We start from the raw sequence: 60,948 nt of genomic DNA on the forward strand, positions 1-60,948 counted from the left end.
CCAGCGGATGACGGGCAATCTTGGGCTCAGTTGATTCCTCGAATTCTGACTCGTTTCCAAGAGTTTGTGAAGAGGTGCGCTCAACTGTGTACCAAGAATGTTCTGGCCCAAGTCCGGGTTCTTGCTCCAGTGGCTCCTTTGTCCAAGATAGCAGAGGAAGCTGATAGTCAAGAATACATCGATGTTGTTGAGAGGATGGAGCCTGAAGTTGAAGACTTGGCTAGTAGGATAGTAGATAATCTTAATATCGTTCTCCCTTCTCCTGATGATGAGGCTTGATGTATTCGACTTTTATGCCCGTGCCTTGTAATATGACATTATACTTCTTTTTTGAATGAAGATCTTTTTTGTTGATGTCTTCTTTGCCTAAATGCCCTGCCTATTCCTCGGATGATTTGTCGAGTACTTTTCTGTTTAAGTAAACAACTCGTTATATATAGATCTTTGTGTTGACGACCTTTCTTGATCTGTCGAGTGCTTGTCTGGCCTTCTCTTGTGCCCTGTAAACAACTCGTTATATGTAGATCTTTGTGTTGACGACCTTTCTTGATCTGTCGAGTTGTAAACAACTCGTCATATGTAGATCTTTGCGTTCTTGGGTATCTCCAGTGTAGCCCCCGAGCCTCTTGCTATTTGGTGCAAGTAGCTGGAGGGTCTTGCTTTTGATATTGCTCTGGTCTATGCCCAGGCTTAGTTTCAGTTGTTTTGATTTTATTTCGAGTTCTAGCTTGTTAGCTACCCTCATCAGCGGGCTCAAGCGTCTTTTCAGCTATTTTGCTCTCGGCTGGGATGCTCAGACGTATTTTTAGCCATTTTGCAATTTATTTCGGGTGTTAGCTTGTTAACTACCCTCATCGGCGGGCTCAAGTGTCTTTTCAACTATTTTGCTCTCGGCAGGGATGCTCAGGCGTCTTTTTAGCCATTTTGCATTTTATTTCAGGTGTTAGCTTGTTAGCTACCCTCATCGGTGGGCTCAAGTGTCTTTTCAACTATTTTGCTCTTGGTCGGGATGCTCAGGCGTCTTTTCAGCCATTTAGCATTTTATTTCGGATGTTAGCTTGTTAGCTACCCTCATCGGCGGGCTCAAGTGTCTTTCCAACTATTTTGCTCTCGGCCGGGATGCTCAGGCGTCTTTTCAGCCATTTTGCATTTTATTTCGGGTGTTAGCTTGTTAGCTACCCTCATCGGCGGGCTTAAGTGTCTTTTCAACTATTTTGCTCTCGGCCGGGATGCCCAGACGTATTTTCAGCCATTTTGCATTTAGGAAACAACTCGGATAGAGCCATGAGACATATGTTTGTCGAGAGATAATCATCTTTATTGATCATCAGTATTGATGTGTTACAATGATACATTGCGGTATCTTGTTGATCATGAACGTTGACCTCTTGTGTCTTGTATACATATTCTCCCTTGTGTTGTTTTTATGCGTAGAATCTTCGTAGCTGACTGATGTGCCATGTATTGTTGACTTCTTTTCCATCTTCAGTTATGAGCTTGTATGTGCCTGGTCCGATGACTTTTGCGATGATAAAAGGATCTTCCCATGGACTGAGTAGTTTGTGTTGTCCGTCGGTTTTTTGTATTCTTCTTAGTGCTAGGTCTCCGACTTGTAATGATCGAGACTATGTATTCTTGTTGTAGTGACGCCTTAGTCCTTGGAGGTATTTCGCTGATTGCAGGGTAGCGTTTATTCTGACTTCTTCTGTGCTGTCGAGTTCTAATCTTCGGGTGTGTTCTGCTTCTCCTTCGTCGTATTGTTCTATCCTTGGTGACGTCTAGATCAGGTCTGCAGGTAGTACGGCTTCTGATCCGTACACTAGGAAGAAGGGTGAGTATCCAGTGGCTCTGCTTATTTGAGTCCGTAGCCCCCATACAACTTTGGGTAATTATTCGATCCATTTTGACCAATAGTCTACTAGTTCTTCATACAATCTTGGTTTTAATCCGGCTAGTATGAGTCCATTAACCATTTCTACCTGTCCGTTGGCTTCTGGATGTGCGACTGATGCGTAATCTATACTGAAGCCACAATCCTATGCCCAACTTTTGAATTCTATAGCTGTGAAGGGAGAACCCAAATCTGTGATGATTCGATTGGGCATGCCAAAACGGTGCATAATATCTTGGATGAACTCGACCGCTTTGGCTGCGCTGTATTTTGCGAGTGGTTTGTATTCGATCCACTTGGTGAACTTGTCGATTGCTATAAAGATGTACTCAAAACCGCCCTTTGCTTTTTTGAGAGGTCCCACTTGATCCAGCCCCCAGCAGGAGAAAGGCCAAGCGGGTGGAATGCAGATGAGGTTGTGGGCTAGCACATGAGCTTGTCTTGCGAACATCTAACAACTTTTACATCTTCTGATGAGTTCTTCTGCGTCTTTCAAAGTGGTTGGCCAGTAGAAACCAGTGCGGAATGCTTTGCCAACTAGTATTCTTGAAGCGGCATGATTTCCACAGCAGCCTGAGTGTATTTCGTCTAGGATTTGTTTGCCTTCTTCAAATGAGATGCATTTTAGGAGTACTCCTGATGATGCGGCTCTTCTGTATAGCTTGTCTCTCACTAGGACGTAATTCTTGCTTCTACGGACGACTTGTGTGGCTTGCTATTTTTCCACCGGCAACTTATTCTCTTTGATGTAATCAATAAAAACCTATGTCCATGAAGTGTTGATCACCAGAATCTGGTTGCCTTTGGCTATGAGTTCTGTGGTTGTCTCACCGGGTTGTTTGATAGAAGGAGCTGATAACTCCTCTATGAATACGCCGGGTGGGACCTTTGCCCTATCGGATCCAAGCTTGGCAAGAACATCTGCTGCAATGTTGGAATCCCGCAGGACATGTAGAATTTCTAGTCATTGGAAGTGTTTTTTGAGTTTTTAGATTTCAGCACAGTAAGCACCCATGTTTTCTTTGGTGCAATCCTAATCTTTGTTGACTTGGTTGATGACTACTGCTGAATCGCCATATACGAGTAGTCGCTTGATTCTGAGGGTAATAGCCACTCTTAGCCTATGTATGAGAGCTTTATATTCTGCTTCATTGTTGGTGGCTTGCCATAATATCTGGAGGACATACTTTTGTTGTCTTCCATCTGGAGAAATTAGGAGGATGCCTGCCCCAGCTCCGCCTAGCTTAAGTGATCCATCAAAGTACATCTTCCAATGATCAAGGATGGCGCTTGATACGGGTTGTTGAATTTCTGTCCATTCGGCTATAAAATCAGCAAGGGCTTGAGATTTAATTGCTTTTCGCAGGGTGAAATCGATGTTGAGAGCACCGAGTTCAACTGCCCACTTGGATATGCGTCCTGTTGCGTCTTTGTTGTGTAAGATGTCTCCTAGCGGGAAATCTGTTACCATGGTAATCTTATGGCTTTCAAAATAGTGACGAAGCTTGCATGAAGTGATCAGTAGGGCGTAGAGTAGTTTTTGCACATGCGGATACCGGATTTTTGATTCTGATAGAACTTTGTTGATGTAGTATACTAGGTATTGTACTTTATACACGCGCCCTTCTTCTTCCCTTTCCACTACTATTGTCGTGCTGACTATAGTAGTAGTTGCTGCAATGTATATCATCATGTCTTCGTCTTTCTTTGGAGGTGTGAGGACTGGTGAGGAGGTGAGGTATGCTTTAAGTCTCTTGAAAGCTTCATTGGCTTCTTCCGTCCACTCGAACTTGTCTATCTTCTTTAGTAGTTTAAAGAAAGGCAACACTTTTTCGCCGAGTCTTGATATGAAACGGTTGAGTGCCACCATGCAGCCTGTTAGTTTTTGTACGTCTTTGATGCTTCAAGGAGGGCCCATATCTGTTATTGCTCGAATTTGCTTGGTGCTTGCTTCGATTCCACGATGACTAACCAAGAATCTGAGTAGTTGTCCTGAGGGAACTCCGAATACACACTTGTTTGGGTTCAATTTCCACCTCCACCTCTTCAGGTTCTCAAAAATTCGTTTTAAGTCTTCAATCAGTGTATCTGGGTTCTTTATTTTTACAACCACGTCATCCACGTATGCTTTTACGTTTTCGCCGATCTGATCACTGAGGCATGTTTGGATGGCTCTTTGGTAAGTGGCTCCCGCATTCTTAAGTCCAAACGACATGGTCCTGTAGCAGTAGGCGCCAAACGGAGTGATGAAAGATATCTTGCTTTGGTCCTGTTCTTTTAATGCGATCTGGTGATGCCCAGAATAGCAATCAAGAAAAGATAATAGGGCAGATCTTGCAGTTGAATCAACTATCTGATCAATGCGTGGTAGCCCAAACGGATCTTTTGGGTAGTGTTTGTTGAGATCTGTGTAGTCAACACACATGCGCCACTGGTCTGTGTTCTTTTTCTGTACCAGAACTGGATTTGCTAGCCAATCCAGATGTGGAATTTCCCTGATGAATCTAGCTGTCATTAGTTTTGTAATTTCCTTTTTAATCGCTGCCTTCTTGTCGGCAGAGAATCGTCGTAGTCGTTGCTTCACAGGCTTGGAGCCTTCATTGATATCAATTACGTGCTCAGCCAACTCTCTTGGGACCCCTAGCATGTCGGCCGGCTTCCAAGCGAAGATATCCTTGTTGTCCCGAAGAAAGTTAGTGAGCGCGAGTTCCTATTTTGCCGATAGGTGGGCACTGATGGTTGCTGTTTTTGTGGGATCTCCGGTGCCTAGGTCGATTTGCTTCACGTTGGCTTCTTTTGGTGGTGCTAGGATGCTTGGTCTCTTAGCCGGTATCTCTAGTTCTTCTTGGCTTGTTTCTGCGGCGATAGTGGCTATTTCTTTTCTTCCATCATTTGCCTGTGCCTTTGCTGCAATTTGGATCGCCTGTACGTCATAGTCAAATGCGCGCTTTAAATCGCTCCAAAGAGAAAGAACTCCGTTAGGCCCTGGCATCTTAAGCAATAGGTACGGATAATGCGGTATTGCCATGAATTTTGCTAGTGCTGGGCGCCCAAGATTTGCATGATATGAGGAATCGAAATCTGCGACTTCGAATTTGATGAACTCTGTGCGGTAGTTCGAGGGAGTCCCAAAGGTAACTGGTAGAGTGATTTGTCCAAGTGACATTGCTGCCTTGCCAGGTACTATGCCATAAAAAGGTGTGCTTGTCGGTGTGATCATCCCGGCGAGTTGTAGTCCCATCTTCCTTAAAGTTTCTAAAAAGATGATGTTGAGTCCTGCTCCTCCGTCAATTAGTACTTTTGTGACAGTCATGCCGGCAATGGTTAGATCTAGAACCAATGGGTAATGGCCCACGTTTCCTATGCTGGTCCACTGGTCTTCTCTTGAGAATTGGATTGGGTACTCTGACCAGTTGAGATATCTTGGTGTAGCGGGTTCTGTGGCCATAATTGTTCGTAGCGCTAGCTTTTCTTGATGTTTGCTTCTGGAGTCTGGAAACCCGACAAAGATTACTGCTACTGTCCCTCTGGATTTTTGGAATCCCTTGTCATCATTGTTGTCTCCTTCTTTTTTCTGATTGTCTTCTTTATTGTTTCCCTTGCTATCTTTTCTAGTGTACCTTTCGTTGAAGGTGTAGCAATTTCCGATGGTGTGCCTCCCGTTGGGGTGCAAAGGGCAACGCATGTTCTCAATGTTGTCATATCTTCTGGGCTTGGTAAATTTCTTTGATTTGTCAGCCATTGCTACTGTGTTGTCTGGTCCTCGCTTTCTCTCCTGATGTCTGTTGTTTCGATGGTTTTGCCTGTTCGGGTTGTCTCTATTGTTCCTTTCCGGGAATCTTTCTTTTGTTTTTTCTTCTGCAGTAATTATCTTTTCTACTATTCTTCTGAATTCTTCGTTATTTCTTGGGTTTTCTTTGCAGAAGTCTTGGAATTGCCACCTAGCCACGATTCTGTGAGAGAAAGCTTCGATTACTTCTCGTTGTGTGATGTCATGTACTTGAGCTCGTAGTTCACCAAATCATCGATAGTAATTTCTGAGACTTTCACCTCCTTTCTGCTTGAGTCCTTTTAATTCTGCGTGGGTGATTGGATGCATAATAATTCCCGCAAAATTTTCACAGAAAGCTCTTTGTAAGTCTTCCCAATTTTTGATTGATCCGGGATTTAATTTGTCAAACCATTGAAGCGGCATGGTTTCTAGGGCCATGGGGAAGAACAAAGTTTTGATGTCATCGTCTCCTCTGGCTAATTTAATCAATTGTGAGTAAATCCTGAGCCATTGCTTCGGTTCGGTCTTGCCGTTGTATTTGGAGTGGTTGGACAGTTTGAACTTGTGAGGTAGTCGAATCGAAGAGAGTCTGTTTGCAAAACAGGGAAATCTATCGTGTGTTCTGGCTTCTGTATATTCTGATTTTGCGCTCCCTTCTTGCCAACTGTCGTCTTGGTAAGAGTAGTTTTGTGTGGCTGTCTGAGTATGTGCTCTGCTTCTGTCCTTTCTTGGTTGCTCGACTCGGTTATTTTGACTGTGATTTCTTTGGCTTCCTCCGTTGACTTCCACTTGGTCCTAGTCTTTCAAAAGCAGACTTCCTTTGATTTTGATCTTCCCGTTCATGAGATGTTGCCTTTCCGTCGTTCATTTTAAAGATTGTTGATCGAAGGAAATCTCAAAGCTGTTCTTGCTTCTCATTGGGATGTGAGGTCGCCCTGAGTTCTTCTAGTGCTTCCTAGATCTTATCGTAGGGAGTACTCGTTGCTCATCCTTCTTCGATTTCTCGTTCTGATTTTCTTCTATTGTACTCGGCCAGGTCTGATTCATATTCGATCCAAGTGTCTTTCCGCTATTTCGCACGGCGTTGTCGTCCTTGTTTCAATTTGTTCTTTCTTTCTCTTGCTTGCCTCTGGCTCTCAGTCTCGCCATCGTATCCCTAGATAAATGGTGATATATTGGACTCGGATTTATTAGAAGACCTTACATCAGGTGCTTCTAGGGGGATCAATGGTGATCGAGGACGGCGAATCATGAGTACTTCTCTAGAGTGAGTTATTCTATCATCGTCGTTGATTTTCGTACTAGCAGAGCTGTTGATGACTTCAGTAGAGGTCTCAAAGTCATAGATGGAATCTCCTTCTTGGTAGGGTAGAATTGTTGTTGTCATGTCATCGACTAGTTGGGCGTCGTCATCCTCAGGAACGGTATCTGGCCAGTGAATGATGCAATCTTGAGATGTTATGGTTAAAACGAGACCTTCCTAGGCTCCCTTCAGTGGCATTCTAAGCATGGGATAAGTGGATCCTTCGTGCCATGTCTGATAGGATGTTGCCATGTTGTGAAGTCCGAACAGAAAAAGACCCGACTTCTTTGAAGTATTCTGGGTATACTCCGAGTAGTATTCTTGACAGGTTGATGTCATGTCCCGGAGCTTTGTCAGAAAAGAACTCAGTTTTCCGAAAGAACTCAGATAAGACTTCGTTTCGGAAGCGGAACTTGAGTTTGAATCGGACACGTGAATTTGCGAGAACTGAGTCAGATTGAGCTGTGCGAATCTTTCGGCAAGCTGATCTGTCATTATCGTCGAAATAGGATGGTCCTGATGATGATCTGAATCTTCAAGGAGATGGCCTTGGAGCTTGCCATCGTCGCCTGCCTTGCAAATCCATGAACCGAAGATGAAGGTCGATCCCTTCGAGAAGATCATGTTGTCGAGGTCCATCAAGCTCTTCGGATGCAAAGTCGCTGAATTCCCCTACCTGGCGCGCCAGCTGTCGATGTTTGACCACCGATAGCCTGCCACGGGGGTACCCGGGGCAGTATGTTCAGGTTTTAGCGTATGCAGAACTCGATGGTTAACACAAGAGTCAGTCGATTTATCCTGGTTCAGGCCCTCGATCACAGATTGAGTAATAGCCCTACATCCATTCGGTGTTTGCCTTTACGTTGGATTGATTATGAAGCGTTGTATCATACAATTGTTCTATTGAACTCCCCAATCTAAGGAGCCCTACCCTCCTTTATATAGTCAGGAGGCCAGAGTCCTAGTCGGTTTACAATGAGAGTTCCTAGTAGGATTACAGAGTAATACTGCTACTAAGATTACAGGGGAAGAATCCTAATTAGACTAGGTATTCTCCCTTCCTTGCAGGGTATCCCGTGGATCCCGTACTGACAGTACCAAAGATGAGGAGCTAATAACCATCAACATTGATTCATCCGAGCAGTCAAGAGCACGACTATAGCTCCAATCGACCCCCAGGTGCGCAAGCTCCGTCTCACCCGACACTAAGGCTATGGGCTCCGCCTCGCCTGACCTTTGAGGGCGGGCTCCGCCTCACCCAACACCGAGGATGTGGGCTCCGTCTCGCCTGACCTCTAAGGGTGGGCTCTGCCTCACCCGTGTAAGGTCGAGATGGCGACTAGAAGGGTGTGAATAGTCATTTCTAAATTTAATCGCGTTGGCTAACCAAAACAAGTATGGAATTAAAACTATTGGTCTAGCCAAGACTATATCCCTCTATCTATGTTCTCTAGCACCTTGCAAAGATCCTAATTAAGCAATAATGGTGCCAGGCTAGCTAGAGCTTACCTAACCAATTCTAGAAGCAAGGTCACACAAACCTATGCCACTAGTATTTCAAGCAACGAGGAAGCTCCTACACATGCTAGTAAGCAAAAGCACAAATCCAACTAAGCTCACTAGCAATGCTCAATAATAAGGCAACCAATGCTAAATTAGAGAGCGCAAATACTTAGCTACACAAACTAAGCAATATGACTAACAAGTTTACACAAACCAAGTTAGCCATGCAAGGGAGCTACTTCTTATGCTACACAAGCAAGAAGGTAACTAGTGAGCTACACAAGCAAACTAATTACAAGAGCAACTACACAAGCACAATGTATATGAAAGTAACTACAAGCTTATGTAACGAGGATGCAAACCAACGGGAAGAACAAAGTTGACACGGTGATTTTTCTTTCGAGGTTCACGTGCTTGCCAACACGCTAGTCCCCGTTGTGTCGATCGCTCACTTGGTGGTTCGGCGGCTAATTGGCATCACCCGCCAAGCTCGCACGTCGGACACTACAAGAACCTACCCCGAGAGTGAGGGTAGCTCAATAACACGCTCAACTAGAGTTCCTCTTCGCGGCTCCCACGGGGCAAGCACAATGCCCCTCACAAAGCTCTTTTCTAGAGCACCGCACAAGCTTCTTGCGGGCTTCGACGGAGACCACTACCAAGCCATCTAGGAGGTGGCAACCTCTAAGAGTAACAAGCACCACCGGCTTGCAAGACGATCACCTAGTGCCACTCGATGCAATCACACTAGAATCGCTCACTCACACAATCGGATGAACACTATCAAGCATATGTGAGATGAGGGCTCCTAAGCACTTTCAAGCATGGACACAAAGTCCCCTAAGGTGCTCAACCCAAGCCATGGCTGAGACCCCCTTCTATTTATAGCCCCACAGGCTAAAATAGCCGTTACCCCTTTACTGGACATTTTCAGGTTGACCGAACGCGCCGGTCATATCGACCGGACGCAGGACCTCAGCGTCCGGTCAAGGATGCTCGCCACGTGTCACCTCCATTCAACCTCAATCGCTTGATCTCAACGGTCAAGTGATGACCGGACGTAGCTACTCAAAGTGACCGGAGTATGACCCCAGTGTTCGGTCACTTCCAATAAGCTTCCAGAGGTGAAAATTCATGACCAGACGCGTCCGGTCGGTCATGATCGGACGCAGTATCAGTGTCCGGTCATTTCTCCTCTTCTTTGTGCTGTCACATCAGCAGGACCAGACGTAGCCACCTAGTGTCCGGACACGAAGTGACCCTGCATCCGATCAAATACCGACGCTTGCGCCTTTACTACTGCCACTGACCGGACACAGGACCCTAGCGTCCGGTGCATACTATGAAACCCTGTCTTTTCTATACAGGGCACCGGTAGCACCGTTGGACTATCCGCACTCTATGGGCAAACACTCCGCCGGTGGAGTTTCGAACCTTTCTCGCCTTCGTTCAATCGTCGAGTTGATCCACATCAACTCTAACTTCATCTCCTTTGTAAATGTGCCAACACCACCAAGTGTATACCACCATGTGTATGTGTGTTAGCATTTTCACAATCATTTTCTAAAGGATTAGACACTCAACTTGCCACGACACTCAATCCTTGTGACGATGCAAAGTTAGATCACTCGAGCGACACTAGATGACCGATACGCAAACAAGTTTGCCCCTCTTGATAGTATGGCCATCTATCCTAAACCCGGTCATCAACTTCTCTACACACCTATGACCGATGAAATAAAATATCCTAGGTTATACCTTTGTCTTGTGCATTCCATTCCATCTCCTCCAATGTCGATGCAACACATGCACCAACATGATCAACAATGATATGATCCACTTCATATCATCACGTGATCATATTGGTTCATTGATCTTGACTTCACTTGCTTTTCATCGTTGCCTTCGTCCATCGGCGCCATGTCTTTCTTAAGCTTCACCGCCACACGGTCCATCGCTCCAAAGCTTCCAACTTGCCCTTCACGCTTGCAACCGGTCTATCAAGCCAAGTCATGTCTTGATCTTCTCCACCTTGATCACATCACTCAATGTCATGCCTCATTTGCAATGAGCTCCTTCATCATCACATGTGTGAGCCTTGCAACATCTCCAAGCCATTTTCACCTTCATGGCATATGTTGCTCACACACATGTACCTGTGGACTAATCACCTGCGTATCTCACATAAACACAATTAGTCCACCTAGGTTGTCACTCAATTACCAAAACCACACAAGGACCTTTTAGCTTGGCCTCCACCTTGCCCGACATCGAGGCCACAGGCTCCGCCTTGCCCGACCTCTGAGGGTGGGCTCCGCCTCACCGGTCCTCTAGGGGCGGGCTCTGCCTCACCCGACACCGAGGTCACGGGCTCCGCCTGTAGGGTCGAGATGGCAGACTAGAGGGGGGGTGAATAGTCCTTTCTAAAATTAATCGCGTCGGCTAACTGAAACAAGTGCGGAATTAAAACTATCGGTCTAGCCAAGACTACACCTCTTTATTTATGTTCTCTAGCATCTTCCAAAGATACTAATTAAGCAACAAAGGTGTCGGGCTAGCTAGAACTCACCTAACCAATTCTAGAAGCAATGTCACACAAACCTATGCCACTAGTACTTCAAGCAACAAGGGAGCTCCTACACAAGCTAGTAAGCAAAAGCACAAAGCCACCTAAGCTCACTAGCAATGCTCAATAACAAGACAACCAATGCCAAATTAGAGAGCGCAATTACTTAGCTACGCAAACTAAGTAATGTGACTAACAAGGTTACACAAACCAAATTAGCCACGCAAGGGAGCTACTTCTATGCTACACAAGCAAGAAGGTAACTAGTAAGCTACACAAGCTAACTAATTACAAGAGCAACTACACAAGTACAATGTATATGAAATATAAATACAAGCTTGTGAAAGGGGATTACAAACCAACAGGAAGAACAAGGTTGACACGGTGATTTTTCTCCTAAGGTTCACATGTTTGCCAACACGCTAGTCCCCATTGTGTCGACCGTTCACTTGGTGATTCAGTGGCTAATTGGCATCACTCGCTAAGCCCACACGTCGGGCACCACAAGAACCTACCCCGAAAGTGAGGGTAGCTCAATGACACGCTCAACTAGAGTTGCTCTTCGCGGCTCCAGCGGGGCGAGCACAATGCCCCTCACAAAAGCTCTTCTCCAGAGCACCGCACAAGCTTCTTGCGGGCTTCAACAGAGACCACCACCAAGCCATCTAGGAGGTGGCAACCTCCAAGAGTAACAAGCACCACCGGCTTGTAACTCAATCACCTAGTGTCATTCGATGCAACCTCACGATGCAATCGCACTAGAATCACTCTCTCATACAATCGGATGATCACTATCAAGCATATGTGAGATGGAGGGCTCCCAAGCACTCACAAGCATGGACACAAAGTCATTACCCCTTCACTGGGCATTTTTTGGGTTAACCGGACGCGCCGGTCAGATCGATCGGACGCTGGACCTCAGCGTCCGGTCAATGGATGCTCGCCATGTGTCGCCTTTGTTAAACCTCAGTCACTTGATCTCAATGGTTAAGTGATGTCTAGATGCAGCTGCTCAAACTGATCGAACGCAGCAACCCCAGCGTCCGGTCATTTCCAGGAAGGTACCAGTCGCGACCGGACGTGTTCGGTCGGTCATGATCGGACACAGCATCAGCGTCCAGTCCTTCTCCAACTTTTCTATGTCTCCTATGTCACTATATGTCAGCCTGACCAGACACACCCTGCCAGCATCCGGTCACTTCCAGCGCCAGCGTCCGGTCGAAGACCGACACCTTCACACTCACTGCTGCCACTAACCAGACGCAGGACCCTAGCGTCTAGTCACCACATGACTAGCGTCCAATCCACTCTATGAGACCCTATATTTTCTGTATAGGGCACCGGTGGCACCATCGAACTGTTCGCACTCTATGGGCGGACACTCCACCGGTGGAGTTCAAACCCTTCTCACCTCCGTTCCATCGCCGAGTTGATCCACATCAACTCTAACTTCATCTCCTTTATAAATGTGCCAACACCACCAAGTGTACACCACCATGTGTATGTGTGTTAGCTTTTCACAAGCATTTTCCAAAGGATTAGTTACTCAACTTGCCACGCCACTCGATCCTAGCGATGATGCAAAGTTAGATCACTCGAGTGGCACTAGATGACCGATATGCAAACAAGTTTGCCCCTCTTGATAGTACGACCATCTATCCTAAACCTGGTCATCAACTTCTCTACACACCTATGACTGGTGAAATGAAATACCCTAGGTTATACCTTTGTCTTGCACATTCCATTCCATCTCCCTCATTGTTGATGCAACACATGCACCAACATGATCAATAATGATATGATCCACTTCATATCATCACGTGATCACATTGGTTCATCGATCTTGACTCCACTTGCTTTTCACTGTTGTCTTCATCCATCGGCGCCAAGTCTTGCTTAAGCTTTACCGCCACACGGTCTATCGCTTCAAAGCCTCCAACTTGCCCTTCACGCTTGCAACCGGTCCATCAAGCCAAGTCATGTCTTGATCTTCTCCACCTTGATCACATGACTCAATGTCATGTCCCATTTGCAATGAGCTCCTTCATCATCACATGTGTGAGCTTTGCAACATCTTCAAGCTATTTTTACCTTCATGGCATATGTTGCTCACACACATGTTCCTGTGGACTAATCACCTGTGTATCTCACATAAACACAATTAGTCCATCTAGGTTGTCACTCAATTATCAAAACCACACAAGGACCTTTCACTACCTCACTCGACCTCGGAGGGCTGGCTTCGCCTCGCCTAGCCTCTAGGGGCTGGCTCCGCCTTGCCCGATCCTTGGGTTTGTGCTCTGCCTCGCTTGACCTTTGAGGGCGGGCTTTGCCTCGACCAACACTGAGGCTACGGGCTTCGCCTCGCCCAACCTCTAAGGGCTGGCTCTGCTTTGCTCGGCCTCTGAAGGTGGGCTCCGCCTCGCTCGACACCAAGGCCGTGACGGGCCATACCTAGGGATTCACATCAGGAATAGCGTCGGGCATACCGATGCTGTTCTGCCTAACTCTCGAACGAGCACAGACAGGCACATCAGTTCACCATGACACCCACCAAGATGGAGTGAAGTGCCATGACTGGGAGAGGATGCCTGCGCATGGCACCAATGACGGATAGGGCCATGATGTGGAGCTATCCCTATTAACGTTTATAGGGTCGGCGGGACCCATGTGAAGGAAAAGAAGGACCCAGAGATCCTGGAGGACTTCTTCTCCTTCTTACCCTCCTCTTTTTCCTCCACTGTAACCCGTGCTTTTCCCTTAGACTATAAAAGGGAAAACAGGGCATCCCATAAGGGGCATTGCAACACATTACATCAATTGGGACTCGAATCCATCGAACCCCGAACCGACCAGAACACACAAGCACATAGCTGAGAAGCAACCAAGCTCTCAGCACCCGTTCGCTACTCTCACCAGAGACTTGGGACATATCCCTCTCTCGATCATTTGTAACCCCTACTATGGACTTTTAGTGCTAGTAACATGAGCAGCAACAACGAACTAGATGTAAGGACATTCTACCCGAACCAGTATAAACCTCATGTCCTCTTAGCACACCATCTGAGCCAGACACGCAATATTATAAATTTACTAGTTGGTGCCAATTCAAAACACCGACACCCACTGCTTCGCCTGCCTAAAAGCTCTAGTTTGGTTTTGGTGAATTGATGAAACCCTAAGTGCTAACCTAGTTAATCAAGTGATCATGAGATAGGTAGCACATTCTAAGTAATGAAGCAAATGAAGATCATGACATGATGATGGCGATGCCAGGGTGATGATCAAGCGCTTGGACTTGAAAAGAAGAAAGAGAAAAACAAAAGGCTCGAGGCAAAGGTATAAATGGTAGGGGCTATTTTGTTTTGGTGATCAAGACACTTAGAGAGTGTGATCACATTCAGGTTGGATAGACGTACTATTAAGAGGGGTGAAACTCGTATCAAAATGCGGTTATCAAAGTGCCACTAGATGCTCTAACTCATTGCATATGCATTTATGATCTAGTGGAGTGCTAACACCCTTGAAAACATTTGTGAAAATATGCTAACGCATGTGCATAAGGTGATATACTTGGTGGTTGGCACATTTAAGAAAGGGTTAGGAACTCCACCGGTGGAGTGTCCGATGGTGCCACCAGCGCCCTATATAGAAAAGACGGAGGTCACTATGAGTGACCGGACGCTAGTCTCGGAAGGACCGGCGTGTCCGGTCAGAAGAAGCAGCGAAGACGCTGGCGTCAGTCTTTGATCGGATGCTGGGTCACTTAGTGACCAGACGCTGGAGGGCTGTGTCTGGTCCTGCTGATGTGGCAGTGCACAGAGGAGACGTCGAGTGACCGGACGCTGGGAGAGTCTGGTCGAGCATGACCGGACGCGTCCGGTCGTGAAAAATCATTTTTGGATGCTTACTGGAAATGACCGGATGTTGAGGTCCAGAGTCTGGTCACATTACAGCAGTGCGTCCGGTCATCACTTGACCATTGGGATCGGGCACTTAGTATTTAAAGAGAGGGGACACGTGGCGTGCATTGCACGACCGGACGCTGGGGTCCTACGTTCGGTCGATATGACCGGAGCGTCCGGTCACCCCGTGTTGTGCCCAGTGAAGAGGTACAACGGCTCTATTCGTGGGGGCTCTCTATTTAAGCCCTATGGCCGGCTCAAGCTCACTCTCTTGGCCATTTGCATTGACATAGGAACCTTGTGAGCTTAGCCAAAGCTCTCCCACTCATCTCCATCATTGATTCATCATCTTTGTGAGAATGGGAGTGAATCCAAGTGCATTGCTTGAGTGTTTGCATCTAGAGACACTTGGTGCTCGTGTTTCACTTCGGGATTCACTTGTTACTCTTGGTGATTGCCGCCACCTAGATAGCTTGGAGCAGCAAGGATCGTCGAGCAGAGGTTGGTGATTATCTTCGGCTCTAATCGTGGTGATTGTGAGGGGTTATTGACATTTCCCCGGCGGAGAGCCAAAAGGTACTCTAGTGGATTGCTCATGGCTTGTGTGATCCTCATCTTGTGTTGGTTGTGTGGCACCCTATTAAGGGTTTGGCGTGTGAAGCCAATTAGCGCGTGAACCTCCAAGTGAGTGAATCGCCACAACGAGGAGTAGCTTGCCGGCAAGCAAGTGAACATCGGTAAAAATCATTGTGTTCATCATTTGATTCTGAGGTGATTAGTCTTCATTTATATTGATTCTTATGATTGACTGGTTCACTCCTCGACACGGTGGTATAACTATCTTGCTCTCTCTCTTTACATTACCGTAAACTAGTTATCAAGCTCTTTAGTGTACCTACTTGTGAGAGTTTGTTAGTTTGGTTAGTGTGGCTCTTTAGTTAGTCTTTGAGAGAACACAAACTTAGTATAGTGCCATAGCGATTGTGTGGTTAGAGACAATAGAAACTAAAATTATGGAAGGTGGCTTGAATTTTTAGTAGGCTAGCGCAACACTTGCTTCGCCTCATAATTGTCTAACCGGTTTGTTAAGTGTTGTTGTAGAAATTTTTATTGGGCTATTCACCCCCTCTAGCCGTTAGGACCTTTCACTGTCGCCTCACCTTCTTGTCATCCTTATCCTTCTTCCTCCGCTCATCCACGGCGCGGTTCGCTGCCTTCACGGCCGCGTGCTCTGGCGGCGGCACGATGGAGTCCCGAAAGCCCAACCTCGCTGATAGCTCGATGAAGCCCATGTCCGGCAGCATCGTTGGATGTCCTAGGATCGATAACATAGCATCAGACTCCTCTGTCGCCGCCTTGAAGCGCTGCATGACCTCGCTGTCACGAGCGACCCTTGGGCGAGCACCGTCCCATTGAGCTACGCGTCGGGCGTCATCCCGTATAGCAGGAGGGCGCACGCCATTAGCGGTGCCACCCTCCTCATGTGATATGCCCTAATGACACCAGCCCCGCGGAGGCCGTGGTTCTTTAGGAACACGACAGCCTCGAGGAGGTCACGCATCCTCTTCTTTTCCTTGACAGGTGGCCCCCATGGCCATGTCAGTGGCGCCTCTTTGATCAGGCGCCCGGTGAAGACCGACAAGGGGGCAGCGGGGTCGTTCTTCAAGTAGAATCGCTGCGCGTGCCACCCCTTGTTGGATCTGGACAGCTGGCAGGGCATGTACTTAGTCGCCTACTGCCCTCGGAGGTGGATGCCCACGCATCCCATCGGCACCGGGATCTCCCTGCCTCTGTCCTTCTTCTTAAGTAGGGAGACAGAAGAAGTACCACTACAGTTCAAAGTGGGGTTCGATCCCCAGGTATCCCTCACACAGCGTGATGAAGGACGCGATGTGCTGGATCCCATTGGGGTTTTGATGCTACAGCTCAATCTAGTAGTGGTGCAACAGTGGAAGGGCGTGAAGGACAAGACATAGAAATCGCGCGCCGCCGGCGCATCCTTGTGACCGGGCATGAGCCACTCCATAGCGCCGGTCCTCCCATGGAGAAGACCGTGCTTGACAAGGCCCTCCATGCATGCGTGGGTGATGTCGGAGTGGTACCACGACTCCATGGAAAGCGAAGATAGAGGAGCAAGTACTTTTTGGTAGCGGTAGAGAACCAAAGGCTACTGATCTAGGGCATTGACGGCGAATTAACAAGGGCAGCAAATCCAAACAACAGTGGCGGAAAGGCGGAGAAGGCAAGGTTGCGGTTTAGTGTGACGAAACGTGAAGGGGGAGGCCGTTATTTATAAGGCTGAGTGAAGTGAGAGGTCAACCGTTTGCCTAGATCTACGCGCCCACCGTGCCACATCACATCGCCTCTCTGAGAAACGTGCGCATGCCACCTCTGGCCGCATCCTCAAAGGACGCACCGGATGATGGTTTGCCCCATTCGATGGGTCAAGAACCGCCACAGGTAAGGAGGGATACAGAGCTGAAAACGCTCCCATGGCCCATTTAGGCCCAGGAGTTCGTAGGTTGGCCCACCGATGGGTTCACAACCGCTCTAGGGCACCTTTAGAGTGAGGGGTGGAAAGGGATGGGCCCGTTAGCGGCCAGCACCTGGGCGCACAAGCGCCATATGCATCCTGGCCCACGTTCGAGTCTTGGTCGGATCACAGTCCATGGTTTTTCCTCAAAGAAATGCAGCGAGCCCTTAGGACCGGTCGAACGAACACAAGAACTATATGGACTGGCCACCAAGAATCTAGAGTCGGTCACCAGTTGACCCATGTCAGACCCTCATGAATGGGAAGCCAGGGTCCCACTCGGACTATCCTGTTAACAGCTCATCAAGCACCATGATTCGTCCATCGAGGAAAACATGGCACGGCTCAGCCCCTCTGTTTTATCAGAAAAAACACTTGGGGGAGGACGATCATAAGACGAGCTAACCCCTCGACCGCCCCCCTACTATACGTGGGGGCTCAAGGAAAGTTGGACTCGCAAGGAGACCGAATACGTGGTCGCATGACGATGGCGGATCGATCGGGTCCAAAGGAGGGATCAGAATCAAGAGAAATCTTTTTCGACCCCCAAATCCCGCAGCTACATGTTCCCAAGGAGTCCGATCATGACAGAAGAGAATTGCAACCCACCAAGGCATCCCATGGGCAGCAGAAGATCAAAGCCCTCGAAGTTCCTCCATCCGAAAAATCCTATGAAGGAGTATCCTACTCATCCGCAGGCTCGGGGGCTACTGTCGGGTATCAGTATTAGTGATACCCGAAGAAGGGATCTGAGGACCGCGGACGACGACTCGCCTAGATAATCAAGGACGTATTTCAGTCTCGATCGACCCTGAAGGGTCGATCTCCGTCTCGCCCAACCCCTCGGGCACGGGCCCTGTGTCGCCCGACCCTTAGGGAGCTGACCGTCGGTTCGCCACGTCGTCCGCAGGGACAGGATGGGACGCCATTACCAGTTGATGATGTCGAGGCATGGCACCAGTGGTGAACAAGAGCCTGACATAGAGCCATCCCCATCACCATCTACAGTGTCGACGGGACCCGCGTAAAGGAAAAGAAAGACCCGGCGACCCTGGAGGCCTTCTTCTCCCTCACTTTTCTCATTCTTTCTCTCTGTAACCTGCGCCTTCCCCTTCACCTATAAAAGGGGAAGCAGGACGCCCAAAGAGGGGGGATGACGAACAAACATAGAGCTGAACGAGCTCAGCATGACTCGACTCCATTCGATCTTTTCACCAGAGACTTGGGAACTTCTCCCTCTCTCGCCCATTTGTAACCCCTACTACAAACTAGTGTCGGTAACACGAGCAGCAGCAGACTAGACGTAGGGACATTCCGCCCGAACCAGTATAAATCCTTGTGTCCTCCGAGCACACTATCCGAGCCAGACGCACAGATACAAATTTACTAGCCGGTGATCCGAAACACCGACACCTGTCTTCTTCTCCCTCTGGGCGCCCCTCCTCCTCCGCCCCCTCCCCCACCCTCCACCTAAAGCGGCCAGCGGTTCCCGCTGCTTCACTGTGCCGCCCTCCTCTCCCCTCACCCCTCGACCCCATCCACCCGTAATCACAGGGAGGTGCGCTGGCGGCGTCTTCCTCGTCCTCACCCCCACCTCCGTCCCTCAACCACGCCCTCCCCTAATCCCAGACGGTGATGAAACTCCAACGCGACACACTTGCCGCCAGCCCCACCCAACCGTCGTCTCTTGCCGCCCCGGCGCCCCCCTCTCTCGTCTCGCCTACCGTGTCACGACCGCCGCCCTCAAAACTCTCACGCCAGGAGCTCCACGTCATAACCCTAGCCGCCACCATGTGTGGGCCGGCCCGTGTCGCACGGTCGTCCACAGGCACGACCGGTCGGCGTTCAGAGAGTGGCCGAGTGATGCAAATGCTATTTCAGATCTGCCGAGTGCCGACCATTGGCAAGCGCCAGGTGGTCAGCAGTCGCGGGCACTTTTCCTAGAGTCTTTTACTTGTATGCCATTAAAAAAGATGGTCTAATCGTCTATGTCCCTAAAAAGTTCGATCTATCGTCAGTGTCCAAGCTCGAAAAACTTTTCTCTCTCACGCCATTCTGTCACTAACGGTGTGAAATATGGGTGGCAAAGGACTTGAATGCCCCTAGAACTTTTGTTTCTCATGTGCCACTGCCTGCCGCCTGTTCGATAGAATGTCTCCTTGGAGAAGAGGGAAAAGGGGCAGGAAAGCGCCAATTGAGAGCAGTGACAACAGCACAGAGTCCTTGCCAGACGGTGTCCTTCAACACATCCTCGGTTTCCTTCCCACGCGAGACGCCGTGCGGTCGTGCGTGCTCGCCCGGCGCTGGCTGGAGCTCTGGATGTTCACGACGGGCCTGCGCATCACTAGCAATGGATACGAGGACGACATGGAGAAGCTCCAGGAGTTCGTGTGAACCTCTGGTTTCGGCATGCTGTACGGTGCCAGGCTCGAGTCCTCCGGTTGGTAATGCCATCTGGAAATTGGTTTGATCTAAATTACATGCATCTCGTCTCCAGGCACTTAATGTAGCTAGAGCTTTCTGGTGTAGCATTTGAGGAAAATTTCCTTATCTTATCTGACTGTCCAGCACTGGAACAACTAGAGATTGAGAACTGTGATTTGACTGTTGTCAACAAGATCTCATCTGAATCCCTCAAATGCCTAAGTCTCACTAATTGTGCATTCAGCGGAAGCTTCCGCACACGTATTCATGCTCCCTCTCTGGTTTCGCTGCTGCTAGATGACAATTGGTCTAAGACTCCAGTGCTTGAGAGCATGCCATCATTAGTGGATGCATCTATCAGAATTGGCGAGAACAATGTAGACAGCTGTGATAATTGTGACTCAGGGGATTGTAGTAGCTGTCATGGTATCCGATCCGTGCTACAAAACCCCATTCCAGTTCCAGGAACGGAAAACGGGCAGAGGTCAGATCGTGCGTCTGAAAATGGCGACGGCTTGCTCGCACCGCACGCACTCGCTCCTCCCGACCTCCCGTCAAAGCCACGACAAAAGTAAAAGGCGCGAAAACATCACCATCCCAGTTGCCCGAACAAGGCTAGGGCCCGAGCCGTGAGCAGTGCCTTTGCCACACCCATTTCGAGCTCCCATCATTTCGCGCGTCGCGGTCGCGTAGGCCGGGCCTCATCGTGTCTGGGTCTCTGGGCTAGGCCAGGTGCAAGACGAGGCGAAGCCGACATGTCCGCGTACGTGCTCTGCCCGATCGTCTTGCTAGAGCTCTCCCATTTCCCCCTCCCTCCCACGCCAGCTCGAAAAACCCCAAAGCCACCGACCACCGTCACCGGGCGGCGCAAAAGGGTCAGCTCGCCTCGCGCCCAGGCACCCAGCCATGGCGCTCCCCGCGGCAACGGTACCATTCGTCATGCTCCTCCTCCTCCTCCTCGTCCTGACGGGCTGCTCCGGTACCGGCGGCTTCGACCAGGGAGGAGGAGGCGGCTGCTTTGCTCCGCTGATCGGCTGCGCCCCGCCGGCGTCCGCCACGGCAACGCCACCGCGTTCCGCGCCAGCCTCGCCCCGCTGCTCACCGTGCTCCCCTCCGCCGCGCTGCGCTCCCAGTCGGACCCCGGGCGCGACCGCGCTCACGCCCTCGGCCTCTGCTTCGGGTTCGGCTTCGGCGGCGTCGCCGACGCGTCGGACTGCCACGCGTGCCTCCGGGCCACCGTCGCGGCAGCCAGCGAGGGCTGCGCCAACGACACCCGCCGCGCGGGCGTATGGAGCCATGGCTGCCTCCTGGCGTACTACGCCGGCGACGTCGCTTCCTCGTACACCGACGGCTTGGAGCAGACGCTCGCCGACCTGACCATGGCCCTTGCTCAGCCCAAGGGGCCATCGCTCTGTGAGTCATCTCTACTACTACCTCGTTCGGTACATAATGTCACGAGCGTACTGCGATTTAGACACTAGAACTCCTGCTCTGATTGATTTTATAAGGTAGCTGACATCTTCAACTGAAAACTGAAATGCCCGCACCGCAGGGAGGAAGGCACAATCCATCATGTCGTTCGTTCTGGCAGCCATTGGAGCGGTCACAGTCGTGGTCCTCGCGTGCTTTCTCGTGGGCTGCTACCTGCTGGCAGGGACCCTCTTCGGGAACATGGTGGAAGCAGGTACCTCCTCCGTCTCTGCGTAATTTCTTTCTTGCACGCGGTGATCGGAAGCAGCAAACGTTGCCGCCCAGCAGGCAGTGGCACATGAGAAACAAAAAGTTCCAGGGCATTCAAGTCCTTTGCCACCCACATTTCACGTCGTTAGTGACAGAATGACGTGAGAGAGAAAAGTTTTTCGAGCTTGACACTGACGATAGATCGAATATTTTAAGGACATAGACAATTAGACCATCTTTTTTAATAGCATACGAGTAAAAGACTCCTTTTCCTACCAGACGCAGAGGCAGAGCATCCTGATCCAGTTTCCGAGTCCCGAACCAACCCATGTCCACCGCCGCCGCCGCCGTCGCCGTCGCGACTGCTGCCAGCGACTGGACCATAGTCCGCCGCCGCGGCCGCCTCCGCGGCGACGACCCACGCCCCGCCTCCCAGCCCGACGACCCGACGCCGCTCCCCGTGATCCCAATCCCCTGGTCCCCCTACGATTCCTCCCTCGACCCCGCCCGCGTCTCCCGCCTCGTGGCGCGCGCCCACGCCGCCATCTCCCGCGTCGCCGCCTCCCGCCTCTACCGCAGCCTCCTTCTCCAGGCCTCGTCGCTCCGCCGCCGCCTCGGCCTCCTCGCCCCCTCCCGCCTCTCCCTCCTCGGCGTCGGCAGCTTCGAGTCCTCCCCCGCCGCGCGCCTCCAGCTCGCGCTCGCCGCCCTCCTCCGCCGCGACCTCCTCCCGGAGGCCGCCTCCGCGGACCTCTTCGACCCCGTCCTCTCCGCCGTCGAGTGCGCGGCCGCCGCGGCGCTCGGCTTCTCCGTCCCGAGCCTCGACGACGGGTGCCGCCGCCGCGCGGAGGAGCCCACGCTCTTCTACATGCCCCACTGCGAGGCGTCTCTCTACGACGCGCTCCTCGCCGCCAACTGGGATTCCCCCGCGCAGCTGCGCCGCGTCTGCGTGCTCGGCAACAGCTTCCGGCGGTACGCGCTCCAGGCCGAGGAGAACCGCTCGGGCCCCGCCGCCAAGGCCCCGCATGTCCTCGCGGCAGAGCGGTTCGCGCGCGAGGAGCGGATCGGCGACACGGGTGATCTGAATGACGACGATTGGTTCGCCCACGCGTTCAACGAGACGAGCTGGCATTTCTTCGAGCTGCACGACGACGTCGACTTGGCCGCCACCATTGCTGTCGGAAGGAGATAAGTTCATTGAGCAGATGTGATCCTGTAGTTGGATATATTCGTGCGTTGCTTGATTGAATGCAATGTTGATCAAGATTCTAAATTTATCCTCTTTAGGGGGCTCTTGGTGGGTTGCAACCGTAGCCTATCCCAACTTGCTTGGGACTGAAAGGCTACATTGTTGTTGCACTGTGTAGATTGCAAGTTGTCAACTAGGTACCTGGCTGTTGCTCTGATAAAATAATTTGCTGAAGAGCTTGAAATGTGTTGATGTTATATTATTCCCACTAGAGATTGAGTTGGATTATAGTGAACTAAAGGTACCATACAAGTTCAACAAATTGTAGATCAAAAAAAAAGTACATATTAACAGTACCCACTTCTTGATTGGTAGATGCTAAGTGTTCGTTCTGCTCAAGTGCTCAAGGAACACATGATTATCGCTAACTACACACTGTGATGTGAGTGTAGTACAAAAATAAAAATGAAAGAGTCCTATGCAATAGATCATTTTATTTTGTAAACCTTTAGTTTTTTGCACTTGTACAAGTCCAGCGGACCACCAACAAGAATGTCTATATTTGATATAAGGTCATAAGACGTCCGCATCGTTAGAATCTCAAATGAAATCCCTACCACTCTGGGTCTCATCACTTGATATCAAGATTTCTTATTTGTCAGCATCCAAACCATTACAAACTGCTGGCAGTTAGTGTCTTGATCTTCTAATGTTTGAGTTTATCCTCCAAGGAAATGAAAAATTAGTATGAACGTATATGTAACTTGAAAAATCACTATGAATGGATATGTAAGTCAATTCAGAAACATATTATCTTTTTTTTAAAGGAATAAACATATTATCTTGGCTGGCCTGGCAGAGCCTGAGCAGTGTTATCCATCTGAGAACTGGCCAAGGCAAAAAGGTTACAGTCGGTAGATGAAGCTACTGGATAGCAGTTCTAAAGGATGAGTGCTGACTGAGTACCCAGCTCGCCTTGGGAAACAGTGGCGCCGCCGGCGTCCAGACGGACCCAGCACACGGCCTAGTCGCCTTTGAAACCATGACACTAGCTTCTAAGAGTGGAAATCCCCTCTCTAATGACTGATGAGGACACCATGTTCTCTCTGCGCGGTCTCATCCCATCACCATGCCACTGCCATTTCCATGAGGTGAGGAAGGGGATTGAGATTTGTACCATCATAGCTGGTGCTCAGGTTTCAGGCCATATCCAGATGGAACAGGCCATGACCTGCAGATGAATGGGTGTCGGAGCCACCAAGCAAGCATCAACAACTCGGAACCACTAAGCAAACACTCCCAAATGTGAATCATCCAAGAAAGTTCAATCATGGGACTGTATCAAGGTAAGCACATCCCCCATATGTTCATGCACCGATGCACGCAACCTGTTCGAGTGTTCGATTGAATTGTTTAGAGGCTTAACTTTCCCTTATGCATAAAACAAATATGTGAAAAAAAACATCTTGATTACTGATTAGGTTCCAATGTTGAAAGTTACATAAATTCATTACTTTTATTAGTGTGTTTTTTTTCCAGAAATGACCATAGTTCTTGCTATGAATTAGCATGACAGAAAATTGCCCCTGAAGGCCTACCCCAACTTGTTTGGGACTTAAAGGCTTTGTTGTTGTTGTTGTTGTAAGTACATAGGTCACCGTTCAATGCATTTTTGGACCTAATGAGATGGCTTTGTGCAAAAACTTTGTTGCTGAAACAAGATAATTAGAAATAAGCCAGAGTTTGTCCGTATAAAAGGCCATTTCATTTTAGATACTACAAAGTCCCTGTACACAGTAGGTCTGCTCAACAACAGAGGTAAAAAAGAGGGAGTAGCATTTTAAAAAGTAGAACCAGGCGAATTTAGCTTATTTACTGGGGTCAGCTGACCTGATGAAAACTGCAATTCCTTTAATAAAAACACTATTCAGATTGAAGAAATTTTCGTTCATGTAATAAAGTTGACCTTGATGGGGTTCTTGATTGGATTTGCCTCAGTATAACCCATGTCCATGTTATGTGGCCCCTCCAAGTCACATTGCACTTTCAATAAGGAAAATCATGTTCAGTGTGGGCGAGCAAGGCGAAGTATCTGGTGATGAAGATGGAGTTCTTCTATGACTTGGACACACTGCAACTGTTCCCGGAGGTTGATTTGGTTTGCTTCTTGGACAAACACCCCAAGATCTGCAAACTTGAGATCCATGGTGCCATGTTCCCTGCCCTGTGCCAGAAAAATAGCCTGAATATTGTGAGTGGGAGGTCGTTCCTATTACTGCATTGAAATTGGTTTCTAATTTGATTGGTATGCTAGACAGTGTGCTATATAGCTAATTTGCTTGAATTGTGCATACAGTTGAATTCAAGGTTCCTCATCTGAAACTATAAGCCTATGTGCTTCTATCTCCAATTGTTTTTAGTTTGTTAGACCTGATCTCAGCTTCTTATCTTCTAAGCACTTTAGTTGTTGAATTTGCACTCTACTTGTTATGCTTTTCTGTAACCAAGTGCTGCTCTTCTATATATGGAACAACAAGCAGCTGTCTAAGTGCTGCCATCTGAAACCTACTCTCCAATTCTCCAAATTGTGGTGTCCTGGGAGTCCAACAATCCCTTGCTTGGAAGAGGTTCTGATCACTTTGTGCTCACCTCTCAATGCTGAACAGAAGCTGAACACTGAGTCGCTTGTGAAATACATGTGTGAAGCTGCAGACCATGGTCATCCGAATCTCACAGATGAAGAATTGTCATGAAGTTGCTGCTGATTTCTTTGAGGAGACATGTAAGTTCAAGTACATGAACTACGGGGTAAATGTAAATTGAAGGCCATAATTCTCTCATCCGGACTCCGGAGTTTAAATTAAACGTTTCGCACCTGCGTTTTCGATTATTTCAGCGATGACTTGGGGTCGGTCTATCACGTGATTCCAGTTTGTCACGTACAGCGCTGTCGATTTTGATCGCGAACCATTTTCTTCTTTGTAACATTATTTTCGCTCCTTGAGGTGCATTTGCCCATGCTTACGAGACGTGAGCTTGACAAGTCACAACTTGGCTTTGTTACCTTTGCTTGAGCTGCTGTTGGTGTCTGAAACTTGATCAAACCTAAAGCCCCGACTGGATAGCTGTGTCTGTGTGCAGCAACGAATGACCTTAGTTTAACTTGTTTGTTACCTTAGTTTTTCTCCCCCCCCCCCCCCCCCCCCCCGAACGTGCCTTGGCGCGATGTTTGTTAACTTAGTTTGACAGTCAGAGCTGATAGGACTCTGCATCCCTGGCGCTCTGTCTGGTCTTGTGTATTGTCCCGGAGGAAAACGCAGGACCGTAGTAGAAGTGGCAACCAACCGAAACGTGACACACTACGGGCAGTACTAAACAAGAGATGATCAGATGAGCAATATTACTGGTACTAAACAAGAGATGAGCAGCAGGTTGTAATAGAATCCATGTGCGCATCGCGAAGCAGGCAGCGTGGCGGAAAGACCAAACCGGAAGCCAACAAACGCCCGTGCCCAAGGCTCTGTTTAGTTCCATCCAAAACGTTAAAATTTTCAAGATTCTCCGTCACATCGAATCTTTGAATGCATGCATGAAGCATTAAATATAAATAAAAAATAAAACTAATTATACAGTTTAGACGAAATTCACGAGACGAATCTTTTAAGACTAATTAGACTATGATTGGACACTAATTGCCAAATAACAACGAAAACGCTACAGTAGCGTTTTGCCAAAAATTTTGGCATCCAAACTGGCCCCAAGACACAATTTTTTCGGAACAGGAACCGATGACGCGGCTGGTGCATGAGACAGGAGCACAGCTGCAAGCGCCAAGTAGCCAACTGGGTAGTAGCAGTAGCAGCTAGCTTAGCTAGCACTAGTAGGTAGTAGCAGCTGGGCTAACCCACTGATCGAGCCTGTTTGCTAATTGGTTTTTGAATTAACTATCAATGTTGGTTTATTATAAGAGAAAAACATAAGTTCTGGCTGATTGAGCGTCACAAAAGGAGGCAGGCACAGGCAGGCTACCAAACCCTGAGACTCAGAGGTTGCTGATTGCCGAATGCTGCTGAACCCAACATGCACGGACACTGTTCCTCTGGACCCAACCCATTGGTATCGTACTGTATCATCATCACATGCACGCGACTCGCCTCGGCCCCTCGGCAGAGCCGCAGAACCGAAGCACCACTTTGAATCGCTGATTAGCGGCCGAATCATGGTCCTGCTTTACTTCCAAAATTTACCAAACCAAAGAATTGGCATGCCATGATTTTGGTTAGAATTTGGATGCCTATCAAAACTTGTCAATTTTTCACATTTGGTTTGCCAAATCTTTGACAACTTTTTTTTACCTAACTTTTGACTGTCTAAACTTTGGCATGACAAATTTTAGTCGCGAATCAAGCAAGCCCCATATCATACGAAATGCGATCCCCAATCATGAACGGCCCCGTCCGAGCCATCAGGGACGCTAGCTTCAGTCCCGCTCCGTACGGACGGACGGACGGACGGGGGCACACCGGCACAGCGCCACCGCCCACAGGTTACAGCCAGGTGTGTGTTGTATTGTATGCAGTGCAGGGATGATCCTCCACCTCCACCACGTGACCGGTCGTAGACTAGACGAACGGAAGCGCTGCTGGAGCCGGCCGGCGCGGGTGACATGACGCTGGACGGACGCGGGTGCCCGTCGCGCCCTGCCCCCGGATCACGCAGCATCTCGTCGCGTAACGCAGCGGTGGCCACACGAACCCGTCCGATTCTACGGCCCGGCCGGCCTAATTAATCGCACGGAACTAGGAGTAGCTAACAACCCTCATGGGGTCATGAGCTCATGGTGCCGGCCTGATGATTCGGATCGTATCGGCAGGACAGGGGGGAGAGGGACGCGACACGGGACGGGAGGCGCATTGAGTGGCCCTCCGTCCCGGAGTCATCAGTCACGCAGCAGCGCGGACGGCGGCTCGTCCGATCCGGCGATGGTTATTGCCGTCACGGGCGTGCCACGGCGGGCGCGCGGCTCCCGTCGCGACGGGAACTCGGCAACGACAGCGAGTACATCAATGCCGACGCGTGGGACGGGACACGTACGTACGGGGGCCATGAAATGAAACCCAACAGACGAACAATGTACAGTGACGTTCGCCCGGGACAGCTTCTCGGTGGCGAGGGCTCGGATTGGAAACGCTGGAACACCTCACTGGAAAATGCCGTGGATCGATTGACCTTCTTTTCTTCATCTTTGCAACACAGCAACAGATTATCCTTGCAGCGCTGGTCCGCCGTAGTAACTGGCTTGCACAGTTGCACTAGCAAACATTGTGCCCTGCGATCCGAAACGAAACGGCGACGACGACCGAACGGCAATCGGGTCACGTGAAGCGCAAGAGTCCAAGCCAACCCACCCAGACAGAGCGGATGCAGGTGGCAGGGGCAGGGCACTGTGCGCAATTGGACATGCACAGAGCCACAGAGCGGAGTATACTGTGAGTGGAGTGCGACGCCGACGCGCACGATGCGACCCACGCTGGTCCGTCCGAATGACCGGGGGCAGGAGGAGCCAGCACTACCGGCAGTGCCAGGGGCAGGCAGACTGTTCTATCCAGTTCCGCCTTCCGCGGCAGATGCCAGGCCGCCGCCCTAGACTGGATGACTAATCCCTGGCAGGGCAGTTTGTTCGCTTCCTCAGATCCCATCCACCACGGGAGACGGGAATATTGGATACGAGTCAGGCGTACAATCCGAGTGGCCAAACGACTAGTACGTACACTGCACAATGGACCGGTGTACCGACCGCCATGAACATTTCCGTGGAGCAGGAGCGTAGACAGGCAGGCAGGGAAACGGAGCGAGGAAGAATGATTCCTAGTCTGGGAAAAGAATCAACCTCCGAAGCCAATCTTGGCTTGCACCGGCAGGCACCACGAGCCTGGAGACGTCACCCATAAACGGCATGCGTGGATCCAGGCTATAGATGGCAATGGGACCCGATCCCCGATTTCCCGCAGGGAATTTCCCTATTAGGAGACGAGGATGGAGTCAATTTATTCCCCACGGAGATGCAATCGGTAGCAAAACAATCCCCGTCGGGGCTGGCGGGGACGGGGATGGGAACCTTGATCCCCGTAAACCCGCCCCGAAGATCACATGTTCAGACGCAACTCAAATCGCCCCACGAAGGCTCAGCACCGGCTTGAGTATATATGCAAAATCTAACCCTAATCCCTCAGCCCTTCTCAGTCCCCTAACCCCCCACTCGGCTACTCCCGCAGCCGCTAGAGCACCAAGCGCGGACGCCGCCAGCGGTTCGGACGTGATTCACGCCATCGCGCGAGCGCTAGCGTGCGTCTGCACCGCCACGCTCGCAGAGTCCCAGCCAGTGAGCCTGAGTCGTCTACCCTTGTCGTGCAGGATGCCCTGTGCTTGTAGTGACGACACATAGCCTGTTCGTTTGGCTGAGCTTGTTCGTTGCTGGATCATGAAGAAGTACTGCTGGCTGGTTTGGTGTGAGAGAAAAATACTATTCTGGCTGGAAATTTATGATCGTTTACGAGGCAATAAGCCCAGCCGATCAGGCTGACAGGAGATTAGCTACCGCACTGCTGCTCGTACTTTGGTCTGCATGGAAGATGAATCTTGCGTCTCCACTCCAGTTTCTCATCCTGGTTGGGGACAGGCTGTCTCCACTCCAGTTTCTCATCCTGGTTGGGGACAGCCTGTCCCCAACCAGGATGAGAAACTGGAGTGGAGACGCAAGGCTGAAGGTGGTTCTTGCCTGACACAAGCACACAGATCCGCATCCACACAAGCACTAGTGTACTTGTTAGATTTTTTTTCAGTTTATTTGCAATTTTGGTAATCAGAGGAGCTCTGATTTATTTGTAATTTGGGTACGCAAGGGAGCTGTGATTTGTAAACTAAGCAATCTTATTTCATGTTGTGTTTTGTACTTGACATTTCTTCTTCTAGATCGTTGATTCGAGCACTTGTTTTTGCGGTGACGGAGACGGGGACCCGTCGGGATGCTTTCCCCGCTCAGGTTTGAGGATGGGGGAGAGAACAGTCCCCGTGAGCTTTGCCGTTGCCGTTGACGTTGACGTTGACGGGGACGGGGAAAAGTTTCCCCCGCGGAGACGGGAACGGGAGAGCTATACACGACGGGGTCTTTAATCCAGGCGCCCAAAGGATAAATCAAGAGTAAAACAAGCGCTCGCTGCGAGCACACACCACCGCGACACGATCACATGACCGGACTGGGACTACATCCCCTACCCGGCTGCCCCCATTGGCTCCGTGAAGCGCGAACAGTGGCCGTGCACGCCGCACGCGCGCGCATTCACACCCGTCACATGGACGGGCGCGGAGCGAGCGAAGCGGACACGAGCGAGGCTGGCCCGGCCGTCGCCGCGCCAAGGCTGACGCGCGGGGCGGCGGGATGGCACGAGATCACGGGAGCCGGAGAGAGGAATCAACCGGCCGTCGAGCGCGGCAACAGGTTGGCACGGCAGCCTATAGCTACCGCAACCGAACCAAACGTCCAAACCCAAACCCAACCACCGTTCACCGAGGCGACGCGAGCGAGGGGCGGCGGCAGAACAGTACACAGACAGAGAGCGAGACGAGAGGCAAACAAAAAGGTGGTGACGACCAGAGGCGCCACGTACTAAACCCCCCATGGAGCAGCGTGTAAAGCGAGCAATTAAGATTTCGTAACGGCGGTAAGGAACAAGTAGCAGCAAGCCAACAAGGAGAGAGATCCCCGGGGAAAAATGGCTACGTACAGCGCACCGCAGCGATGGCGCCAAAGCACAAGCAAACGAAGCACGCACCAACTCCGACGACACAGCGACGACCAGCACGGACTGACGGACGGCAAGGAGGTAGAGCTAGCCGAGGAGGAGGACGGACAGACGCCAGGCGCTCGCGCCGCGTCGTCCGTCCCCAGTCCCCACCCTTCTCTTCTCTCCACATGGGAGCGAGCATGGGGCGGCAGAAACGGACGACGGCCTGTGAAGCCTGGTGTCTGACGACGACGAGCCCACCACCAAGGGCGTAGCGTAGGTAGGCGTGTACCACCACCTCTCGCTCTGTCTGACGCTAGCTGTGACGCCGGTGGGCAGCTCCGCCTCCACTCGTGGTCGTGGCGCCTCCAGCGGCCTGGGCGGCCATGGCGAGCTCGAACTGCCGCATGGACAGCGCCGGCAGGGGCAGCGGGTACTGCTCCTGCGGCTGCGGGGGCGCCGCGGCGGCGGACGAGGAGGACGACGACGAGGAGGAGGCCGGTGCAGGCGGCGCGGTGCGGTTCCAGGAGCGGAGGCTAGTGGTGGTGCTGGTGCTGCCGTCCCAGCCGATGTGGGCCACGTGCTTCACGTCCGTGGGGAGCCCGATCACCATCTCCCGCTCCTCCTCCTCCTCGTCCTCGTCCTCGTCGTACACCGCGAAGATCTGGGACAGGTTCTTGAACCCGCGCAGGAGCCGCGCCACCAGCGACTCCCCCTTGCCCCCTGCCGCAGACGCCGCCGCCGCCGGGGCCGGCGGTCTCACCGACGCGCTGCCTGGCACCGCCCCTGTTTCAGCCCCTGCCACAGCAGCCAGAACACTTCAGCAACTTTTGTCACCCGTCGAAAGAACAGAACAGAAGCGAAGCGAAGCGAATCGAGCCAAGAACTTGTGGCGCGCGCGCACGCACCTTGCGGGTGGGGCTTCTTGCCGTGGCGCGCGGTGTCGACGACGTCGACGCTGGACTGGGAGCGGCAGCCGGAGGAGAAGCGGATGGCGATGAACCGCCGCGGCGGCGACGGCATCTGCTGTTCCCTGCTCATGGCGCTGCTGCTCACGGCCTCGCCAGCTGAGCCGAGACCGCACCGATGCGACGAGGTTGCCCGGGGCCGGGTCCGGCGCTGCCTCTTGTTGACTTGCTGGTGGAGCAAGCAGAGCAGATAGCAGGGCAGGTGGCGAGGCTTTACTCCAGCGGAAAGGGCGCGTTAGGTCCGCACGCGCGCGCGCAGCACGGCAGTACGCACTACTGTCCCCGCCGTCCGGCCACTGGTCGCCACACACACCGCTCAGTTGGGGGCAGTGCAGGGGGAGAAGAGAGGCCAGCCGGATACGGGGGATGGGATACTATAGGCAGGCGTAGAAGTGGTGGTGCCACTACCAGTCTACCATGGCATACACCACTGCTATCGCTACCACTACTATATTGACATGGCCGCGGTGTGCCAGTGCAGTGCGGCCGGCCTCTGCTTGACTGCTCTGCTGTGTGGGGGTAGGAAAGGAAAGAGACGGGGCGGACTGGCGGAGTGGTTTGCGGGCGGGTTGGGTTGGGTTGGGTGGTGTTGGGTTTGGTACCCACCCGAACCCCAACGCCTTTCGGCCGTGGCCAGCGGGGCTCGCGGCAGTGGCACGGCACGGCAGACATGCGGATCGATGCACGGACTGACGCCGGTGGTTTCGTCCGTCCCTGCGCCTGGACCAGCGCCGGTGTCCGGGAGCCCTAATTGCAGCACCCTCTCCTCCTCTGTCTCTGGCAGTGCCCGCTCCATGCCTGCCGCCGCCGTGGATACAGGATAGGCTGGGATCAGCCGGCCGGCCGGGCTTCCGAAGCCTGCGCCTGCCCTCTAGTGGTGGACTAACGCGGCGTGTACGCTTGTGCCGACGTGGTCCCTCTCTGTGTTGTACCGTGCGACCGTGTGTTCGTGCCACGTTCCGCGATCATGCCAGCGCCAGTCGGCATCTCCACGGGGATGGATTTCGCGCGTCAGGGACCATGCGCTCATATACTGCGCCGGAAAATCCAAACCTGAATGCCATCATTTTTATCCCGTTTCCGATAAGTTCAGATGGGCGCGGCGCACGCAGCCAGATCGGTTTTAAACGAGTTCCTTTAATACGAGTTTTTGGGATAACGTGGTTAGAGCATCTCAAGAGTATTTAACATTTTTTTTTCTAAAAATATGAAATTTTATAACTCCTAAAAAATATTGGAAGGAATAAAAAAGATCATCTCCAAGAATTTCTAATAATCTACTTCTAAAATATAGAAGACAATTTTACATCAGGAATCCTAAACTATTTCTAAATTATTCTAACCACTTTTATATATTCTTTTTCTCATGTACATTTGCATCAGGAACCATTTCCTACTCTTTGGCCCTGCTCGGCTTACCCCATATTCGGCTTATTTTTTCAGCTGGAACAGTGTTTTTCTCTCACAACAATTTCAGCCAGAACAGTGTTTTTCAGCCAGTTTCAGCCAAGTTTCAGAACAGCGAACGGAGCATTTATTCTTTACACAACCTTCCACCTTTAGATTGGCCGACAAACACGAGCAGGAGAGAGAAGATACTCACGACTCGGAAGCGTGTAACTTTACATGGAACAATGTGACTTTTCCAAGTTCTAAAAGATTAGGAGTTGTTGGAGAGGGGGTTTTTCTTATCTCGCTAAAAACCAACTATTAGGAAGTGATTTATGGAATTCTTGGAGATGCTCAAACATTATATTGCAGTAGTTTCACTACGCTCTCGCAACTTGCAAGAAAAAGAAAAGGAGTTTCTTTTTTTTTGCGACGAAAGAAGAATTATATTAGATAATAGCTGGGTACATGAACGTGCTACAAGCACTCTGGATTACACAAATATCCAGAAACTGAGTTTCATCTAAATTATACCCACGTTGTGAATAGCTCCAGATCTCAAAACAAAAACATGTACGACGCTTTGCAGTATGGATGACCGCATAGACAAACACTCGACAAAAGGCCTGAGAACAAATGCCCAACGAATGACGTCCAACATTCATGTAGACGGAGTTGAGAAACTTCTTCTTTCTGGTGTCTTCCTTCTTCTTCTTTTTACCACCGAAGAATAAGAAAGACTGATATGAAACTTATTCTTCCTAGTCCTTCATTGTGGCTAGATCAAACCACAATAAAACAGAGAAGAGACCAGAGAAAATTATTCCATGGCGGCGACACCATCTCCGCCTTGATGTCGTCGTCCGGAAATAAAAGTCTCCATGTCGTCAAACCGGTGAGGATGCTGACGCCGTAGTTGTTGACCGCATCTTCAACAGAGCCATCATGGAGAAAATAATTCCACCCTGCCCTCTCGCCGTCACCGGAGAGGAGGAAATAAATCCATAAAACCAAAAAACTTACATGGAGAGATTCTAACTCTAATGACTCGATTTAGTGAGAAAACTTATTAAAAACGATGGATCTCCACTTCCTTTCGCCTCCGACGATATGCCGGAGAGGAGGGGGAGGAGACCAGCAGTGGTGGAGGTGGCGGCGTCGGCGGCGGCCCAAGATATGAGATGCGTTTCCGTTGTACGTTTGACAGCATCCTGCTTACAGAAAGTGGAAATGACGAGAAACAAATGCAGGGGGAGCAGTATTTCCACAGTAAAATGATGGGCTGCCATATTCATGGGCTTGGACACTACGGGGTGGACCGGAAACAAGACGGGCCAGCCTGCCAAAGGGAGGACTTTGTATACCGGACGCGCGTGAACGCCAAATGGGCCAGAAACAAAAGGCAGAGAAGATTTTATGCTTGCAAATTGGACCATGCAAATAACCTTCAGCCTGTTCGGGAGATCGTATCGTATCGTGGATTATTTACTGCCGGCTGATTTGGTGTGAAAGAAAAATACTGTTTCTGGCTGAAAATTTACGATCGTTTACGAGCAAGCGAACAGGCTGCTTATCGTCTGATCAGATGGTGACAGGAACAATTTCGATTTCGATAGTTCACTTCCAACTTCCAAGTAAGACAAAAGTGAGAACTGGGATACAATCATGCTGGCTCCTATGAGCCTCAGGCTCAGCTAAACAAAAGATGCTCCGGTTAGTTGGATGCAGAAGCGGGAGTTCCTCTTAATCATAGGCTCTTAACCACTCTGAAAGACTATACGGAAATACACACACATTGCGTAACACTATACCATTTTATTGCAACTTACTGTAACAACATACTTGAACAATCAATGACATCCCAGAAAAAAACTGTATGTAGTATAGCAAACACCAGAGTAACAGTTTGGTGTTGGCCAGGTCGAAAACGAATTCATCTACGAGTTTCAGTTTCACAGATTCCGGAGTGGCGCATCGGCCACTCACATCCTCGTCTAGGATAGGAAGCAGAGCATGAAGATGACGATCGACGCCGACGGCGATGATGCCATGGACGTACGTGAAGGGACCTAGTAGGTAAATAAACAATGGAGGCGGCGAGCTCGATCCGTCAGAAGATGTCGAGGATCTCCTGGATGAAGCCGTTGCAGAGCGGGCAGTTGCCGCGGCTGACCCAGAGCTCGCGGGAGCAGAGGCGGCAGAAGGTGTGGCCGCAGGGGATGAAGGCGGCGCCCTTGTGCCGCACCATGCACACGCAGCACACGTGCACCATCTCCTCCTCCCGCCCCTCGCCGTCGTCCTCGTCGTCGTCGCCCTCACCTTTCTTGCGCGCGCCGCCGCCGCCGCCATCCTCCTCGTCTTCGTCGTCATCCCACTCGTCCGTCTGCCCCAGCAGCGCCATCAGAGACATTTGCGCCGCGGGCGCCTCCTCCTCCTCTTCCTCCTCCTCCTCCTCCTCGTCGTTGTCGTCCTCTTCCTCTTCCCCGTCGTCGTCGTGACGTCGCTCTTCGACGTCGCGGAAGTCGTGCGTCGCGGGGCGCCTGGAGCTGGAGCGGGAGGCGGCGGGGCCGACCCGGGTGGACGCGACGCGCGAGAACGTGGGCGTCGCCTTAAGCGAGGGCGCGCGGGAGAAGGTGCGGGAGAACGCCGCCGCCGCCTCGCCGGGGTTGTAGTTATACTTGTTGCTGCGGTTGTTGGCGCTGCTGATGTTGCTGAGGTCGCCGCTGTTCGTCGGGGCGTGGACCGCGGCCGCGCCGGGCTTAGGCTTCTGCCAGGCGCCCACCGCGCGCCGGAGCCGGAGCCGGTCCCGCAGCGGCTTCCAGCCGGTCGTCCTGTCGCCGCCGCTGCGGCCCCCCTGCGCGTCCACGGCCGAGGGGCTATCGCCCTCGCCGACGTCGGCGTCGTGGGGGATCTTGAGGAAATTGCGGATGACCGGGTCGGGCGTGGACAGCTGCTCGGACAGCGTCATCGTCCGCCGCATCTCCGGCCGCCGGCCGTCCATCTCGCTGGGCCGCCGCCGCAGGTAGGTGCCTGGCTCCCGTCGGAGTTGGAGGCGAGGCGATAAGGTTGTGGTAGATGCGGGGAGGTGGCGTCTTATGGCCGGGTTGGATCGCGCGCGGGGACGGGGGAGGAGAGGCGTTGGACACGGGGGGAGCTTGGAGCGGGTCTCGCGGGCTTTTTAAACTGGCGTATATACAATTACCGCAACGTGCGGACACTTGGGCCCAAATTACCTAGGTGCCATGCAAGCGTAATCGCCGGCCTTTCTATTTATGGGCAGGGAATATTTTTGTGTGTGAGTTTCACGCCCCTGTTTTTTAGTTGGGGGCATGCTATTTGTAGCGCGCAATTTTAGGTGTCAAAAAAAGATGAGAAATATTATTTCCAAGACGATATAAACGTACAAAATGATTACTTAACATTCTATTTTGTAGTGCTTGATTGTCTTGTTTTTTGTCGAGCAGAATTGTTTAGTTGGGGTTGTCCATTGCAGAAATTAGTAATCATCTGTGGCCATATGTATCCAGCAGTTCGACTGCTCATCTTGAACTTCTATTTTTTCTTCCTCATCCTTACATGTGTGTTGTACTACCTTGATGTTACTCGCTCCGTTTAAAATTATAAAATATTTTAGCCTTTTCAGATTATATATCAAAATATAGTGTAACTCTATATTAAAAAAGCTAAAACGTCATGCAATTTAGAATGGAGGAAGTATTATTTTTCATACTTGGTTTTTGTCAACTAAGTCCAGAAATGTGTTTTTTAATTTGCATTGTTGCTTTTGTTTTTTCCCAATTAGACCACTAGAGATCAAGGAGTCAAATCAAAGTGTTGCTCGCTTGGGAGTCATTTTCCTAATGAATCGATTCATCATCATCACAGGAGAAGAACCGTCTCTAGGGAAAAAATCTATGTGACAATGGCCCCGTTTGCTTCGCTGAAAAAACAAGCCGAAACACTGGTCCGGCTGATTTACTGTGAGAGAAAAACACTACTTCGGTTCAAAAAAGTACGGATTATAAGACAAGCGAACAAGGCCAATGTCGCATCATACAATGCAGTGCAACACCTCATTATGAATACACAACCAAGCATGGCACATCCGAGGAGAGTCGCACAAAAAGCCTAGTGGGGGCACTGTTGCAAATTTTTTCCCCTAGTCTCCACCACCAACACCTCATTCCTTGAGGTGTACAGTACCCTCCCCTCCCTTCTCTAGTCATCCCTAGCGGTCATGGCACACTTCTGTGGCATAGTTCCGCTAGTACTCCACACTCTACCACTACTCTCTTGACACCAGCACACCATCGTCGAAATGTCTTGTACTTCATTCGTTCCAAATTATAAGTCGTTTTGATTTTTTTGGTTCATTTATTTTGTTATGTATCTATACATATTATTATATCTAGATGCATAGCGGAATGGATGTACCAAAAAAAAGTCAAAGTGACTTATAATTTGGAACAGAGGGAGTAGTTTGTAAGTGTCTATCCTGAATCATAACCTAGCTAGTGTTGCTGAGTGGTCAAATGACTCTGTACATTTGTGATAAAAAAAGAATCAATTGTTGAATGCCTCCAAAACACTCAAATGTTGTTTAGGTTTTGTGTTCAGTTATTGTTTTACGGGATGGCTATTAGTTTGGATTTTTTTTTTCGTGATTTTTACCTAGCGATATGTATCTGATGTGTGCCGGACTGCCGTAACATTTAGAACAATCATCCGCCAATTGTTAGATTTCAAAGTGCAATGCAAAGTTATACAGGACGTACAGATAGTAATAATACAAAGAAGAGTAAACATTCGTGCAAGTGGCTACTTGAACAGCTTCTGCCGTTATGCGTGGTGCGTGCAAGCAACGGCAGGCCGACAGTGGGTGCATGTGTCCGTTCTTTACTGTTAACCAGGCATCAGAGTGCGCTGAACCTCTCGAAACACTTCACTATTTTCTTTAACCGTTTCGACACAAAACAAAAACAGACAGTACCACACTAGCTACGGTCTACGGAGGAGTTCTTTTACGTTTTCCTCAATTCAAAACTTCGTCAAACTAAACATCGGTGCCTGCGTGATTCTACCTCTCATCTCTACGTTACTAGAAAGCGATCTTAGAATAGTACGAAGTACAATCCAAGTTTACGAACGTTTGGTGTGGCTCACTCTACCGTTGAAGCTTCCCATTCGCCCTCCATCACCAACATTATGGTACCGGTCCAGCTTGGTGTTTGGTTTGAGTACGACGACGACGTCTCTACTGACAGAAAAGGTACCTGCAGGCTGCAGCATTATGTATTGTGCTATTGTATATGTACGCAGATCACCGCACACGTACGCACATTTGGTGGTATGCTGAAGCTTTCAGTTTGGACAGGTCTATCAATCCATCAGTATTTTTTAAGGAACGAAGAGTGTTTTCCTCTCCACTTTTCCTATACTTCAGTCGCTTGAATTTTGTATCTGTTGTTCAGGCGATGTTCTATGATGAATTTTACGATGTTCACGTAGTATACATGTGATGTTATATTTTGCGATGTTCACGTACATACGACAGTCGCCTGAATTTGTGTTTGCTGTTTAGGCGACGTGTGGTGATGTTCGTGTAGTGTACATCTAATGTTCTATGATGTATTTTGTGAAGTTCGCATAGTATACATGTGATATTCTATGGCTGTCGCCTAAAGAAAAGTCTATACTTCAGATACCTGAAATATAGCAAATCCCTTTTGCTCTCGTAACAAATCAGCGTAAACTAAATTTCAGCGAAACGATAAGGGAAAAAAATAGGAAGGGGCTCCCCACTCCCGCTGCATTCTGCCATGGAGTGAGTCCTCTTCCTCTCTACACTAGCTATAAAATTAGTACAGTGCCTTGTCGCTTGCTATTGCAACCACTTCAGTTGACCTCTCTACAATGGCAGCGCAGCGCTGATGGCGTGATGCAAGCTAGCTGATTGGCAGGCACCTCACTGTTCAGTGTTCATGCGTAATTGGGGAGCGTGCAGCGTTAGGTGAGGCCGCGTAATCTAATCCCTGAGGGGATTTCACTTGTCCTGCTGTTCTGCAACTGCAATGCAGTCTGAACCGGAGTCCTACATGATTAGCCATTAAGGTCATTAATGACAGCACAGGGCCGGGAACTGCTCCATGAGAGGAGTGTCAGTGTCCAAGCCTCCAAGGCAAGGATAGTTAGGTGAGGCAGCGTAGTATAGTACGTAGTCCCCATAGATAAATTTTGGTACGCCGTTCTCCTGCAGATCTAGAGTCTGAAATGAACAGGGCGTTCTGATTAGCAAACAGGGAATCAGTACCGTTGCTTCACGAGGCCGGTTACTTACCGGACTGTCAGTGCTCATCATGCGATGGCTGCAACTGCAAACAGGGGGGAGGACGCCAATAATACGATGCGACGCGCTATGGAACAAGACGAGGCCTGACGGCCTCGCGCGCCGGAGAAGTGCCAAAACTGGCATTCGGATTGGATCTGCCGGCCGGATCGGAGGAGCAGCGAAGCATCAACTGGGACACTCCCCAATTACGAGCCGTGATTAGGAGGTCGGGACGGGTGATTGGGCGCCACGGGCACCCGGAGCCGGTGGGTCCGCGCGCGAAGGCACCGCGCCAACAGCCTCCCCCGCGCTTGGCTGTGGCCGTACGCGTGTGGGGGCTCGCTGCCGCCGTCTGCTCCCCGACGGCAACGGCGACGCCACGTGCGTGCGCGCTTGCTCGATGTCGTGCCTGCGCTGGGCACAGCCGCACAGGGCAGGGACGCCTGATCCCCCGCTCGTGCTCCCTCGTAGCGTCGATACGTAGAGCACCGGCGTCCCGGTCACGGCCACTGGAAGTTGGCGCCAACAACTTGCGACTGCCAGTTACGCCACTATAGGACTAGGAGGCGATCCATCGATGTCCATGTCCATCAAGCGAGTGGCGTTTCTGCGCCCAAACGGCAGCCACCAGCCAGTGACAGGCGGCTCTACCTCTACTTCGACTGACACGACGGCACTGTGTCCTGTAGCCAACGGGCATGTTTTCTCCGTAGATTTTCTCTGATTGGATCCCTAATCTCCTGCTCATCTCCTGGTTGCGGTGGATGGAACGGAGCGGCCGCAGCCAGCAGGCACGCACCTGTGACCTGCTGCAGTGGAACGCAGGGGCAGGCAGAAGGCACGCACCGCCAGGCGCCACCCGTATCGCCGTGCTGCAGCGACACGCACCCCAGTGTATACGGGCGCACGGCGCGACGCGTCATCACTCATCCGTGCCGCTGTCGAGCGGCAGGTCCCGGCTCCGTGCAGCGCGCACGGACGCGCGGCATCGATGGCGCGGACCAGCACGGGGCCGACCACGGGCGCGCCGCGCGGTGCTCAGGCTCGGCCATGGCTGGCGTCCGTCGGGGACCGGCAAGGCGTCTCTGCTGCGCTTCAACTCCGGCTTCGCTCGTTTGTGTGCGTCATGTTATCCAATCCAACAGCGTCGGTCGTCTCCCGGACCGGACGGACGGACGACGGCTGTGGCGGGCGCAGATCAGTCGTCATTTCAGCAGGGATCCGGAATGTGATCTGGGCGCACTTGCGGGATCCTGACAGGTATCACAGACAGCAAGCCCAGGGACCAGGGTGCGGGCAGCAGGACAGGAAGAGGGTGGGGTTCGTGACCATGACGACGATGACGGATGCGAGGCAGGACAACAACTTCTCACCTGCTGTGCTGAGTGCTAAGTGCCTCGCTGGTCCATCATCAGTGCCGATGAGCAGCGACACCACAAGCCTGGGGCAGCATCCGTGGGTCCAATCCTTGTTGCTCTTCTGGATTGGACCATACTGTTTCTGCAGTTGGGCTTCAGGTTTTAGTTTTAGAACAGCTCAGGAAAACAAAACCAACCAGATAACAGAACCAAGTTGACTGTCAAGCTCACATCTCGTGGATTTATATAATCTCACCAAATCAATATTGTCCATATTAATCAAGCTACCCCAACTATTTCACCTTTCCAACAACAGAAAACAACACACAACTGCGACACCCCTACAAGCGTGAGCGAACACCCAACAACCTAATATCTATCCCATAAACAGCAAGCACGGAAATGCTACAAGCACTCTACTAAGGTCATGCATCTCTCCGGCCACAAAACCAAATGGGGACGACCCAGAGCGCCAGAAATGCAAAGGCGAATCAACTATTAGCATAGCCACTGTGCTCGCGTCACAAATGGTTAGCTTAGCCTCTAATTCTGGTGATCGTGATGCTCCCCTTTCCACCCTCGGTGTGGATCTTGGTCTTGTGGAAAACAGGTTTCCCCGTCATAGCCGAGGCTTGGAGTGAGTTGGGCTCCTCATCGCTCTTGTGCCTGATCTTGTACGGCGGCGGAGCGTGGATCTTCTTGTTTATGTCGTTCAAGGTGAGGTCGCCACTGAAGCTGCACGGCTTGATAAGCTCAAACGGGAAGGCCACAGCTGTTCTCACCTTCTTTGATCCGATAATGTTTTTGCCAGCTGTGGAACAGATGAATGCGTGTTTTTTAGTTCAAATGACAGGATACATTACATAACCAATATATACTGTTCTTGAAAGGGAGAATAAAAACCATGATTCTTTAAGCAAACATGGACAAGAGTTGGGCACACCTTTCAGCGGTGTAGGTCTAGCTTGTGCACGATTGTTGTTGGCTACGATAGACTGTTGACGAGGCGAAGAATTCGAATGCACTGAAAAATAAGCATAGCGTTCATCTATCAGCAACTTAGAATCTGCTATAAACGGCAAGAATGAAATCTCATGAGAGGTTTGTACCAACCAGAGATATCGACAGCATTTTCCGTGGCAGCAGCAGGGCTATTCCTACTAAGAAGGTTTAGATACCATAAGTAGTAATACTTCATCTTCAATGACAGTGAACTCAACAACTCATAAATCCAAGCGCTTATGAATATTGGAATGAAACACATACATTTCTTCTGCAGGTAAACAAGGTTCGATATCTTGTGAGCAATTAACTAGCCATTCTTCTGGCAGTTCATCAATCCCATCCGAGTTCAGCAAACAGTCAGTACCTGAATTACCACTATAATTAGGAATGGAAAAGAACGCACCCATGATAAACACCAAAAGTCTAGCGGTAACAATGGAAGGTATACCTGAAAAATCCATCTCTTGAAGACTTTCCGAAAGCCCATCTTCAGTCATAGAACATGTCATCTAATACAGACATAGAAAGGTATTATACCAATGAAGGCAGAACAACATACCACTATAAACTGACAGTTTCCGACACAACAGCACTATGCATAGTTCACTTCATTTGTAAGGATACTTCGATATATCCATTAAAGAGCAAGTACCTCAGCATTTTCTGGACAGAACTGCAGCATGCGTCTGCGTTTTGCCTGTAAAGTTTCTTTCCCTTCTTCAAAGTCCTTGACAATGATTTCTGCATTGCATTTTTACTAGTCAGAAAATGCAACCGATATTGAAGCACCTTCTTAAGTGTTTGCCGAAAAGGTCAGATGGGATAGAATTAGGAAACACCAAGTGGAATCCATTGTACTAATAATTAGGTCAACTCCTATATTAGTTGCATATTTTGGCTCAGATTAAACATATGCAAGGGGGAAATAGTAACCAGGAAAGGTACTCACTACAATTGCTATAATAAGCTTTCTATATTAGTCATTCTGCTTTCTATATGTTTGTTTATGGATTTACAGGGTACTATAACTATATGAAGTACAATGACATTAACACAATTTCAGGAAGCAGAGAGAATTAGATAACATATGTTAGATCTAAAAGGAGGTGCTACTGGTCGTATCGTATGGGATCTTTGCAGGATATTCGGTGGAAAACCATTTGCGCAGATAAGTTGGTGTGAACTGAAATAGTTCAGAATCTACATTTAAGCTTATGACTGTAGATTTCATAACCGTGAGAGCAAGACTTTACCTCCTATATCACAGAACTGGAATTCGAAGTCTGCACAATGTTTAATTGGTGTTTGCTCATCGAACATGCTCCAACCGTCACCCACATTTGGTGTTTGCTCATCGAACATGCTCCAATCGTCACCCACATTGTTGCTTGCTTCAGCCCACAAGCTGCTACATGGAGCTGCCAAATCAGAAATACAAGGTGCTCAGGTCTTTGCGTGGATATATATATTTAGGGCAGAATGAGTGATGCAATGGCGTGGTGCAAACCAGCTAGTAAATCTTTCTGCAGATCATACTCCTGACTCCGCCATTCCCACAACTCACTGTAAGAAGTTCCACAAGGACAAGCTCAATCAGAAGTTATTACTCTTGCAAGAAACTTGAGAAGTTTAGATCAAGGAGCGAAAATGTTCAGAGTCCAGTAAATATCAGACAGCATACCAGCGGAGGTCAAAAACTTGTGATAGCAATCTAACAATGCAAAGGGATATAACAAGGAAAACAAAATTCCCTTTGATTGGTAAGCAAATGCATCGACACTACAGCACCAAATTTGTCACGAACTTCATGAGAGCAGCTAACAGGCAGCTAGGGTTTATATAACCGGAAAAGCCCAAGACAACTCAATCGCTACAAACTGATTATGGACGCAGCACGCCGAAAAGGAGCAAAAGCCACAGCAAAGCTTCGTACAAAAGAAGGGAGAACACGATCCTTTGCCCCGAGAATTAGTAGTGCTTGCATCCTGCTCCCTAAACATCATCATAGGGCCGCATAAAGAGCACACCCACCAAAAGGGGGCGCAGCTGGTGGTAGCAACTTCGGCTCTAGTACTTACTACCATACCCACCACCCTACCCGCACCAAGAGGAGCAACAAAATTGGGGATCGAAGGGGACGACAGGGACGGAGCCGAAGCGAGAAAACAGAAACCGTGACAGTAATTTCGTCCCCGGCCGCGGCCACCAAGGCGCCGCCTTTCTCCGCGGCGTGCGACCCAGAACCACGCGCGGTGTTCAGTGTGCGCAACTCACCCCTGATCAGCAATGGCGAGGTCGTAATCCGTCCCCGCGCCCGCGGCGAGGGCCGTGGATTGGATCCGGGGGCTCCCGCGGCTACCGTCCATCGGGCGGGCGACAGCGACGACGGGCTGGTTGGTTCTCCGCGCCGGACTGGGGAGGGGGGGAGGGGGCGCGGGGGGCAGGTGGAGAGGAGGAGGACTGGACTGGAGGTGGCGCTGCTGGAAGAAGTGGGGGGCGCGGGGTGTTGGGCAGCAGGCAGGCGGTTTCAGCCCTCTCCCTCTGCGGCTGCCCGTCCCTTTCGCTGTCTAGACAAAACCACGATGCTTTTATCCTTGACTCACTCTCTCTCTCTCTCTCTCGAATGTGACAGCACAGTCTGCAGAGCGGCACGGAACCCCGCGAAAACAAAAAAACGAAAGGAGCAAGCCACGGATTATCTTATGACTAATTCGTCCCGGTCCATACCCGCCACGCGATTATCCAGACAAGATTTAGTTAATAACTAATCTAAAGTGGTTACCGGACCATTTCGCAGGAACGGCCCTCGCTAGGCCGTGAAAATTGCCGGGGAAGCCATTGACTGGGCCTGGAAAGCTTGCCCCGGAAGGAAGCCCGGCGCCCCGGCCCGAGTAATCCAAGAGGATTTTCCAAACCGAGACGAAAATAATAAAGATAGTATTATGATATGTGATGAATAAACAGAATTTATTTGTCCCGGCGGAGAACGGAGATGGCATGAGCTACAGTAAATACGCGCGGGGGCATGGGGTAGGTAGATCGTGGCCATTAACTGCAGACCCTGAGCGTTCATGTGACCCGGAGCATTCAAGACGAATACGGTCGAGTCTCTCACTCCGTCCGTTGCTACGGTACGGTACGGAGGACCAGCGAGCCCGACACTGGGAGGTGGGCCCTGTGGATCCATCTATTCCATGGCCCCCACATGTCGGGAGCTTCTTATCCCGTTCTGTTGGACTGCTACGGTTACAGGCAGAAGCTGAAATTCAGCAGAAACCAAAGGCCTATTCTGGCACATGGGGCCGTTACAACGTGGATGGATGGAAACAGTAAAATTCCAAGAATGTCAGGCGCCTCTGATTCGTCGGCTTGGATTAGTTTAATTAATTAACAAAGTAGAGCACTGATCTACTTGCGCAGGTCGGTCAAAATACTGCTAAAAAGGTGCAGGCGTATGCGCGAGGCTGGGCTGGATTTGCATCTTGACACGATGGCCCCGTTCGCTTGTCTTAAATTTGGCTTGTTCGGCTTGTTTTTTCAGTCGGAACAGTGTTTTCCTCTCACAACAATTCAGCCGGAACAGTGTTTTTCAGCCAGTTTCAGCCAAAGTTCATACCAGCGAACGGGGCCGATATCGATTGTTGGGTGTTTTGATTGTTCCGCTAAAGTTTACCTGGTTAATTTTAGTTTTATTTAGTCATTTTTTATCTAAATACTATGATTAAATGGCATTAAATTGGCATTTAGCCAATTAGTCACTAGGGATTGCTAAATGGGACTAAAGTATAGATTGCCTTATATTTTAGTCACTTTAGATGTAAACACCCTGATTAAAAAGGACTAAAAGACTCTTTAAATCTACCAAACTATACAGGAATGGCTAAAATTTAGTAACTGGTTTGCTGTCTAAATTTTAGCAGCTTCAATGTAAACTGATGGAGCGATGGGAGTGAACGGATCACATCACAGATCTGTTTACCGGCGAGTTTACCGACGGGACCATGCTCTCGTGAACCGTGTGGCTTACTTTAATTTCGCGCTACTGCACATGTCGGATCAGATCGCCGGAAGTACTGTACTGTGCGACGCGTATGCAGAAGATCGGGCTCTCCTATAGTTGCACGAGGCGCGTTTGTGACTTGAGGCTGCCTATATACATGTATGTACAGATAGGCGCTGATAAGCTCCCTTCCAAGCAGCTGATCATTGCATGGTTGTCAAGTTTTTTTTAAAAAAAATCTTACGGCAAAGCTTTATTCATTTCACAAAATAGTTACATCATTTACAAGCAATGCCGAACTGAGGCAGGGGTTCATCTATATAAAAAAAAAGAGTTTTTGCCTACCAAAGCTTGCATAGCTAGCTCATGAGTTTTTCCCTGCTACAATGGTCATGTTCGCTTCTCTTATAATTCGTCTTCTTCGGCTTGTTTTTTCAGCCGAAACAGTATTTTCCTCTCACGACAAATCAGTCGGAACAGTATTTCGGCTTTTTTTTCAGCGAAACGAACGGGACCAATAACTAATAGAGATAAAATGAAAATCCTTCCAATACTATTGTGTGTGACGACTTCCATACAATCGTACATTGTCCCTGTTATCGTGGCCAAAAAAACCTCCCCCTGCATTGTTGTGATGACTTTCATACAATCTGACTTGGACTCCGTACGACTGGAATTGATCTGTTGTGCCAACAATAGTCCATCTCTCAGAGCTGTTGCTTTAGCCATGGCTACATCCACCACATGCGGATTGTAATTGTGTGAAGCCGCAATGAACCCGCCCGTAGAGTCTTTGACAACCGCTCCCATGCTCCCTGGTTCAAGATGGCAACGGGTACCCGAAACCCGAGTACCCGACGGGTTTTACCCGATAAGGAGGCGGGTATGGAAGACATTTTGCACCCGCGGGTACGTTATTGGACGAATTCTTGTACCCATCGGGTATGCGGGTACGGGTGTGGGTGTATACTACCCATAACCGCATACCCGCGGGTAAAAAAACCCGCATAAATAATATCCAACCTCTGCAATTTTAGCCCATATAAGCATATAGCCCATATTTGGTCCATATAAGCATATGAGTATATATATTCCAGAACTCCCTCAAACCCTAATCCTCATCCTCACTCCACTCCACCAGCCCATATTTCTGTTTTGCTGCTCTATTGTTGATTTGTTTTGCTGGAAGCTATTATATTTTGGTGTGTGAACTCGGGTATATTGTCGGGTAAGAATTACCCGTCGGGTAAGAATTACCCGTCGGGTGCGGGTATGGAATGAATTTTCTACCTGCCTGCGGGTACGGGTAACCCGACGGGTAAGATTTTGATCTGGCGGGTGCGGGTACGGGTGGCCAGTACCCATCGGGTACGTACCCGTTGCCATCTTGATCCCTGGTCCTTTGGTCGCATCAAAGCCTACGTCAACATTAATAATCAAGATACCCTAGGGGGGCTTCCTCCGACCCTTGTTGATCACAATGGTTTTCTTTGGTGCCAAATTATAATTTGTCGTGATCGCTGCGATGGACAGAGCCAACCTTGGTGGCGACTGAATGTCTTCTCCATGTATTGCTCGTCTTTGTTGTCACCGGATATACTAGCACCTTGTCAGTATAAGTTCCGTCAAGCCAACATTGCTCCAATGCATAGCCCGTCCGCCCCATCTGATGGCTTCTTGTGTCATAACCGAGCTCGTCTATCCACCACTAGAAGCGACTCGATCTCCTGCCCAATCCCAAGGGCACTCCAAACCTCTTTAGCACGATGACAAACAAACATCGCATGCCTAACATCCTCTGATTGACACATAGGACAAGTTTCTGAATTTATAATATGCTTGTTGGCCAAAGTAACAAAGCACGGGATGCATCCATGAAGCACATGCCATCCAAAATTCTGATCTTGCTAGGAAGCGATAAATTCCATAACTGCCTCCATACTAACGTCGCATCCGTTCCACTTGCTGCTACATGATGGACATTGTTCCCAAAACTATGATTCCATTGACAATGATAGGCTGATTTCACCGGAAACAAGTCGTTCCGGATAAAGTGCCATGTGATCAAATCCTCGCGTCTAGGAGCAATCGGTATTTGGAGGATTCGATTCACATCCACAGACTAGGAAAGGGATCTAATCAACTCTTCATCCCACCGATCATCAACTGTCTTATTGAGTTCATCCACCATTGAAACTAGAATATCACCTATTAGAGTCAATAATTTTCTGTTGTGACTACTCAGAATCCAGTTATCGTCCCAAATGTTTATTTGTGTGCCATCTCCAACTCACCAAATATACCCATGTTTTAAAACATTCTAAGCCCGCTAGCACACTCTACCATGTAAACGAACTCCGACTTCTCATCTTTGCCTAGAGCAATTTACCATCTAGGCATACTTTGCTCTCAAGACCCTTGCACATAGGGAATATGGATCACACAATAATCTCTAAACTTGTCTTGCAGGCATAGCTAAATTAAAGCTATGGAAGTCCCTGAAACCCGTGCCGCCTTTACCCTTCAGTACACAGTTTCCACCAAGCTTGCCAATGAATTCTTATATGATCATTGTCGTCACCCCACAAAAAATGTAATATAACGTCCGTCATCCCTTCGCGTATGTTGGCATGGCTTGGGCAATGGATTTAATGAAAACCTCCTTTCCACCCATGCTTAACAAATTCTCCTTCCGTCCGCTAACTCTCTGAACAATTCTATCAATAAGATGCCGAAAACAATCGCTTATGTTTGCCCCCACTAATGCAGGCGAGCCGAAATTCACTCATAATATTCAGAGATGCACATACCTCCAATTTGACACTAGTCTCTGTATTCCCAGAGAAGAAAATACTTGATTTGTTCTCACTCAACAATTGGCCTGAGTTTTGACAATATATGTCTAATAGATTCCTCAGGCAGTGAACATTCTTTTTATCAGCATGCATATAAAGATTAAAGAATCATCAGCAAATAAAAGATGGGAAACCATTGGGGCAGTGAGCATTCTTTTTATCAGCATGCATATAAAGATTAAAGAATCATCAGCAAATAAAAGATGAAAAACCATTGGGGCAGTGAGCATTCTTTTTATCAGCATGCATATAAAGGTTAAAGAATCATCAGCAAATAAAAGATGGAAAACCATTGGAGCTTCTTTGCATACTCTGATCCCTTCCAACTCTCCTCTCTCTCCTCCACTTCGTGGATCATACTTTGACTCTGTGCTTGTCAATCAAGAGTTCAAAAGTTTGTTCAACTCATATGCAATGGGGTTGAGAGTTTAAACGTTTGTTCAATTCATATGTACTGGCTCGTAGTTGCAGACATCAGTTTTACCTCACTTAAAATAAATTGTATCATATCCGACTCATCAAAATATAAGGCGAAAAAGTATATCATGTCATCCTCATCCGAAATTTGACTCTGTGCTGTCTTTATTATCACATAATTGATGGAAGGAGAATTTGAACATTAAAATTTTCTAAAATTACAAATCTAGAGCATTCACTTTTACAAATCTAGAGTATTGTATATGTAGCTCCTTAAATTTTAAGATGGGAGGATGTATCACTGCTTAGCGCTTATTGCTTATATAATGGTGTGCAATTAAAAATAACAGGTGTAGCATCAGTTGTCAGCCTGTTCGTTTTGGCTGTGGCTTGTCGTAAACGATCGTAAATTTCCAGCCGGAACAGTATTTTTCTCAAACACAAACTAGTCAGCAGTACTTCTTCACGAACCAACATATAAACCAGCCAACCGAACAGGCTGTAGTGACAGATCTACCGGATTACCCAAAATGGATACATCCACATCCATACCAACTTAATTAATCCACTCCATTCCACACTACAGCCATTTTTTTAATAAAAAAATTTCCTCCGCGTCATCATTCCTCACTTGCAGGGGCAGCACTGCATAATACAGCCGAAAGCGAGGAGGCAGAGCATATCATGGCAAACAAGCCATGACAGACATTGCCTGATTTCTCTATAACCAGGCTATCATGGTAACATTAGCATCGAAACCATTAAGACGACACGTGCAGCGCACGGCTTCCTACACTACGGCAAACACAAAACAAACCATCAGCCCTGTCACCGTGCACAAAACGTACTACAGAGGACCAGGCGACAAGGTCGCAAGGGATGGTCAGTAAAGCAAAAGCACACTTCGAGCAGGCAAAACAAAACAAATCATCGGCGCATCATTGGGAGTACAAACATGGCGGGATATATTAGGGAATAGATAAACGAGTCATGACAGACCAAAGTACCAAACCATACTAAACAAGGCTAATGATGTCCCTCAGCAATGGCACAGGGTGCCAGAGCATCACAAGTTCCTTAAAAAGACTTCTTTAATTTACTGCTAGGGAAAGTGGAGCATGGCGGAGAAAAAGAGGGGTCCGCAGCGGCTGCATCTAGGCGGGGACACTGCCTCCAGTCTGGTGAAGCATGGCGTCGATCTCGTCGCCGTCTTCCATTTCCAGCTGCACAGGCATAAGAAATACCAGTCAAGGATTCCTCTCAATGCTAGGGGGCTAAGATACTGAAAGAAAAGTGGGTTTGCAAGCACCACGCACCTCATCTGGGGTCTGCTCGCCGCGAAGCCTGCGGCCATCAAAAAGGAATGCAATTGCATTCATGTCCACAGACTGGCGGTCGCAATAGGCATTCATCAGCTTCTTCAGCTGGGTCGACCTCTTGATACGGAAAAACACCTCATTGCCATCCTATATATTATCATAAAGAAAAGAGTAGGTGACAGGTAGTACTACGGACAGCGATATCAGAAGATTGTAACCTAAACAATCTGACATGTAAAATGCCGCAATGTTCAACCAATACATAGAGCAGCTCAATCAGTAAATTGATGATGCAATATTGTTATCTCCAAAGAGAATCGATCACTCAAATACATTAAAATAAGTTTCAACTTTTTCAAAAACAGAGTTCAAATTTTGATCAATGCTTAAAAGATGTCTCAACTTACATTAGGCAATGAAAATTTTTAGCAAATATAATGGAGCTACAAAACCCAAGTAAATCATTTAAGGTCACCTGTGTACAGTCCTTGATAGACCACATATCACATAGAAAGAAATAAAAAACACTTCAAAATGTCAGCCAAATTAAACTACCTAGAACTAAAGGAATGGAGTACTGGCACACACCCTAGAACTATCTCAAATAGGTCAATGTCTGACAAGCATTTTTGGTGCACTGTCAAGCAGCATATCCCAAATACACCAACCAATTAGTATTAGTGAGAATTCTCTTTATACGCAAACTATAGTGCCTCTAAAATAACTCTGATTTTATTAGGCAAAATCCAATGTCCTGAGAATATAAACAACTTGCAAGCTAATGTGCAGTGCCTTTAAAATAACTCATAATACAACTGACAGATCAAAACAATTTCATTAAGATAAATTCAATGCCATGATATATAAAAGACCATCAAGAAGTTCTATGGCAAACTAAGAATAAAGTAATGTCAGGCAACTTCAACAATTCTTTTGCAATAAAGTAATGTCAGGCAACTTCAACAATTCTTTTGCAATAATTAAGACCAGGAAAGCTACCGACAATTATGAGCAATCTGAACTCGTGGCATCTCATATACAAGCCATATCCCCCAACAAAAAAAAAAAATAACAGTATAAACAAGTATAATCCTGTAAATCTACAGGATAAACCTCTATTGATTAGGCCTACCTTAGGACAGAACTATGGATAATCCTCTATTCAGAATCATGTGGGATAAAAAAAATGAATACCAGAGAACAAAGCAACCAACAATCATATGGTTTTCCAACTTCCCGGCTATCATATATAACTTACTACAATCTCACGATCATAACAAACTTCATGGTGCTTAAACTGTCAAAACTTCATGGTGCTTAAACCGTCAAACTTTATGGTGCTTAAACCGTTACAAACATACAACTATAATTTTAAAGATGAGAATTCTGCCAGTGTCCTTAGTACCCCAGTACAGATTGGCTTGCAATAGATGTGAGTCACATGCGAGACGTAAGGCATATCATTATTCAACTTTGCTGTTAGCAATCATCAATCTAGCGAAATAAAATATGAGCATTCTGCATTGAAATTAGTACAGTTTGTATGATCAACAATCGATGCCCTATTCAGACAATTAGTACTGCAAGTATGAACAATCAAATATATAATCGGGTCAACACAAAAGTCAATCGCTAGGAACCGGTGATGCGAGGAGGGCCCCTACCCGAGAGACCTAGGGCACATAGGCGAACGCAATCGGCAAACATTAGCTCGCAGAAAACTGAGACATCGCTACCGGTAATCCCAAATCGCTGGCACCCTAGGAATCCGATAAACCACCGCGCAACGACGATCGATCGCTACGAGGGGGCGGGTTTAACAGCGCTAATCTACCAACCGCGGGGAAGAAGATGAGGAAGGGGGAACCGCCGGCGAGCTGACCTGACCCTTGACCTTCAGGTTGATGTGGGCGCCGCCCTCCGCGGGCTTCTTGTCCTCCTCACCGGCTCCAGACATCGTCGACTAAGGCTTCGAACGCAGCAGCAGCGGCAGGGGTCAGTTTCCCGGCGATCGATCGATCGGTGGAGGCGGCGGCGGCCGGCGCGGGTTTGCGATGCGCCGGCGGACTCGAGGCCTCTTATAGGACGGCTGCCCATAAGCGGATTTGATACGAGGTTCGCGTCCGGATCCTCCCTGCGCGAGCCTCCTGTGGCCCCGCGTGAACTGGCGCCTCTGGTTGGTGGGCACCTGCCGCCCGGCGCGCGCGCGGCTGTTCGGGGATCGGGTGCGGCCGCCACTTCGTGGGCCGGTGCACTGCGTGGGTTGCACGCAAACCGAGTCAAGTCCCTGTGGGCCCTGCCTCGCTCCGCTCCCCTCCTCTTTTTTTTTTCTGTTCTCCGTGTCGCACAGCGGCACAGGTGTACGGCGCGGGCGCGGGGTTATCCGGTTCGCCGTCTTTCGCGTGCGTGCCAACGGGTGGGTTGGTGTGCGAGAGGCCGCGAGGGGGCTGGGCGATCCGTGCGGCGCGGGAGGTCAGTTACGCTCCTTCCGTGCGATCCAACGGACGCGTGAGCAGTGTAAAGGATGATGCAGTCGCTGATTTAAAGATGGGTGACGGCATAGTTATCGCGTTCATGGACAACTAGATCGGTTTTCTCTCGTAACACCAGGGGCACCGTTGCCGGCAGCGGGGGTGTTCGGCTGGTCACTTCTATAACTTATTTTGTCTGATTTAATAGTGGTATGTGAAAGAGAATAAGCAGAAACAAACTAAAACAAGTTGAAAGAGCTCAACATGTTAGTTTGACTAAAATTATACAAATAAACACTAATATTCAATAGTGTTATCCAATCCATAGAGTACTCCTCCACGAAGGAATGCATTTCTCATTTTCGAGAATTAAAACATGTTAAACTTTGACTAAAATTATACAAATAAACACTAATATTTTTTATACAAAATAAGTATCATTAAATTAAGTTATAGAATATATTTTATAATAAATATATTTGAAGACATAAATACTAATACTATTTGCTAAAAACTCGATCAAAATTGAGTTAATTTAATCGGCACGAATTTCATAATTGCATTCTTTTCTGGACGAAGGGGGTACAAGTTTTATCTTAGGTCGGTCCTACGTATATATCTACTACCACCTAAAAGGAGAGAAGAGGTTTCGTGCACTTCTTTTGTGTGCGCGCCCGGCCCCGAGCTACAGTCGTGTACCGCGCCCAGCCCGTCCGAGATCGTACTACGGTCATGTAGGCGCTCGCCCCCCAGGCAGAGTTCACGCGCAGCCCAGCGTCTTCGGCACTTACGGCCTATTCGCTTGAACTTACCAGCCGCCTTATCAGCTAGAATCTATTATATTTTTCTCTCACAACAAAACAGCTTCAGCTGGCTTTAATACCAGTCAAACATGTCCTTAATTAAAACGGCCAATCCGATCCAATCCGGCGCTGCACGAGCAGAACACAACAACAGCCGGTTTGCCTGTTTAGCAGATCGTGCAGGCTGGTCAGGTCAGCGGCGTAGCGGCGCGGATCCAGCTTCAGTGCCTCCACCATCACCACCGTGGACTTGACAAAGTCGGCGTGGGGCGTGTCCGTGTGGACACCGAGACCTTCCACACCCGCTGCATGCCATCGTCATGGAAGGGTACTTTGGTGGCGGACGCCGAGGAGCAGGAGGCGGCGGCGGCAGACGCGGAGAACGCTGAGGTGGCGCGCCTCAGTGTGTGGACGTTGGAGACGATATCCTTGGCGTCGAAAGTTGTTGAGTGCTCGTCGGAGTCGATGATGTAGTTGGAGAGGCTGGCTGTCGGGTTCATAAACCTGTGGTCTCTCGCGGACCGGCTTCCCAATAAAGGCTCGGCCCAAGCAGATAACGCGCAACTCATGGGCCGGCCCAAGTATCTGAACAACAGGCCAGAAGGACGATCCAATCACCGACCGGAAGATCTGGCCAAGAAGGAGCGACGCCTGTTTTTCCGACTTCGGCCCACCTCTCCGACCGGAGGGCTCACTTCGGTCTTCAGCCCACCTCCGGACGGCCTCTCCGACCAAAAGGTCTAGCCAAAGCACTACTTCCGACTCTGACCCCACATCTCTGAAAGGGGTACATAAAAACGCTGCTCACTGCTCTTCTCTAACTGGCACAATCAGAGCTGACTAGGACCAATCGACCAAGGACGTCCGCTCGGAAAGGACCAAGGAACGAACGAAGAATGCAAAGCAAGGCGCACAAGGTAAAACCACGATACCAGGGATCGTACCCTATACACCTACAAAAATAGTACTCTACAACCTCCCTAACACAAACAGTATTGTAGGCGCCCACATTTTTTCTATAGTGTTGTGGGCGTCATTAACTCCCATACGGTAAGGCTCCCCCACATGCCTCTGGGCATCTGAAAGCATCTAGGCTCCTAGTTGGGTTTCGATGATTAATGACAATACAAGATTACTATGACTAACGTGTGTTTTGCAGAGACAAGTAAATTAGGTCATGGTAATGGAGATCAATTGGACAATCAAGGTTGTCATGCTCCTACGATGGAAATCGTTTCGGTTTTCAAAGGATGGACGACAAGGTTAAGGATGACTAGTTCTAAGTGTCGATTGCAGTTGGAGTGACACTTAGAGTAGTTTAGGACATTGTTTTCCCTTTGACCGTACTATTAAGGGGGTATGAATGGGTAGCTTGACATAGGTGAGTCTAGTGAGTTAGGTGTGGTGCACACTTGTTAAAACTAGCTCTAGGTAGCTCCTATGAATGACTAAGATCCTTTGGAGCAAACTTCATTTACATATGATCGAGAGTTGGAAGTGAATGGAGGGTCAAATGCTGACCAGACGCTGGCCCCGGTGCGACCGGACGCTGGCCGCAGGGTCCGGTCAGTTCATTTGATCAAGTAGATTGCGTTCGGTGCGATCGGACACTGGAGAGGTCAAGTGACCGGACGCTAAGAGGCAGCGTCCGATCGACTCCAGTAAGGTTCTAGAGAAGGGAATCTGCGACCGGACGCATCCGGTCAGTACTGACCGGACCTTGGGGGTTCAGTGTCCGGTCGAGTACAGTAAGGTTCCAGTAAGGGTTTAATGCGACCGGACACGTCCGGTCAGTGGTGACCGGACCCTGCCAGCGTCCGGTCAACACATTTTCACTTTTTCGCTAGTTGAACTGACCGGAGCGTCCGGTCTGTACGACCGGAGCGTCCGGTCACCCCGTAGAAGCTCATAACGGTTCGTTTTTTAGGCTGCCTTATAAATAGAAGCTCCACTCATGTGTGGAGTTACTTTTGCTTATTCCAACAGCTAAGAAACATGTTTGTGAGTGCCAAGAAGAGCAAGGTCCTAGTGAGGTGATTGAGATTTGAGAATCCAAGAGAGTAGCCTCATTAGTGAATCAAGAGTAGCCAAGTATGCATCCATCTTCTCATTAGGCTTCACGTGGTCAAGTGAGAGTTTGTGCTTGTTACTCTTAGTGATCGCCATCACCTAGACGGCTTGGTGGTGATTGAGAGCTTGATGATCACCCGACGGAGCTTGTGGGTGACCCAACTCAAGTTGTGAGCGGCTTTGGGTGATTCGCCACGATGGAGTGTCGAAGAATCAACCCGTAGAGAGCACTTGATTCTTGCGCGGATCAAGGGGAGCTACACCCTTGCGCGGGTGCTCCAACGAGGACTAGTGGGGAGTGACGACTCTCTGATACCTCAGCAAAACATCACCGTGTTCCTCTCTCTCTCTATTTACCTTGAGCATTTACTTTGAGCATTTACTTTAAGCAATTCAATACTTGTTCTTATATTCATAGAATTACCATGCTAGAGTAAGTTTGGAACATAGGTTGCAAGTCTGTTGTGTGTTAGATTAATAGAAACACTTTTCTAGGCACAAGGGGTTAATTGGGCCAACCGTATGATTTGATTATTGAAAGAAAATTTAGAATTAGCCCAATTCACCCCCTCCCTCTTGAGTATCTTGATCCTTTCAATTGGTATCGGAGCCTCATGCTCACGTTTTTAAGCTTAACCGCTTAGAGCAAGATGTCTCACGGGGATGGACCTCCTCCTATCTTTGAGGGAGATGACTTTCCATATTGGAAAATCCGCATAGAGGCGTACTTAGAAGCTCTAGACGTTGGTATTCTTAGAGCCGCCTCACAAGGCTTCCCAAAACCTAGGGATGCTACTAACCTATAAGGCGATGAGGTTAATTTTGAAAAATGAAATGCAAAGGCTCATAACACCATCTTTAGAGGCCTTTGCAAAGATGTGTTCAACCATGTAAGGAACCACAAAGACGCCCATACACTATGGTCGGACGTTTGTGTGCTCCATGAGAGAACCAAGAGTGAGCGTGAGGAACGCTGTCATCTTGTGATTAAAAAGCTAAATTCATTTGAAATGCTTCTCAAAGAAAGTGCTAATGAGATGTATTCTCGTTTAAATATTCTTGTAGAGGAAGTCAATGGGCTTGGACTTACTCAAATGTCACCATCCGACGTTGTGAGAAAGATCTTGAGTGTCCTCCCCATTGACAAATATGGGCACATTATGACCATGCTACATCAAGGTGATCTTTTCGTCGCTACACCGACATAAATCTTGGGAAAGATCAATGCTCATGAGATGTACATGCACATCACACCACAGGATGGCTCATCCTCTACAAAGAAGAAAGAGAAGGACTTAGCATTCAAAGCTAGCCAAGATAAGGGTAAAGCAAGACTTGAGTATGAGAGCTTAAGTGATGAAGATGATGAAGAAAGTCTTGCTCTCATGGTGAAGAAGACCGCCAAGATGCTAAAGAAGCTAAACAAGAGTGGCATCAAGTTTGACGGCAAGAAGAAGAAGTTTTTCACTAGCTCAAGAAGAAAGCCAATCTCCGAGATGGATTGCTACAATTATGGCGAACTTGGCCATCTAGCTCATCAATGCACAAAGCCCAAGAAAGACAAGTTCAAGAACAAGAATAAGGGCAAGAAAGATGACTCAAGTAATGAAGATGAAGATGAGAAGAAGAAGAACAAGCCATACAAGAAGAGAGATGACAAAAAGAGGGACTTCTACAAGAAGAAGAAGAGTGGAAAGGCGTACATTGTCGGTGATTGGCTCACGGACATTTATTCATCAAGTGGATCATCCGATGATGATAGTGACAATAAGAAGGTGGCCACCATTGCTATTGATCTTGCATCTTCACCGCCACCATCGCCATCATCCTCTACACACCTATGCCTTATGGCCAAGGGTGAACATAAGGTAACTAAGAATGATGATAGTAGTGATGATGAGCATGCCAATGATGATGATAGCGATAGCGATGATGATGATTCACCTACATATGATGATCTTGTCAAAATACTAAGAAAATACACTAAGATCATTAGAAAGAGTAGAGCTACAAATAAAAAGCTTGATGCTAAAAATGATTCACTCTTAGCTAAGTGCAATACACTAGAAAAGGCTAATGATGAGCTTAGAGAAACTAATGATGCTATATCATCCAAACTCAAGGAGTTCAAATCTTCTAAGAAAGAGCTTAATGATAAACATGATAAACTTAAGTTGGAGAAAGAGCATCTTAAGATTGGATTGAGTAAGTTTGCTAGAGGCAAGCACCTCCAAAGTGAGCTACTCATGAACACCGTCATGAAGATAAATAGAAGTGGCATTAGATATGTGGCAAGTATAGAGAAGAAGAAGGCTCAAGTTCAACAACAACAATCAAAGTCAAAGCCAAAGCCAAAGAGATGTTTTGAGTATGGACAAGAAGGCCACTTTGCTCATGAGTGTCAAACTCCACCGCCACAACCCTTGCCCAAGCATGCTAGACCCTTTGCCTTCAATGCTCACTACATGCTTAGAAATGACTCTAGTGGAAAGATAAAAGTCATGTTCTTAGGTTCTCCTAACAAGAATAGGCCTAAGAAGATTTGGGTGGCTAAGTCACTTGTTGAGAAGGTGAAGGGCCCTCAACAAGTTTGGATTCCTAAAGCTTGAATCTCTTGTGTGTAGGTGAACTACAAGACCGGTAGAAGTCATTGGGTTATTGATAGTGGTTGCACTCAACATATGACCGGTGATCCTCGTATGTTCACCTCACTAGATGAAGAAGTAGATGGACAAGAGAAAATAACATTTGAAGATAACTCAAAGGGCAAGGTTAAAGGATTAGGCAAAGTGGCAATATCAAATGATTATTCCATCTCCAATGTGCTCTATGTTGCTTCATTGAGCTTCAACTTGCTATCCATTGGACAATTGTGTAATCTTGGCTTCCAATGCTTGTTCACCGAGAAGGAGGTTGTTGTATCCAAGGTAGATGACAATCAAGTGATATTCAATGGATTTAGATACAACTTATATCTAGTGGACTTCACCTCCGAAGATGCAAATTTGAAGACTTGCCTATTCACTAAAACAACACTTGGATGGCCATGGCATAGAAGACTTGCTCATGTTGAGATGAGCTCACTCAAGAAGCTTATGAAGAATGATTTGGTGAGAGGGTTGAAGGATGTGAAGTTTGAGAAGGACAAGCTTTGTAGTGCATGTCAAGCCGGCAAGCAAGTTGCAAATACTCATCCAACCAAAGCTTTCATGTCAACCATAAGAGTGCTAGAACTCCTACACATGGATTTATTTGGACCAACAACATACAAGAGTTTGGGAGGAAATCTCTATTGTCTTGTGATTGTTGATGACTATTCAAGGTATACATGGGTATTCTTCCTTTATGACAAATCTGAAGTTGCATCTTGCTTCAAGAAGTTTGCCAAGAGAGCTCAAAATGAATTTGAAATTTGAAGTGAAGCTCAAGAAGATAAGAATTTGACAACATAAACATTGAAGCCTATTGTGATAAAGTTGGGATCAAGCATGAAGTCTCCGCAACTTATACTCCTCAACAAAATTGTGTAGTTGAGAGAAAGAACCGGACCTTGATCACTCTTGCAAGGACAATGCTAGATGAGTACAACACCCCCGAAGCTCTATGGGTGGAAGCAATCAACACCGCATGCTATGCATCCAACCGCCTATTCCTTCAAAAGTTACTTGGCAAGACACCTTATGAGTTGCTCAATGGAAAGAAGCCAGACGTCTCCTTCTTTAGGGTGTTTGGTTGTAAATGCTACATCTACAAGAAGCGGTAATACCTAGGAAAGTTCCAAAGATGTTGTGATATTGGTTTTCTTGTTGGCTACTCATCGAAGTCCAAAGCATATAGAGTATTTAATCATGCCACCGGCTTGGTTGAAGAAACATATGATGTGGAATTTGATAAATCTAACGGCTCCCAAGGAGCACATGAGAATCTTGATGATATAGGTGATGAACCATTAAGGGAGGCTATGAAGAATATTCTGGTGGGAGACATCAAGCCAAAAGATGATGAAGATGATGTACAAGTCATTAACTAACCTTCTTCATCAAGTGTGCCACAAGATGGTGAAAAAGATGGAAGAGTAGAAAATAAAGATACTCATATCTCCCATGAGCAAATGATGGTACAAGCACAAGATGTTGATGCTCCACAACCTCCTCCCCAAGTGGTCAATAGAAGAAATACACCTCTCCTACAAGATCATCCACAAGATCTCATCATAGGGAGTCCATCAAAGGGAGTAATGACTCGATCTCAAAAACTTACTTTATTTATTGCTCATCACTCTTTTATCTCTTGCTATGAGCCTACCAAGGTAGAAGAAGCTCTTAAAGATCCAGATTGGATCAATGCCATGCATGAAGAGTTGAACAACTTCACTCGCAATGAAGTTTGGACTCTTAAAGAGCGATCAAAAGGTGCAAGAGTCATTGGAACGAAGTGGGTGTTCCGCAACAAGCAAGATGATCAAGATGTTGTTGTGAGGAACAAGGCAAGACTAGTTACAAAGGGATTCTCCCAAGTTGAAGGTTTAGATTTTGGGGAGACCTTTGCATCGGTTGCAAGATTAGAAGCCATCCGTATCCTACTTGCATATGCATCACATCATGAAATGAAAGTATATCAAATGAATATGAAAAGTGCATTTTTAAATGGCTTTATTAATGAACTAGTCTATGTTGATCAACCTCCCGGGTTTGAAGACCCTAGATATTCTAATCATGTTTATAGGTTGTCCAAGGCACTATATGGGCTTAAGCAAGCCCTAAGAGCTTGGTATGAGCGCCTTCGGGACTTCCTCATTGAGATGGGCTTCACCATTGGGAAGGTTGACACCACACTATTCACCAAGAAGCTTGATGGGCATATCTTCATTTGTCATGTATGTGTTGATGATATCATCTTTGGATCATCAAATGAAGACTCATGCAAAGAATTTGATGAATTGATGTCGAAGGAGTTCGAGATGTCCATGATTGGTGAACTTACATTCTTTCTTGGTTTTCAAGTCAAGCAAATGGAAGAAGGCATCTTCATCTCTCAAGAGAAATACATAAAAGATCTTCTCAAGAGATTCAAGATGGATGAATATAAGCCAATCAAAACACCAATGCCTACCAATGGACATCTCGACCTAGATGAGGGAGGTAACCCGGTTGATCAAACTCTCTACCGTTCTATGATTGGTAGCTTGTTATATTTAACCGCATCTAGGCCCGACATCATGTTTAGTGTGTGTATGTGTGCTAGATTTCAAGCTAGTCCTAAGAAAACACATTTAATTGCCATAAAAAGAATCTTTAGGGATCTTAAGCACACACCAAGCATTGGCCTTTGGTATCCCAAAGGAGCTATATTTGAATTAGTTGGCTATTCCGATTCGGATTATGCCGGATACAAAGTGGATAGAAAGAGCACATCCGG

At 48.6% G+C, this 60,948-nt stretch overlaps 4 protein-coding genes and 2 pseudogenes across 5 annotated transcripts; 2 read left to right on the forward strand and 4 right to left on the reverse strand.

Moving 5' to 3' along the window:
- Positions 1 to 19,624: 19,624 nt before the first annotated feature.
- Positions 19,625 to 20,472, forward strand: LOC136461275 (putative F-box protein At3g58910; annotated as a pseudogene).
- A 1,388-nt stretch (positions 20,473 to 21,860) lies between these two features.
- LOC136459698 (protein SENSITIVITY TO RED LIGHT REDUCED 1-like) lies at positions 21,861 to 25,630 on the forward strand (annotated as a pseudogene).
- A 4,823-nt stretch (positions 25,631 to 30,453) lies between these two features.
- On the reverse strand, positions 30,454 to 31,966 carry LOC136459699 (CRIB domain-containing protein RIC4-like). Its single transcript, XM_066459543.1, has 2 exons — positions 31,456 to 31,966; positions 30,454 to 31,345 (listed from the first exon to the last, which is right to left on the reverse strand). Exons 1-2 carry the CDS (start codon positions 31,586 to 31,588, stop codon positions 30,864 to 30,866), a joined length of 615 nt encoding a protein of 204 aa, XP_066315640.1. The 5' UTR covers positions 31,589 to 31,966; the 3' UTR covers positions 30,454 to 30,863.
- Positions 31,967 to 34,699: 2,733 nt separating this feature from the next.
- Positions 34,700 to 36,044, reverse strand: LOC136459700 (uncharacterized). The gene has a single exon (XM_066459544.1). The coding sequence runs from the start codon at positions 35,903 to 35,905 to the stop codon at positions 35,015 to 35,017; it is 891 nt and encodes a 296-aa protein (XP_066315641.1). The 5' UTR covers positions 35,906 to 36,044; the 3' UTR covers positions 34,700 to 35,014.
- Positions 36,045 to 40,787: 4,743 nt separating this feature from the next.
- On the reverse strand, positions 40,788 to 44,150 carry LOC136459701 (protein XRI1-like). 2 transcript variants are annotated; one of them, XM_066459546.1, is made up of 9 exons: positions 43,870 to 44,150; positions 43,103 to 43,158; positions 42,849 to 43,013; positions 42,248 to 42,336; positions 42,044 to 42,104; positions 41,857 to 41,959; positions 41,704 to 41,747; positions 41,534 to 41,614; positions 40,788 to 41,401 (listed from the first exon to the last, which is right to left on the reverse strand). In XM_066459546.1, the coding sequence occupies exons 1-9, from the start codon at positions 43,959 to 43,961 to the stop codon at positions 41,127 to 41,129; spliced, it is 966 nt and encodes a 321-aa protein (XP_066315643.1). In that variant the 5' UTR covers positions 43,962 to 44,150; the 3' UTR covers positions 40,788 to 41,126. The 2 variants fall into 2 exon arrangements, with proteins under 2 accessions (XP_066315643.1, XP_066315642.1); XM_066459545.1 differs by having other exon boundaries at positions 41,704 to 41,750.
- A 5,658-nt stretch (positions 44,151 to 49,808) lies between these two features.
- Positions 49,809 to 52,250, reverse strand: LOC136459702 (small ubiquitin-related modifier 1). The gene is made up of 3 exons (XM_066459547.1): positions 52,069 to 52,250; positions 50,184 to 50,333; positions 49,809 to 50,090 (listed from the first exon to the last, which is right to left on the reverse strand). Exons 1-3 carry the CDS (start codon positions 52,141 to 52,143, stop codon positions 50,022 to 50,024), a joined length of 294 nt encoding a protein of 97 aa, XP_066315644.1. The 5' UTR covers positions 52,144 to 52,250; the 3' UTR covers positions 49,809 to 50,021.
- Positions 52,251 to 60,948: the final 8,698 nt, after the last annotated feature.

This window comes from Miscanthus floridulus, chromosome 6 (assembly GCF_019320115.1).
Source record: "Miscanthus floridulus cultivar M001 chromosome 6, ASM1932011v1, whole genome shotgun sequence".
Lineage (NCBI taxonomy): Eukaryota > Viridiplantae > Streptophyta > Magnoliopsida > Poales > Poaceae > Miscanthus > Miscanthus floridulus.

Excerpts from the sequence above, each read along its gene's own strand:
- LOC136459699 (XM_066459543.1), bottom strand. The coding sequence starts at position 31,588 with ATGAGCAGGGAACAGCAGATGCCGTCGCCGCCGCGGCGGTTCATCGCC. Across the intron at positions 31,346-31,455 it reads CAAGAAGCCCCACCCGCAAG|GGGCTGAAACAGGGGCGGTG; the intron begins GTGCGTGCGCGC and ends CTGCTGTGGCAG.
- LOC136459700 (XM_066459544.1), bottom strand. The coding sequence starts at position 35,905 with ATGGACGGCCGGCGGCCGGAGATGCGGCGGACGATGACGCTGTCCGAG.
- LOC136459701 (XM_066459545.1), bottom strand. The coding sequence starts at position 43,961 with ATGGACGGTAGCCGCGGGAGCCCCCGGATCCAATCCACGGCCCTCGCC. Across the intron at positions 42,337-42,848 it reads CCAGTTCTGTGATATAGGAG|AAATCATTGTCAAGGACTTT; the intron begins GTAAAGTCTTGC and ends AATGCAATGCAG. Across the intron at positions 41,960-42,043 it reads TCAAGAGATGGATTTTTCAG|GTACTGACTGTTTGCTGAAC; the intron begins GTATACCTTCCA and ends GTGGTAATTCAG.
- LOC136459702 (XM_066459547.1), bottom strand. The coding sequence starts at position 52,143 with ATGTCTGGAGCCGGTGAGGAGGACAAGAAGCCCGCGGAGGGCGGCGCC. Across the intron at positions 50,334-52,068 it reads ACCTGAAGGTCAAGGGTCAG|GATGGCAATGAGGTGTTTTT; the intron begins GTCAGCTCGCCG and ends GATAATATATAG. Across the intron at positions 50,091-50,183 it reads GCGAGCAGACCCCAGATGAG|CTGGAAATGGAAGACGGCGA; the intron begins GTGCGTGGTGCT and ends ATGCCTGTGCAG.